Here is a 72,089-nt window from a genome sequence, read left to right as displayed (position 1 = left end):
TCATAGCGACACACTAAAAATCACTCCGTATACTTTGTATACCATACAACAACACCCTAGCAACCTCATACCAACACACTAAAAATCACTCCGTATACTTTGTAAACCATACAGCAACCCCCTAGCAACCTCATAGCGACAAACTAAAAATCACTACATATACTTTGTAAACCATACAGCAACCCCCTAGGAACCTCATAGCGACACACTAAAAATCACTCCATATACTTTGTAAACCATACAACAACACCCTAGCAACCTCATAGCGACAAACTAAAAATCACTCCGTATACTTTGTAAACCATACAACAACACCCTAGCAACCTCATAGTGACAGACTAAAAATCACTCCGTATACTTTGTAAACCATACAACAACACCCTAGCAACCTCATAGCGACACACTAAAAATCACTCTGTATGCTTTGTAAACCATACAACAACACCCTAGCAACCTCATAGCGACAAACTAAAAATCACTCCGTATACTTTGTAAACCATACAACAACACCCTAGCAACCTCATACCAACACACTAAAAACCCCTAAAAACTTTATTAACCATACAACAACACCCTAGCAACCTCATAGCGACACACTAAAAATCTTCTGTATACTTTGTAAACCATACAACAACACCCTAGCAACCTCATAGCGACACACTAAAAATCACTCCGTATACTTTGTAAACCATACAACAACACCCTAGCAACCTCATAGCGACAAACTAAAAATCACTCTGTATACTTTGTAAACCATACAACAACACCCTAGCAACCTCATACCAACACACTAAAAACCCCTAAAAACTTTATTAACCATACAACAACACCCTAGCAACCTCATAGCGACACACTAAAAATCTTCTGTATACTTTGTAAACCATACAACAACACCCTAGCAACCTCATAGCGACACACTAAAAATCACTCCGTATACTTTGTAAACCATACAACAACACCCTAGCAACCTCATAGCGACACACTAAAAATCACTCCGTATACTTTGTAAACCATACAACAACACCCTAGCAACCTCATAGCGACAAACTAAAAATCACTCTGTATACTTTGTAAACCATACAACAACACCCTAGCAACCTCATACCAACACACTAAAAACCCCTAAAAACTTTATTAACCATACAACAACACCCTAGCAACCTCATAGCGACACACTAAAAATCACTCCGTATACTTTGTAAACCATACAACAACACCCTAGCAACCTCATACCAACACACTAAAAATCACTCCGTATACTTTGTAAACCATACAGCAACCCCCTAGCAACCTCATAGCGACAAACAAAAAATCACTACATATACTTTGTAAACCATACAGCAACCCCCTAGGAACCTCATAGCGACACACTAAAAATCACTCCATATACTTTGTAAACCATACAACAACACCCTAGCAACCTCATAGCGACACACTAAAAATCACTCCGTATACTTTGTAAACCATACAACAACACCCTAGCAACCTCATAGCGACACACTAAAAATCACTCCGTATACTTTGTAAACCATACAACAACACCCTAGCAACCTCATAGTGACACACAAAAAATCACTCCGTATACTTTGTAAACCATATACAACAACACCCTAGCAACCTCATAGCGACAAACTAAAAATCACTCCGTATACTTTGTAAACCATACAACAACACCCTAGCAACCTCATACCAACACACTAAAAACCCCTAAAAACTTTATTAACCATACAACAACACCCTAGCAACCTCATTGCGACACACTAAAAATCCTCTGTATACTTTGTAAACCATACAACAACACCCTAGCAACCTCATAGCGACACACTAAAAATCACTCCGTATACTTTGTAAACCATACAACAACACCCTAGCAACCTCATAGCGACAAACTAAAAATCACTCTGTATACTTTGTAAACCATACAACAACACCCTAGCAACCTCATACCAACACACTAAAAACCCCTAAAAACTTTATTAACCATACAACAACACCCTAGCAACCTCATAGCGACACACTAAAAATCTTCTGTATACTTTGTAAACCATACAACAACACCCTAGCAACCTCATAGCGACACACTAAAAATCACTCCGTATACTTTGTAAACCATACAACAACACCCTAGCAACCTCATAGCGACACACTAAAAATCACTCCGTATACTTTGTAAACCATACAACAACACCCTAGCAACCTCATAGCGACAAACTAAAAATCACTCTGTATACTTTGTAAACCATACAACAACACCCTAGCAACCTCATACCAACACACTAAAAACCCCTAAAAACTTTATTAACCATACAACAACACCCTAGCAACCTCATAGCGACACACTAAAAATCACTCCGTATACTTTGTAAACCATACAACAACACCCTAGCAACCTCATACCAACACACTAAAAATCACTCCGTATACTTTGTAAACCATACAGCAACCCCCTAGCAACCTCATAGCGACAAACAAAAAATCACTACATATACTTTGTAAACCATACAGCAACCCCCTAGGAACCTCATAGCGACACACTAAAAATCACTCCATATACTTTGTAAACCATACAACAACACCCTAGCAACCTCATAGCGACACACTAAAAATCACTCCGTATACTTTGTAAACCATACAACAACACCCTAGCAACCTCATAGCGACACACTAAAAATCACTCCGTATACTTTGTAAACCATACAACAACACCCTAGCAACCTCATAGTGACACACAAAAAATCACTCCGTATACTTTGTAAACCATATACAACAACACCCTAGCAACCTCATAGCGACAAACTAAAAATCACTCCGTATACTTTGTAAACCATACAACAACACCCTAGCAACCTCATACCAACACACTAAAAACCCCTAAAAACTTTATTAACCATACAACAACACCCTAGCAACCTCATTGCGACACACTAAAAATCCTCTGTATACTTTGTAAACCATACAACAACACCCTAGCAACCTCATAGCGACACACTAAAAATCACTACGTATACTTTGTAAACCATACAACAACACCCTAGCAACCTCATAGCGACAAACTAAAAATCACTCTGTATACTTTGTAAACCATACAACAACACCCTAGCAACCTCATACCAACACACTAAAAACCCCTAAAAACTTTATTAACCATACAACAACACCCTAGCAACCTCATAGCGACACACTAAAAATCACTCCGTATACTTTGTAAACCATACAACAACACCCTAGCAACCTCATACCAACACACTAAAAATCACTCCGTATACTTTGTAAACCATACAGCAACCCCCTAGCAACCTCATAGCGACAAACAAAAAATCACTACATATACTTTGTAAACCATACAGCAACCCCCTAGGAACCTCATAGCGACACACTAAAAATCACTCCATATACTTTGTAAACCATACAACAACACCCTAGCAACCTCATAGCGACACACTAAAAATCACTCCGTATACTTTGTAAACCATACAACAACACCCTAGCAACCTCATAGTGACACACTAAAAATCACTCCGTATACTTTGTAAACCATACAACAACACCCTAGCAACCTCATAGCGACACACTAAAAATCACTCCGTATACTTTGTAAACCATACAGCAACCCCCTAGCAACCTCATAGCGACACACTAAAAATCACTCCGTATGCTTTGTTAACCATACAACAACACCCTAGCAACCTCATAGCGACACACTAAAAATCACTCTGTATACTTTGTAAACCATACAACAACACCCTAGCAACCTCATAGCGACACACTAAAAACCTCTAAAAACTTTATTAACCATACAACAACAGCCTAGCAACCTCATAGCGACACACTAAAAATCACTCCGTATACTTTGTATACCATACAACAACACCCTAGCAACCTCATACCAACACACTAAAAATCACTCCGTATACTTTGTAAACCATACAGCAACCCCCTAGCAACCTCATAGCGACAAACTAAAAATCACTACATATACTTTGTAAACCATACAGCAACCCCCTAGGAACCTCATAGCGACACACTAAAAATCACTCCATATACTTTGTAAACCATACAACAACACCCTAGCAACCTCATAGCGACAAACTAAAAATCACTCCGTATACTTTGTAAACCATACAACAACACCCTAGCAACCTCATAGCGACACACTAAAAATCACTCCGTATACTTTGTAAACCATACAACAACACCCTAGCAACCTCATAGCGACAAACTAAAAATCACTCCGTATACTTTGTAAACCATACAACAACACCCTAGCAACCTCATAGCGACACACTAAAAATCACTCCGTATACTTTGTAAACCATACAACAACACCCTAGCAACCTCATAGCGACAAACTAAAAATCACTCCGTATACTTTGTAAACCATACAACAACACCCTAGCAACCTCATACCAACACACTAAAAACCCCTAAAAACTTTATTAACCATACAACAACACCCTAGCAACCTCATAGCGACACACTAAAAATCACTCCGTATACTTTGTAAACCATACAACAACACCCTAGCAACCTCATAGCGACAAACTAAAAATCACTCCGTATACTTTGTAAACCATACAACAACACCCTAGCAACCTCATAGCGACAAACTAAAAATCACTCCGTATACTTTGTAAACCATACAGCAACCCCCTAGCAACCTCATAGCGACACACTAAAAATCACTCCGTATACTTTGTAAACCATACAACAACACCCTAGCAACCTCATAGCGACACACTAAAAATCACTCCGTATACTTTGTAAACCATACAACAACACCCTAGCAACCTCATAGCAACACACTAAAACCCCTCAAACCCGAGGATGTTTATCAGGATTTCAGTCACATTAAGATCCAATAATCTTTTCTATAACAAACTCAGATTGATGAGGGAGACATACTGAAACTCACTGCTCTTTAATTAAATAACAAGCACAAAAGTGATGCTCCTCAAACACACCTCATGCTTCACAACCTCACTTTAATTCAACTTTATTGAGAGACTGTAATTTTATTTTATGAGCTCAGCTGTAGGGCTGATAGTAAGAAATCTCTCTCTCTCTCTCTCTCTCTCTCTCTCTCTCTCTCTCTCTCTCTCTCTCTCTCTCTCTCTCTCTCTCTCTCTCTCTCTCTCTCTCTCTCTCTCTCTCTCTCTCTCTCTCTCTCTCTCTCTCTCTCTCTCTCTCTCTCTCTCTCTCTCTCAGCCTAAAATAAATGAGGGATGCAGAAAAACTACTTTCCCACGTGATTCCTGAAACTAACCAAGCTTTAAATCATTAATAAGCAGAAAATGACTCCGCACATATCTGCTGGGTGAGATATCGACTGCCTTTTCATTTCTGCTCAGTGAATTTAATGAACAAACTCCCTAAATGCAACAAGAAGTCGAGTCACGCAAAAAAATAATGGTCTCTCCTGCCTACAAAGTGACGAATATGAAAGACAGTGAAAGGCAGTGAATGTTAAGTCTGTTTTCATTGCAAGGCTCTCCTACTGATTTAATCTATGACCTTACAGTTTTATGTTTACTGTTACATGATTCATTTTTTTTATATAGCACGATATAATGTACTTCAAGAAAGTGCATGATAAGATGATTTTTTCATTGTTTAGCTTATAATACGCAGAAAAAAAATGTGTGGGTCAAATATTTTTGCGTCTGGGGACATTATGTATTATAAAAACATTTATGGCATGTGTCACTTATTCTATAAAACCTATTTACAATTTTTTATTAATAATAAATACCAATTTTTGTTTTGGTATCTCAAACTTGAAAAAATGGCAGGCTGGGCTCTCAGGTAGGATAGGTTTGATTTATTTTTGCTGGTAATGCAAAATCATTCAAATTTAAGGAGCCAATACCTGCATCCAGCCCTGCAAGGAGGTCTCTGGAGGTCCGTTTCCATCCAAAACTTCTTGGATTTGGTAATTGGTGGCAGCTTGAAGCCAGTTTTACACCCAGTGCCTTTCACAATCAAACTACACCTGCAATCACACCAGCATTATCTGACCTCAGTTCAGTATATAAGTACATTTATAATCAATGAGTCTGAAGAATTGTAATATATGTTAACTGGACTTGAAACAAATGAAACAAGTATTAAGTACCTGGAGGTTATGATGGGGGGTAAACCAGCAATGACTTTGTGTGATCTTATCTGTTTTGATTGGAGGGTCAATGCAGTCAATGCTGGCAAGCTCTTGTGACTCCGAACATCATCATCGTCATCTTCATCCCTGATTGGTTCCCTGACACCAGGTAAGCGTGGAAGGCTGGCAATTACATCCTATGTGATACAAGCAGGTGTATTTATTATTCAAGAGGTCTGGTGGTGGCTAGAAGGGATACAGCAAAGGCCAAATATTAGTTAAACCTAGACCTGAACTTACATTTCACAGATTTAGGCTGTAGCTGTATCCCATCTAGGCAAAACCAAGAGGTTTGGGACAATATTTTATGAGTGGGGTTAAACGAGTACCATGCAGTATAATAAAGCCACACAACTTATGCTATAAAAGTTTGCTTCCCTTTAGCTTTATCCGTTTTGTTGGTATGCTTTACACAAAATGTTAAGATGGTTTGTTAATTTCCCATTTCCCTCCCTAAAGTTACTTCTTAACAATATGTCAATAAAAGCAACTCGAAAGAATGACTTTATGTATACAGAACAAGAAAAAAACTTAATGATATAGATGAGATAGCAGTTACAGCCCTTCCACTTGCCATTCACTTGCTTCATAAACTTTTATTTTGTATTTTACTGTTGTGATAAAAAAAACGTATTTGTGGCGATAAATTGAGGCAAGTGATGCAGTGTTACCCGTCGCTGCAAGAGTGACACCGGTTCTGAGAAATGTGATGGCACAGGTGACACATCGCGACAAGGCGACTGACTTCTGTGTTTTCTGATTTTCTTGGACGACCTGTTGACAGAACATGTGGTGTTTATAAACAAATCCATTTGACCAAAAGAATGGGTTAAAACAACCCAGCATTTTGGGTTAAAGCAACTCAACATAGGTTGAATTACAAAAAAAGATACAATTTTAACCCAATGATGGTTAAAAAAATCCCAGCATTTTTTAAAAGTTTATCTCAGCTATTATATTTCACATTAACTGCAAATTGCTAATAATTTAATAATTTAATTGTTAACACCTACAATTTTTTTAAAACATACATTTCCTTACTTTAAGTGAAAAAATTAAGGTGGAATATAAATAAATGGTAACACCTAAAATATTTAAACATCTTTAACTTAAATTTTTCACTTAAAGTTAAAACTCCTTTATAGGCGTTACTATTTCAAGTAATTTTATAAGTTGATCCAACGTTTACTTTTTACATTGTACAATTAATTTCAACTTTATTGACTAGTGAGGAGTGGCAATAAATTATAAAATTAAAGTTAAAATAACTTAAGCTAATTCAACTTTATTTATATAATTTATAGCAACTCCTCACTAATCCAAGTTGAAATTAATTGTAAATTTAAGTTGATTAAACTTAAAAATGTAAGTGCAACAAGGATTTTTTTTTTACAGCGCACCTATTGATAAAATGTATAGCATGTAATGCACTTTAAGTCACTTTGGATTAAATTCATAAATACATGTGTCTAATATGAGAGTTAAACATTTATACTTAAAGATTTATACCATGCAATATTTTTTGTAACTGAAACATGAAATATAATCAAACCCAATACTTATTATTATTAAATGTATATTAAAAATATCAAGGTTATATTTCACAGAATGTTGACAGAAGATGATTTTAGGTAGAAAACAGTAAGACTTTAGCTGGGTTTTTACAGGCAGGGTCAAATATTAGCATTTTTACAATATTAATAATTTATATACTAATTATATTATTATTTGGCAGGGTCAAATATTTGCATTTTTTATAATATTAATAATTGATATAATATTAATTACATTTAATTGTATAAATTATTAAATGTATATTAAAAATATTAAGGTTATATTTCACAGAATGTTAACAGAAGATGATTTTTAGTAAATCACATGAAACTTTAGCTGGGTTTTCACAGGCAGGGTCAAATATTTGCATTTTTTGTTGAGCATTACCAATCTCCATTTCCATCCATGACACAGCGTCTGCCAGTAAAGCCCATTTCGACTCTATTCACCCTTGAAGAGAACAAGAAGCGTAAAAAGAGCGCACTGAGATATTCCTAATTACTAAATAAACTCATTCATTTTCCACTTCATCTTATAAACAATTGTTTAATTACAAATGAATCTCCGCTTATCTTTACAAACAGGATTTCAAAAATTCCATTACTGTTGAAGGCCATTAACATATAAATAGATGTTTTGTCGCATAAATTCAATGCTTGTGCAGTGAAAATATATTTTCAGCCACAGTGGAGATCAGTTATACTTTACTGATACAGCAGAATTGATTTAAATCAATCTCATGCTTTCAGATATTAATCACAGACAAAATACACCGTGAAATATAACACTTGTTGCCTGCCCATTTCCTTCAGTATAAAACAAACCTTTTGTTTCATGTGAAAATTGTCAGTCCCATCCAGATTATAAGTCTTAAACCAATAGCTTTAGCATGGACACTAAAGCATTAATTTGTGCCTTTTATCCAACAAAAGATTATAAAAAGTTACGGATATAAATTATATATCATTGATGTAAATGGTAAAATGTATAATAGCTGTCAAAACGTACACAGCTGTACCTAAAGGGTGCATAATAGTTGTAAATATCTGTACCTATTAAACATAACCTTTGAGAGAAATCTTTATAACAAATCCTTAAAACCCAAAACAAACCAGATGTATTAATATCTGAGATGTCAAAAACTTACCATGAGCATGTCGGATATTACCAAAAGCACTCGGAGCAAGAGATGACCACCTGACCACTGCCGAGAACAAACACTAAAATCAGGACATAATAATGACCACACTTACAGACCAGTAAAACCAGAAGACAACTAAACTCATGTCTTCTCATTGGCTGAAATGGTCCCATAACCCTACAGTTGTTTCCTGTAAAATGATTTGCAAATGATTATTAATACTAGTACTCAATGTATTTGTCAATATCAACATTTGTCAATATTAAAAGCAATATCAATGTTTGTCAAGACCAAGCAAATATCAATATTTGCTGATATCAATCTGAGGTGGGGGGGTGTTAGGGTCGCTATCAATATTTGTCAATATTTAAATATCATGTCAATATCAAAAGCAATATCAACATTTGTAAATATCAAGACAATATTTGTTAGTATGAAGTAAATATCGAATGCTATATTGATATGTTTGTCAGTATAAAGCCAATATAAATATTTGTAATTATCAAACCCAATATTTGTCAATATCAATTCAACATCAACACTTATCTTGTACTGAGCCAATATCAATATTTGACAACAACTGGCCGATATCAACACTTGCCGGTCTCGGAAGTGCTATCATTATCCATCGGCATTGAACTCTGTGGGGTTTTTGTTTTGTTTTGTTGTCTTTTCGCAATATTTATGCAGTTTCAATATTTATCAACATAAAAAAATATCAATATTTATCTATGAAAATATCAATATTTATCAACACCAAGCCAATATCAATATTTATCAGTGACAAACACATATTTATTACTCGCGAACACAATATCAATATTTGCCGCTACCAAGCCGACGTCAACATTTGCCAATACCAAGCTAATATCAATATTTGGCAATATCAATGCAACATCAACATTTGTCAATACTGAGCCAATATTAACAGCTGAACGATATCAACAGTTAACAATATCTGAAGCACTATCGATATTCAGCAACATCCAACTCTGTTTTTATATATATTTATGCTGTATCAATATTTATCAATATAAAAATTTAATATTTATCTCATCTGTCAATATAAAACCAATGTCGATATTATTATTATTTTTTTTTCAAAACATAGTCAATATCAATATCTGACAATATCAATGTTAATGTTTATCATTATCAAACCAATGACGATATTTGCCGATGCATAGTCGATTTCAATACTTGTCAATACCTGTCGATATCGATGTTGATGTTTATCGTTAACGGGCAAGTGCCGATATTTGACGATGCGGAGTCGATATCAATATTTTGCGGTGCCATGTTGCTGTTTAGCATTGTCAAACCAATGTCGATATTTGGCGCTACCGAGTCGATGTCAATATTTGCCAATAGCGGTGTCAATGTTTATCAATATCAAACCTATGTCAGCATATGTTAATATCAAGACGGTAATTGTTGCTGCCAAGCCACTATCAATAATTGTCGATATAAAATCGATATCAATATTCGCCAATACAAGCCAATATCAATATTTGCGATTAACATAGATTCCACAAAATAGATTTTTGGTTGCTGAAATAACCAGTCAAGGTTTTTAAAACATAACATTTCTTTCTCACCTTTATAGTTTGAAGAACCTCTCCATTAAAAAGAACGTTTGTGCATCGTTCTTTATGAAACCACGAAAGAACCGTTCTTCATAAGATTGTAGAGATTTAACCCTGGCACACAGCTATAGTAAGCATCATTAGTGAGATGATATGAGTTACATTGCTCATCAGGGGGTGAAGTCTCTCTACATTGTTTGAATCCGGCTTAGAGGTGAAACATTAAGCTCCTGGCTTTAAAGCTGCTTCAAGCGACTGCTCGGCGGGCCATAAAGGGTCTCTGTCAGCAGCGGGGAGGTATTAATCTGCAGCGCATGAACGCCATCCAGACTTTTTACGGCCTCCTGCTGCGTTCTCCCATAGGCACCGCAGTCAAACACTGCGACGTCGACATAAAAAACACATTCCATCTTTAACAATGATTAGCTTTTTTGGTCTCGCTCGCTTGCTCACAATGATATCATTACATATACACACAATTTGGAAGAAAAGCCTGTGTGCCTAAAGTATCTTTTTTGGATCTTAAATGTATCTGAGAAGTTTACTTTAGGATACTTTGGGTCAATCAATATGAATTTTAATGCCAAGAGCGATATTTAAAGCATGGGGTGATGGCAACAGCAAACATGATATCACAGTGAAACATCACCTTTATAAACAAGGTTGCCATTTTGTAAGAATTATGAGAGTCAAACAAAATCTTACTGTTATTAAGGAAATGCAAAAGAATAAGAATAAAACATCTTAGGCCACATCAGGTTTTAATGACTATTTTTTTTGGTTGCGATGGCCGGCATCATCAATCCAAATAAACAATTACGCCTTATCCCTCACACCTTCAATGTAAATCAGGCCTATGTAAATAGAGATTTAATAGCGTTTGCGTGACTCATTAGCGTGCAAATTGGAAACGGGTTCATTTACCCTACAACAAACATAGCTAATGTGCATTCATGTTTCCAGCTTATAAAATACCTAACGTTATTTGATAGGACTCCTCATGCCCTCATATTATGATGGGATTCTGTGGCATGTTGACATGCTGATATTTTGAAGTCGTGAGAGCTCATGAAAATAAATTGCTGGGTTTTGTTCGCCATGCATCAACAACGATGACCTCTGCAGCATTACTTTGCTTTTTAATGATTAACACTGTCTGAGGAAGTCACATAGGAGCTGACCACGCCCTCACATTATCACGAATCATAAAATAATTTCTGGCTTGCACCAGGTGAAGTTAAACATCAAAGTTATGCTTTAAATGTCTGGAGGGACGTTAACCTAATGAAGCTTGAAGAATTTTTACAATGAGATATTTGATTCTGAGTAAAAGAGAAAGTGTAGGACAGAACTTGATTTGATTTCCTGGTTACGATTTTTTTACTATTCAGTAACATTATTATAATCCTGACAAAGAAGCAGTGAATACTGCAAGCGGTTGTGTATTAGGCAAACATTATTTCAAGACATGCACAACAGAAGAGTTTATAACTGTATAAAAACAGTTATAATTTCTTCATTACAGAATGACATTTAATGACATTTTATAAAATAAATTAATTTTTTCATGAATTCTTTTTAATTAAACCTTAAAAAATAAGGCTACTAACCAACAGCACTAATTTTTTGATTAATTTTTTATTATTTGCTGCCTTAAATATTTTTGTTTAATCAACTGAGATTTACAAGTCATTTCAACTTACTATCATTTATCTTGACTAGAGATGAGTTGTTATAACTTATAAAATATAGTTGAAATAAGTCATCTTATGTCTTGTCAAAATAAATAGTAAGATAAAATGACTATGTCTTTTTGATTAAACAAAAAGATTTAAGGCAGTTTACAGTGAACATTTGAACTATTTTGGCACCCTCAAATTGTTCAGACCTATTTGTGACCCTGGACCACAAATCCAATCATAAGTATTACAGGCAGGTATATTTGTAGTAAAGCAAAAAATATTTTTTCTTTTTATGCCAAAAATCATTGCATGTAAAAAAGTTAAAAACTTGGTTTTGCAAGTCAATTCAACCTACTATTTTAAGTTTTGCCCTGTGATAAGTTGACATAACTTGTTTAAATTTAATTCTTTAAGTTAAAGTAACTTTAAAGAGTAACTAAACCCCTGGTCAGAGCCTGACTCCACCCACTGCAATATTTGAAAAATGCAAGAAAAGTGGTCATTTTTTGGACCCAACATCCAATGGGAAAATTCAACTGCAGTAGCCACCGTTCAACCTGAAGAGGGCAGCAATCAGACGTTTTTACACCATATATTGTAGTATTGAAACACTTTATATCCAAATGTCAAAAAAATTACTTAAATCAATGAACAGCACTAATAAAGCTTCATTCTTACAGATCATTAACTAAAAAAAGTTGGTTTAGGGTTTAGTTACTCTTTAAGTTTTGCTTTTTTTAAGGACAAGTTCGGTATTTTACACTTAAAGCCCTGTTTTCAGATTGTTTATGATGAAATAGAGCGGTTTTGACTGAAATTTCGACATTCTGCCCCGAGAATTTTCGGGTGTTTGTTGTTTCACCTCCCACCTCTACAATGGTGCATTGGAACAATCCTTCCTAAAATGCATTAAACTTTTGTTTACAAAGACGTGAAACTCACCGAGTGGTCAGGGGTGTTCACTGATATGCCCACACAAAAATCGCTGCAAAAGATGCTCTCCAACAGGTTTTATCGTAGTTTTTTCCAACTCATTGACTTGTAATAGATGTGCTGATAGGTACTGAATTACTCCGCGCCGGGAACTTTGTTTCTATTCTTGCAATTGTCAAAGGCGGATTATCAAGCTCTCAACGGAAGAATATACGGGTGTGAGGCGTTTGGAAAAATAGCTCCACAAATTTACAACGAATGGTAAAACAGCTGTTGGAAAGCATCTTTTGCAGCGATTTTTGTGTGAGCATATCAGTGAACACCCCTGACCACTCGGTGAGTTTCACGTCTTTGTAAACGAAAGTTTAATCCATTTTAGGAAAGATTTTTCCTGTGCACCTACTGCAGTGGCGAACCGTGGGTACTTCAGCTGGGCCTTCAAAATATGCAATGAAGTGCAAATGCCTCTCCATCCATAATACTAGGCTATTCGTATTTCGTTAAATCATACAGTGAACGTGTAAAAATTCTGAGCACGCAAAGTTAAATTACAGAATGGGCATTGTCTGCCTTTAAATGCAGTTTTAAAGTTTAAAATTACTTTAATCTAACTGATAAACACAAATACAGACTCTGCTGCTCTGTAATGACAGTCAGGGGCTCTGTAAATTTGCATTTAACATGCTTAAATTATGTTCTTTAATTTATTTTTTATTTTTTGGAAATATATATTTAGCTGTAGGATACCTTGTTAGCCTTTTTCGTAAGGGGAAATATAGCACCCTGCGTTCTCAGTGCACCTCCTTGTGGCTTATAACTGTTGTTATAAGATATCCAGGGCTCGCAAAATCTCTAGCCCGAGCCCCGAGGGCTACCAAAATGTATCTCCGCCCTGCCCATTGAGTATAGCGAGGAAAAAAATTATATTGTATGTAATTCGGCGTCGTCTGTCAGTCATTACTATCCTCACGTAACAAGTGAAACTGTCAGGAAGTAAAAGTATAATTAAACCCTTTATTTTACTCGTGTTCGCGTCATATGCACTGTCTCCTTTGCACGCGCTTCTCCCGGCTGTGCTCTTCACGAGTACGCGCTTAAGTTATTTCGTTTTTACCTCAGCCCTATCAAGCTAACCACAACGTCAATCACGTTTTCCGCCATTTACCTCAACCACTCTCACCGCAGAGATTCGGGGCACTAGACTGTATTAATATTAACGGTCTATGATCTTCGTCTTTAGTGTTTTACGGCTGCTCGCATCCAGTTTGTTGCATGCTTAGGACTTCATGAAGGCTTACAATGTTTTGTTTTTTACCCGCCCCCTTGAAATCAAAACGTGATTGGTCGATTTGCCCGTCACTCTCCACACCAAAACACATAGCTTGGCCTTCCCTGGGATTCATGAAGTCCTAACCAATGAATGAGCCAGATAACCGGGCCTTAATAGAGACAGACTATTCTGATTGGATTAGATGTTTTCATGACATGAACCTGACAGTAAGCTTAACGTTAGAACAGATGAGAGAAAATATATTACATGTATTGTATTAAATTGAATTAAATAGAAATTTTAAAATGTAAAAACATATTTTTATTGAATACTATATTATTTATTTGTATTATTATTATAAAAAATCTTTTTATAAATTTTTTTAGGCCTTCTCTGAAGGCGTAGAAGGCCCTGAAGGTTCCCCACTGACCTACTGTATACAGCTATTATAGAGGTGGGAGGTGAAACAACAAATACCCGAAAATTCTCGGGGCAGTCCAAATTTCAGTCAAAAGCGTTCTATTTCATCATAAACAATCTGAAAACAGGGCTTTAAGTGTAAAATACCGAACTTGTCCTTTAAGTAAAGATCATGTTCCATGAATATACCAAAAATGTATTGATCATTAATAAAATGTGTTGCTAAGGACTTCATTTGGACAACTTTAAAGGCAATTTTTTTTCAATATTTTTGTGCACCCGCAGATTCCAGCTTTTTTAAAATAGCTTTCATGATGAATAAATCCAAATAAAAAAAAAACCCTTATGATTTTGTGGTCCAGGTTTACATATATGAGGACAGTAAAAGTTGGAAAAATACCAAATATTCTATAAATTATTTATTTAACAGTTTCCTATTTTCTGTGGTTCCTATCCTTTTTATGTAAAGCTGCATTGAAACATTGTGAAAAAATGCTATAAATAAATTTGACTCGACTGTATGATTTGCTTTCTGCTGGGAAACACAAAAGATTTTAAGCAGAATGCTGATGGCTCACTGACTTTGTTATCTTGAAGAATTTCTGTGTAATATCCCAGGTAAAAATAAAGTATACTTGAATGTACTAAAATTATCCTGCAAGTATATGTTTGTGCAAAATAAAAGTGTAAAAGCTATAGATTAAAAACAACTTTTAAACTAATTAAAAGTATAAACTCTAAAAATGCTGGGTTGTTTTTTAAACCAGTGTTTGGTCGAAAAGAGACAAGCACATCCGTTGGGTTAAAGTTGACCTATTTCATTGCTAAAAAACATTATTTTGGGTATTTGGTGTAATACAATGTGTTCGCATGGTTTATGGCTCAAAAAACACATTTTTTGAAAAGCGTTGTGTCCCTGATTGGCCAGCAAATCTGTACGTTGTGATTGGCCTGAATACCTCTGACATCAGCTGGAAATGTGACGCTCCTTACCATGTTTGAAAGATTCGCTCACAATGCAATGATAACTGGAGTTAACTTACAGGCTGAGACCAAAGTGGGAGGAATTATGATAATGTCGGTCTTGTCTACATCACCAATCCCAGGAAGTGAACTGTTGCCTACAATCCATGTGTTTGTTGTAGTCCAAGAAAAGAGATTTACGTTGAAGACGATAACTCGCATCATTGTTTACTTTGGGGTTTGTACCTTTGCATATCGTTTACATGTACTAAAACACACTTAGACACCAAAGGAAATTTAAAATCGGGAATTGGATAATACCTGGGCTTTAAATTAAACCAGACAATGTTATATTTGACTCAACAATGGGTTAAAACAACCCAACAAGCTTTTTGACCCAATGCAAAGTTGAAAATAAGCATTTTATGGAGTATAGTTCTACTTAAGTGCACTTGAATAAAATATATTAAGAACAAAATGAGTGCATGAAAAAAGTACATTTTGGTGCACTTTTAACCTGAGTATTAATTTAAACCTTCTTTACAAGCTATTGTAAGGCTTTAAAACATTATTGCACGAGTCACTTGAACTACCATTATGATTAAAACTAAAAAGATTTTAGCTATAAACAGAAAAAAAATTGTTTGCAAGAACACAAGGGCAAGAACATGACAGAATGTTTATTTTTGGGTGATCTATTCTCTTTAAAGCAACCCAACGGATGTAAATATCGAGAGCAACACCCCTTACGGCATCAGAATACAGTCTAGCACCTGAAGAGAGAATATTTTCCACTTGTTTTATTCACATATGTGCGTTCCATACAGGGCAAATATTTCCTCATAACAATATTTCATGTCATTTCACCTCTAAATGCTTGAGCTAAACAAAAACTGTCAACAAGTAAAAAAGAAAAAGATTATGCAAACTGTGTGCAGCTGAATTCTCGTTTATCTGGAGGTGTGACGCATGCCAATGACTCGAAATTTTGCAAACGGCGGGAATGTAATGAAATGTGATGAAGAAAAAATAAAGTACTGTTAACTATTCCACACCTCTTCGGGATAATATTCCTAATTTGCTCTGTATTTGCCAACAGTAAAAAGAGATGATGTTTAAATCGTACAAAAACCTAACTAGTTTGATAAGCAAATGGTCCTGAAATCATTCAAGCCCATCGAGTGCTATCGTTAACCCCGTGGATCCCAACTTGATTGGTCTGCAGTCTAGAAATGCAAAGAACAAATCTCCCATATTAACACAAATATTGCGGTCCACTTTTACGCAATCAACTCATTTCAGATGATCGGTCCCTCCGCGCCACATTTCCGAAAGCCGCGTGCATGTGGAGGTACCTATGGATCCTCTGGAATTATGAAAATTACCAACAAAAAAAAAGATGTGAGGAATGGAAAACTATGATCAACTGAAGCGATTTCCTGTCGCTTATAGAAAAACAAATAATGTGGAAATAAGCTTCGAAGCTTAAGAGAATAAATGTCTGTCCTTTCGTAAGTTTTTCTCATTTTTTTATTATTTTAAATTTTCTTTTCCTCCTATTCTGGATTCAGTGCAATGCATGGAACAATACAAGGGTCCCCAGGGGCGGTTTTCTTTGTGGATTTTTTGGGAGCGACGTTGATTGGTGCGGACGCTTAACTGGTGTCCATGGATTCCATGTTGGCGCTGGAGGAGTCCCTCTGGATGCTGTCAAAGATGGCGGCTAGCTCGGGGTTGGAGCTGATCTGAGACTGGAACTCGCTCATCAGGGGGCTTTTTTCCGCTTCTGGGATGGTTAGCAGAGCTACCACCGCCCGCATGGCCGATCTCTTGAGCTCGTCCTGTTTCTCAAACTCTTGCTTTACAGAGTTCGCCTTTACCTGGGGAGAAACGATTGTTTTGAGTAAAAGTCAACTATGCATTTGGCAGATGCTTTTATCCAAAGCGACTAACAGTGCATTAAAAAGTACAACTTAAATTTAAAGACATATAATAATACAATATATACTAAAAACAGCTGGCTATTTTTTTAAATGATTTAAAACGAACAACTACTCTGTCACAATGTGTTGGATAGCAAAACAATCTTTAGTTTACACAGTCTGTTTTAACTAACGTTAGGCGTCAGCATTTTTTTAAGTAATTAAGCCCACATTTAACGTTACCAGATCCGTCAGATACTGTAGGTCAGTTAGTACAGTTTACTGCTGAACAACTTATTTTGTCGAAGTGAAATAACACAGAAATCGAACAGTCCGCTCCGACAGTCCGCTCACAGTAGCTGTCAATCATAAATGTCAATCATAACGACACACCCCATTTCTATAGCATCAAATTACTAGCTAAAACACAATCGGAAATATATTCATAATTATCTCCTTTTGTCTTCTCTCGATTTTCTGATTTAATAATACAATTAGGGCTGCAATTAATGATTATTTTCATAATCGATTAATACAGTGATTATTTTTGTCAATTAATCGGCTAAAAAATTATTTAGTTTTTTATACAATTAGGGTTGCAACTAATGATTATTTTCATAATCGATTAATCATGCAATTATTTTTTTACAATTAATCAAATAAAAACTATTCGGTTTTTAATACAATTAGAGCTGCAACTAATGATTATTTTCATAATCGATTAATCATGCGATTATTTTTTACAATTAATCGAATAAAAACAATTAGTTTTTTACACAATTAGAGCTGCAACTAATGATTATTTTCATAATCGATTTATACAGTGATTATTTTTGTCAATTAATCGGCTAAAAATAATTTTGTTTTTTTTATACAACTAGGGTTGCAACTAATGATTTTTTCATAATCGATTAATCATGCGATTATTTTTTACAATTAATCGAATAAAAAATGCGTTTTTTATACAATTAAAGCTGCAACTAATGATTTTTCATAGTCGATTAAAGGCGTTCTAAGCGAATCTGCGAGACGTTAGTTTTTGTTGACGTTTGAATTGTTTTCAAACAGAAGGAGCATAGTTAACTCCTCCCCCTCCCTTCCGTGCTTTCATGAACGCGCCCAACCCCCACCCCCAAATCCTTCTTGTCGTTTATTGGCTGGAATACTTTGTTATGGTTTCTGTTTGTAGGTTTGGCCACTGTGTTGTTATTGCCGTTTGTGAAGCCTGGGCTGTCTACAGAGATCGCGGTTTTTTACAGTTTGATTAGCGGACAGGAAGCAAGCAGATAGTGAGGAGATGTTTGCTGTATGTAACAAAAAAAATGTATGGTCTAAAACGAGTCAATTCGCTTAGAGCACCTTTAATCATGCAAATATTTTTGTCAATTAATCGAATAAAAACATCATTTTTTTTTATTAGGGCCGCAACTAATGATTATTTTCATAATCGATTAATACAGTGATTATTTTTGTCAATTAATCGGCTAAAAAATAATTTTGGGTTTTTTATACAATTAGGGCTGCAACGAATGATTATTTTCATAATCGATTAATCATGCGATTATTTTTTCCAATTAATCGAATAAAAACATCATTCGGGTTTGTTTTACAATTAGGGCTGCAACTAATGATTATTTTCATAATCGATTAATCAGGCAATTATTTTTGTCAATTAATCGGCTAAAAATAATTAGATTTTTTTTTTACAATTAGGGCTGCAACTAATGATTATTTTCATAATCGATTAATACGGTGATTATTTTTGTCAATTAATCGGCTAAAAAACTATTATTTTTTAATACAATTAGGGCTGCAACTTATGATTATTTCCATAATTGATTAATCGGGCGATTATTTTTAACAATTAATCGAATAAAAACATAATTTGATTTTTCACTTATTAAAGCTTAATAAGGCACTAAATTAGGGCATGCACGTGTAGAAGTGCACTTTTAAAAGAGCAAAAGCCACGCACTACTACAGAGTGCTACTAATATAATCTTTTTAATCCTATATTTTAAGCCTAAAAGAAAAAATTGTGCAGCTTTTAAATAGTTGAACATCTTTAAAATGTCAAACTGTAAATAAACAAAATGAATCCCTGAGTCTGAGAACATTTTGCCACAGATTAATAAAATATTAATCTTTAGACCTTGATGAGAATTAACATTATTTGTTATTAACTAAATAAATAAGGAATTATGATATAAAAGTTATATGAATGCTATGTTACAGTCATAAAACCTGGATTTAACAGCAGAAAAACATTAACCTTCGGAAACAGTTTAAAAGTTGCCAAATTCAGACCTCCACCGCAAGGCAAAGGACCTGGCAACACTGCCTTGCTTAAACAAGCTGGTTGCACGATGAGAAAAAGCAGCACCTGATAAATGTGCCGCTTGCATTGTATCAGGAAACAGCGCCTGACTTTAATTATAAATGCACGGGTGTCTGCGCTTTCCACTGGTGATGTAACAGACCAACTAATCGATAATGAAATTCATTGACAACATTTTATAGCGATTACTTGTAGCTAGGGCTGTGCGATAATTCGATAACGATAATTTTACCGATATAAACTTTTTCGATAAAATGATAAGGACAGTTCGATAAGTGATCGATAATGTTTAAGCACTGTGCGTAATGTTGCGCGAGCACTTCCGGATGCGGCACGCGCTCTTGGTTTACAATCACAGTGACAGTCAGACTTGAAGGAGTGGAAGATGATGCAAGTTATTTATTTATTAGTAGAGACCTATGATTTTCGCGATGCGGATAACGCGGACGGAATCACGGAATCCAAATGCGCGGAAACATTTTCTTGTGTGTAATGTTGGACGCGCAAACAGGGTTCGTCAAACACAGCAGACACAGGTGCGTGCAGTATACTTTACTTTCATTCAGCGTCCGCCTTGCGCACGCACACGTCCGCCCAGCTTTAAAAGTATATTTACAGGACATTCACAAATTCAGGAAACTGAGGAAAAGCAGCAGATCCACCACTGCAGTGAATATAGTGTTTGGGTATGTGCGCTCCCACAGCAAAGTGACACCCTTGACATCCATTTATCAGCGTGTATAGCTCGTATATGTATAACACACGCGTGATCACTGAACTAAGTTTTCTTTCTTGTTTAAGTGAACATAAACAGCTGTTACTCAGTATATTGAAACTTAAAGCAGTCTGTCTTGGGTCTTAAAGGGACAGTAGTCTGCTGCTTTTGTGTCAGAAATGTGTTGATTTCATAACAAATAGATTTACATTTAATACAGATGCATTAAAACAAGATTTTAGTTTTTGTATTTGTCATGTTCTGAATAAAAAGTAGTTTAAAACCATTATTAACTGTCTGGTTTTTACAATTTTCATTCAGGAGCAAAAATCTGCCTTTAAATTTGACAGGAGTAAAGATTTGTTATTTATCATGATAATTATCGATATCGACTGATATGGAAAACATTTTCTCGATAATTTTTTGAGTCATATCGCCCAGCCCTACTTGTAGCAGCCCAAAAAAAAAGTATAAACAAAATTCAAAACTGTCACCTTCTTCACCACATGAGCGCCACAAATCAAAAATGCTAACTAACGGCTAATTTGCACTAACCGCTTAGGCACGAATCGAATTTGCAGTGTTTCTTATAAATTTTTTTACCTTTGTGGTGCACGTCGCCCTTAGAGGCTCTACGAGTCTGTCCAACCTCTGTAGCACCGCACTAGGACACAGAGTAGATAATCTGGCCAGCATAAGAAACGTCAGCATCTATAAAACACATTAATACAGAAAATAAATAACAACATTAGCTTCAACATTAGTATCTGCCTACATTAATCTTTGTTTAGCTTAGGTAGCTCTATAGCCTAACTGTTTATTTAAAGTGGAATTACAATAAAAACCTAGAAATAAAAACAGTGCACATTTTACATGTACCTAATTGCTTTGGTTTTATTATCAATCAAGTACACCTAAGAATCAGTAAAATATTTGGTCGATCCATCATGCATCACGTCTTTCATGTGACCACGCATTGAATCTTTTTGAATTAATTCACTTTTTCATCTTCTGCATGGCAAAGCGCATCTCTTCTCATGCAAGATTTATAGCTTTACCTTGATATCGTAATGGTCCTTTAGTCCGTCTTCCACGTGATTTAAGAATTCGAAGATGTCGAGTCTATCAAGGCAGCTGTCTAACAGAGTATACATGCATTCAAACGCAGCTTTCCGGATGTCTAGACCATCGTCCACCGTGTGTTTGAACGGACCCATTTCAACCTAGAACGAGACGTATATTACTTCCCTTTCAGGTTTTAGATGGCAGAAGTACAGTTAGCTTTAAACATCAGTTTACCTCTCTGATGAGTTCCTTGCGCACTTTGGTCTCATTGTACAAATGAGGCAGAACCGTGTCCAACAGGTCCCGAATAAGAGAGGGTTTGTTATGCGCTGCCGAGTTAAAGGTGACTAAAGCCACTCTTCGTACGTTGAGGTCTGGATCTTCCAATGTCTTCAAGAAATCACCTAAAATCAAATAAAATAACAATAAAAAAGTAGAAGGAAAACTTATTTACTCAAATAGAAACTTAAAGGGATAGTTCACAGAAAATTAACACGATCATCATTTTCTCACCCTGAAGTTAGGGCTGCACAATTAATCGAAAAACTAATTGCGATTACAATTACAGGTGAAACAATTACATAATCACCAAAAGCCTCAATTACAGTTGTGCTATTTCAGTGCGTCTATTTTAGATATTAAAAATGACAAGATGACGTGTCCTTTAGTCATTAGTTTTGGATTTTTACTAACAACATAACTCATATAATTATTTGTAATTTAAATGATTATATTTAGTTTTGGATGCTTCAAATTAACCACGCAGCTGCTTCACAGAAAATTATAAAACATTTTAAAATTTCAATGTAAAATCTATTAACCATAAAAAATAATCACAATTACAATATCAAGCTGAATTATCAACAATTATGTTTGTTTTGTCATAATCGTGCAGCCCTAGTTGTGTCAAACATGTATAGAGTTCTTTATCTTGCTAAACACAAAGGAAAATATTACAGAAAAAAGTTACAGATCTGGGGCACCATTCACTTCCATAGTATTATTTTTCCTACTATAAAGGTCAATGGTGCCCCAGATTTGCTTGGTTACAAACATTCTTCAAAATATCTCCATTTGTGTTAAGCAGAAGAAATACGTTTATACAGGTTTGAAATAATTTGAGGGCGAGTAAATTATTGAATTTTCGTTTTTGGATGAACTATCCCTTTATACTGCCAGGTACACAAAATTTGGCACAGCAACAATTTTAAAGGAAAACACCACTGTTTTAACATATTTTACTTTGTTCTACCTCAACTTAGATTAATTAATACATACCCATCTTTGTTTAATGCGTGCACTTAATCTTTGTACAACGCATTGTCAATGTGTTAGCATTTAGCCTAGCCCCATTCATTCCTTAGGATCCAAACAAAAGTTTTATTTTGTGCCACCATACTTCCTCATGTAACTACTCACGTAACAGTCTTTAAATAGGGAAAATATGGAGGTCTGGTGGCTTCATCCCTGTTTGGATCCTAAGGAATGAATGGGGCTAGGCTAAATGCTAACACATTCACGACATGCTGTACAAAGATTAAGTGCATGCATTGAAAAAGATAGGTATGTATTTATTTGTCTACGTTCAGTTAAGAACATAGTAAAATATTTTTTCCTTTAACAAAAGGATCAATTTTATAAGAGCATACAGCAGACACAAAAAGTGCTCTGATTTTTAAACCAACTTTTGCAACTTTTCTTATTTTAAAATATGAGATACAATAGGTGCTATACATTTTCAAAGGTAGTCTTGATTTGCTCAAACAAAACTTTTAGCTAACCAAAGGATTAGTGCTGCTCGATTATGAGAAAAATCTCAATCCGATTATTTAACATGATTACTTAATGACTGTAAAAACATGCATTTATTTATATAGTTTTACTTCAGTTTACTTGAAATTAATATAACTTTACAAACATCAACAGGCTTACACTGCAAAAAATGATTTTCAAGAAAAAAAATTCTTAGTATTTTTGTCTTGTTTTCAGTAAAAATATCTAAAAATTCTTAAATTAAGATGCTTTTTCTTGATGAGCAAAATCTAGTTTTTAGACCAAAAATATCAAATTTAAGTGATTTTGTGCATAAAACAAGCAAAAAAAATTGCCAATGGGGTAAGCAAATTTTTCTTGAATTCTTCTTGAATTTAGTGTTTAAGAAAAAAAATGTATGCACAAAATCACTTAAATTTGATATTTTTGGTCTAAAAACTACACTTATTTTCTTAAGTCGTTTTGCTCATCAAAGAAAAAACATCTTAATTTAATTTTATTTCTTGACAATCATTTTTTGCAGTGTACAATTTGACTTCGGACAGATGCGAGAGACAAAGAGGCGCCACGATGCAGCTGATGATATTTTAAACAAAAGGGACAGCTTGCCTCAGCTCGCTTAAAACGCATTAAAAAATTTTATCAAATACGTAAGGATACTTTGTGTTTGGACTATGGGCAGATTTTAGAGAGCGTGCACATGCAAGATACGGGCTTAGCTGCTTATACACGCTGGATATATAACACAAAACGAAATGACAAAAACGGAATGCGGCACACTAAAACCTCGATTATTTTGTTTTTGCAATCGAAATTAAAAATTAAAAACGATGAATTGCACAGTCCTACAAAGGATTTTCTGATGAAAGCACTTGCCTATGCAATTTTTAAGAAGGGGGTCAATCGTCTGAGGATGATCAGAGATAGTGAATTTAACAGCCGTGACTACTGAGCTCCTGGCGTAGGATGATCCTGAAAAAAAGAGAACATTTCAAATCAAAGGATTCTGAAATAAAAATATCCATCTCGATTAAATCAAAGAAAGTTTGGATCCAAATGTAACAGGCAAAGTTTGACACTCACCTGATAACAGATATCCCTTAAGCCTGGGCAGAAGGGTCTCTGGGTCGATGAGCGTTAACTTTCCCAGGCATTCGGCTACCACGTTCCTCGTGCCTTCTTCTGTGCACTCGCTGTGTTTGAGCAGCAGCACCCAAACGCTTTCTACGTACGGTTTGAGGCCTGCCACCGAAGCCGAGCTGATGATTTCCTTTAATGAGTGTAACAGCAGGTACTGTCGCTTGGGCTGGCCAGAAATCTCCTGCAGTACAAAGGGCAAGTACTCGGGTAGGTTTCCCACGCTGATGCTACCTAATGCGTACGAGGCCGCCGATTTCACCTCTTCGCTTGCCGAAGAGAACGCATCCAGGATGACGCTTTTCAGCTCCGGCTGTCCGCTGAGATCGACGTAATGGCCGACCTCTCCTAGCGAAAGCAGAGCCAGCAGTCGTATGGAGTCGGTGGAGCGCGAGTTCTTCACGTCTTGGATGAACTGGCCCACCACCGCAGGTCCCTCTTTGGGGCAAGCGCGAGTCAGAGCGGCCACGCACTTTGCGATCGAATAATAGGATTGTTTGTGGGTAAGGGCTGCGCTCTGGGCGTAGACGGGACCTGTTAGCATACGCAGCAAATCCATGTAGCCCAAACTGGCAGTTCCTGTACCTACGAGCGCCTGGAAGAACTCCAACATGGCGCTGAGGGCACCGCCTTGCAGCAATGGCGAACGAACCAAAGCTATGAGCTCGGCCAAGATGGAGCCGCTGATCTTAGAAAGCGAGTCTGGGTGCACCCGTGCGAGCGTGGTCAGGAAGCTAATAGCCATCTGGGAGACATGCATGTCGCTTTCATTGATAAGAGGAGGCAGCTCGGCCAACACGGCATCGATCATGGCGGGCGTTACGCTGTCGCTGTAGTTCTTCACTAGTATGTCCAGGGCAGCCAGGGTGCTTAGTTTCAAAGCTCTCTGGTTCTTACGCAAGAACGAGGCTAGGATGGGAACGGCTTCGCCCAAGATGGGCCTCAAGTTGATCTTTAGCGGTGACCCGGCGATGAGGGTCAGAGCTTTGACGGTGGTCAGCCTCGTTATCTCGTTCTTCAGACGCTCCAGGAAGATGTGAAGAGTGCCTGGGAGATCTGCACCGAGGCTATCGCCGAAATTGCAAATAATCTGGCCCATACATGAAATGGCTCGCTCCTTGACTTCCTGGTCAATATCTGCAGCTTTCAGCCTTTTGATGGTGCAGGCGAAGAGGTCGGAGATGTAGGGCGATGCGTCGAAAGCATCGGTTTGATCGAGGGGCCTGATGACTTTGACTAACTGCTGGGTGACCAGTAAGGCTTCGGAGGTGATCTTATAAAAGGGATCACCTACACAGGCGACTACCGGAGGCACTATAGCCTGAACGTGAGGGTGGAAGACTTGAGGCTGATGGTTGCACAGGATCACGTACAAGCAGGAGAGAGCATCTATCTTCAGGTTTGAAGAGCTTGACTTGTCGTTGAGAGAAAAGATGATTCCTAAACGGCACAAACAAGAATATATATCCATTTTGAATCTTTGAGACTAAAAGCAGATTGGACTTTTTCCTGACTTTCACTGACTAAAAAGCTGAATTTCCATGACCTATATCCGGGATGTCGTGAGGCTGAATAATGTAGTGTACACCTTGAGTTAATAAAAATGTAGTTTAAATGTGTAAAAAAGCAGATTACACTTTAAAAAATTGAAACTAAAATTTAAAGCAAAAATTTTAAACAAACAAAAATTCCTGATATTACATGACATAGCCTGACTTTCAATGTCTGGAAAAGACATTTTAAAATTATTCCAAAAATGTCATGACCCATGAGAACCCTGTTAAAGGGATACTCCAGCCAAATATCAAAATTACCCCATGATTTACTCACTTTCAAGCAATCCGAGATACACATTTCCATCATCTTTCAGACGAACACATCTGGAGTTATTTTAGTTGATGTCCTTGCTTTTCCAAGCTTTATACACTGCAAAAAATACTAAATTTCTTAGTATTTTTGTCTTGTTTTCAGTAAAAATATCCAAAAATTCTTAAATTAAGATGCTTTTTCTTGATGAGCAAAATGACCCAAGAAAATAAGTCTAGTTTTTAGACCAATATCGAATTTAAGTGATTTTGTGCCTAAAACAAGCAAAAAAAATCTGCTAATGGGGTAAGCAAATTTTTCTTGAATTATCTTGAATTTGGTGCTTAAGAAAAATTTTCAAGATTTTTTTTGCTTACCCCATTGGCAGATTTTTGGGCTTGTTTTATGCACAAAATCACTTAAATTTGATATTTTTGATCTAAAACTAGACTTATTTTCTTGGGTCGTTTTGCTCATCATGAAAAAGCATCTTAATTTAAGAATTTTTTAATATTTTTACTGAAAACAAGAAAAAAATACTAAGATTTTTTTTCTTGAAAATCATTTTTTGCAGTGCATTGGCAGATTTTTTTGCTCATCAAGAAAAAGCATCTTAATTTAAGAATTGTTTGATATTTTTACTGAAAACAATAACATACCAAGAAACTTTTTTCTTAGAATTTTTTTTTGAAAACCATTTTTTGCAGTATAATTGGAGAAAATATTGATATTTTTCATACAATTTCGCATCGATTATCCGCAAAATACCTTTATTAACCCCTTGGAGTCCTTCTGAAAGATTAGGGACATATGTATCTCAGATTGCTTGAGGGCGAGTTCATCATGGGTTTATTTTGATATTTGGCTGGAGTATCGCTTTAAATCAGGAGTGGGGAACCCTGGGTCCTGGAGGGCCACTGTCCTGCAGAGTTTAGTTCCAACTCTAATCAAACACACCTGAATTTCATTTCCAAGTGATCCTGAAGACTTTAATTTGATTTTTCAGCTGTGTCTAATTAGGGTTGGAACAAAACTCTACAGGACAGTGGCCCCCCTGCTTTAAATGGACACTCCACTTTTTTTTTAATATGCACATTTTCCAGCTCCAATAGAGTTAAACATTTGATTTTTACAGTTTTGGAATCCATTCTGCCGATCTTCGAGTCTGGCATATGGCTGGGTACCAAAACCCGGTGCCATTATGGCACTAAAAAAATAACCAAAGAGTTTTGATATTTTTCCTATTTAAAACTTGCCCCCTTTGTAGTAATATTGTGTACGAAGACCAACAGAAAATTCAAAGTTGTGAATTTCTAGGCAGATATGTCTAGGAACTATACTCTCATTCTGGCATAAAAATCTAGACCTTTGCTGATGTAACATGGCTGCAGAAGGTGCAATGATATTACCCAGTAGCCGAAAATAGTCCCTTTAGTAACTTTCAATAGCAGGGGACTATTTTCGGGCACTGTTTAATATCATTATTAAATCCTGCAACCATGTTACGGAGCAAAGTCCTTGATTATTACGCCAGAATGAGAGTAAAGTTCCTAGACATATCTGTTTAGAAAATCACAACTTTTAATTTTCCGTCGGCCGTAAGGGCTCGTTATAGTTGTGCATAGGTCCTACGGCGTAGCCGGGACAGCGTAGGTTCCGCGTAGTTTTTTATTTATACTTTTGCATCGTCGTCCGCGTCGAGGTGCAAACACACGCAAAGACCGCTGGTAGGCAGTAACCACGCGTGTAACCACAGTAGCAGCGCAAACGTCAAAGAAGAAGAAGCTTAGCAAGTTAACCCACAAACGAAGAAGAAACAGCTACTTCTTGTGTATAATTTGAGAAGACCAGCAATAATGGAAGTAAATAAACAGCGACTTTTGATGCAGTTTGAGTTAAATCACTCCTCAACTTGGCTCGTCTTTGTTTTCACCGTCACAAACGAAAATACTTATGACGCAGTTTTTTTACCTGATGGGAGGGGTTCTCGTGGACCAATCACAGCGCTTGCGATCCACGTAGATCTGACGCGCTGTTAAAATTATTGCGAGGTGTGCGTCAGGCTACGCAGAGCTACCCACAAACTACGGAACCTACGCACGACTATAAATCGGGCTTTAGTACACGATGTAACTACATAAGAGTCAAGTTTTAAGTAGGAAAAATATCGAAACTCTTTGGTTATTTTTTAGCGCGATGCTAATGGTCTAATCAGATTCAATGGCTTATGCTAAGCTATGCTACAAGTGGTACCACCAGACCCAGAGATCGGCTGAATGGATTCCAAAACGGTAAAAATAAAATGTTTAACTCTAGGGGAGCTGGAAAATGAGCATATTTTCAAAAAGTGTGAAGTGTCCCTTTAACATAACGCTACATAAGATTTTTCAATTGAAAAGGAAATAACATTTCAAAGTTCACCCCAATGTGCTTTGATAAATGTCACACTTGTCAAGAATGAGATGGCTGATCAATGCAGGAATGACTCTACTCGCTTTAACATGCAGTGTCTCGCCTGCAGTGCCGCATACCTGGGATGAGAACGGGAATATGCTGCGTCAGAGCTCCCGGGAGCACGTTAACCAGTTCTGTCAGCATGTTGAAGCAGCACTGCCTGGTCTTAACACTCTTCTCCTTCATCTGTTTGTGCAAGGCTTTCACTATCATGGAGACCTGCAAAGGAAGATATGATTTATTGCTCTCACAGTCTCCATAAACTACCAGTAGTCTTATTATTAACCATCTCCCAATAGTCTTCACACTATGTTGCTATGAAATATCTTTGGTTAAAAGATTGATTGTATCTTAGATCTGTGAACATTAGGGATGCACCAATACATCGCCTAGATGGGCAGAAAAAAGCTATTTTTTATTATAGGCATTGGCCGATTGTTTAAAACAGCCCATGATCAGGGCAGATTATATCCTGGAAATCAAAAAGGGGATGCATGTAATTATTTTGAATTAGGTGACAATAACAAAAGAATTGCAGTTTGTACGTTCTGCACTTCTAGGATTTCACAAAATAATTTGAAAAGAGAAGTTAAAAGCAAAACTATCGGTATCGACAGAGGTAATTTGTTCGCATAAACATTAATCATGGGACATTTAAGGTCATGAGGTAAATGTTCATCTAGTTCAGTCAATCAGATTTTCATATAAACACAGGACAAATCAGCTATCATCTGTATGCGTATGTTGTAAGAAATCGAGTGTACTTTATGACCCAAGAGTAAAGCTGCATGACACATGGGCTCACAGCAATCGCGGAAGAAACAAACAGAGTATAAAGAAGCTTTAAACACATCAGATTACATAATTTGATGGAAAATGAATAGAAAAGATTGATACGTCTAAAGAAATATTCAGTAAACTTGTGTCAGTACAACTAGATTTTCCTAAATGGGAAGATTTTTTGGATTTAAATTCAGTCAGTGAAGCACTGTCATCACAAACACACGGGAGAAGACGTGAATGTATTTGTCACAAGTTATTGATTAAATTGGTAGATGCTGGACAGGGGTTTTTGAGTCGTGACACTGGCATGGTCAAACGGTAATTTAAAAATTACGCGGCAATACAAAAAGTTGCACATTTTTATTGCAGTTAACCATTAAACCGGTAATCGTTACATCTCTTCAACCTAAGCAATTCCATATCGGTATAGGCAGATGCCATGGCAAGTAATCGAATATCGGTAGCGGCAGATGTCATCAAAATTAATCGAATATCGGCAGATGTCATAAAAAAGCAATCATATACCATATCAGCAGATGGCAACCAAAACAAATGAATATCAGCAGATGGCACTAAAAAGCAATCGAATACTGTATCGGCAGATGGAATGTCAAGAAATTGAATATCGCTTTGGCAGATGCCACCCGAAGCAATCAAATACCGGCGGACGGCATGCAAAGCAAATGAATATTGGATCGGTAGATGTCATTTCAAGTAAACAAATATTGGTATCGGCAGATGTCATTAAAAGTAATTTGAATATCGGCAGACGCCACACCAAGCAAACGAATATCGCACTGGCACATGTCATCTCAAGTAAACAAATATTGGTATTGGCAGATGTCATTTAAAGTAATTTGAATATCGGCAGACGTCACACCAAGCAAACGAATATCGCATTGGCACATGTCATCTCAAGTAAATTAATACCAGTATCGGCAGATGTCATTAAAAGTAATTGAATATCGGCAGATGTCATACCAAGTAACACTATAACGGTATCGGCAGAGGTCACCCAAAGTAATAGAATATCGGCAGATGCCACCCTAAGCAATCAAATACCGTATCGGTAGATGTCATACAAAGTTATCACATAAGGCTATCGGCAGTAGGGCTGCAGCTATCGATTCTTTTTGTAATCGATTAATCTAGCACTGAATCGATCGATTAATCGAATAAAAATTTTGTTTGTGTTTTTAAACAACCAAAACAAATAATGCATAACGAAAATGACGTGGCTGTAAAATGTTCAAGCATTTGGCTTTTATTTCTAAAAAAAACAGAGGTATTTGGCTCCAAAAAATAAGCCTATTAATTTATTATTTATTATATTTATTTTATTTATTATTAAATTAAGTGCCAGTGCCAACAATTAAGCACTTTAATTTATTAATATGCATAACAGGTTTCATGCTGTAATCTAGCACTGACATCAAAGTAAATATCTGGTTTATGTACATTTCTACACCTGCAGCATTTACCATTAGGCTACTAACATGTAATATATCATTTCTGGGGTGAGCCTATTTGCTATGGTAACAACCTGTGTGTGTGCGCGCGCACGTGCACCTGTGTTTCTGTGTGCACGCGTGCTGTGCTTGAGGAAGAGTGACACCCCAGTCAGACGTTCAGTTGCTTCATTGCATTTTGGTACGGCAGAAAAACATACATTCCTTTTCAATAGAACGCTGCATTTGGTTTGCATCACTTGCATTGCGGTGCATTTTAGGTTAAGAATCCGTTCGAAAAAAACGCGTTACGACATCACGTCCCGCTGTATACAGTGAATGCATGCTGAAATTATTGTTGCATGGCTACATAAAAGTTTAAGCATATGTGATGCATTGCGCGATCGGTCTGACTCGCGTGAGAGAGAATAACTTATGCTAAACTCCAATAAAACAGAGATTATTATAATGGAACAAAATATGTCAGATTACAAGTTGCCCATAAATGATTGCACTGTGGAGCCGTTTTTTTGGTACACACACCTGTAAAGTGCATGCGTGTTTGTGAAGGGGTTCTTTTTTAAGCAATTGAACGTGAATACGAAAACATCAAAGCTTAACATCATATCTAGTCAAACCGCTACAAATACAGTATGGGATTAACATCAGCGAAAGCTATGTTACCTTGTTTCATCGACGCTTGGTGAAACAGCAGTGGATGTTTTCAGTTCAGATGCTGAATGTAATGATAATGTAATTGATCCCAAACTTTAGACAGTCTCTCTCTGCCGTTTATGGACATATTCGCTCCGCCATCGCGCCAACTAAATTCAAAATGTACCACGCGCTATGATGTGCTTCCTGAACATTGAACAACGGTCCGTGTGAATCAGATCTCGGCGCGTGTAGTGCGCGTCATAGGAATTTAACGAGGCTTCGAGGCAGAATTTTTGCCTCGAGGAATTTTTTGAATCGAGTAAATCGAGTAACTCGATGAATCGTTTCAGCCCTAATCGGCAGATGCCATCCCAAGCAAATAAATATCGTGCAGCATATGCGATTGCAAGTAAATGAATACCGGAATCGGCAGACGTCATTAAAAGCAATCAAATATCGGCAGATGCCATCCCAAGCAAATAAATATCGTGCAGCATATGCGATTGCAAGTAAATAAATACCGGAATCGGCAGACGTCATTAAAAGCAATCAAATATCGGCAGATGTCTTACAAAGTAATCACATAACAGTATCAGCAGATGTCACCCAAAGCAATAGAATATCGGCAGATGTCACCTAAAGCAAGCGAATATCGTACCGGCAAATGGCAGTAAAAGTAATCGAACATCCGCAGATGTCGTACAAAATAATCACATAACGGTATCGACAGATGTCACCCAAAGTAACAGATACGGGCAGATGCCACATCAAGCAAAAGTAATCGAATATTGACAGATGTCCCGGGTATTGGCACAGAAATGTTGTATCGGTGCATCCCTAATGAACATAGTGTTTAACATAAAACACATATGTTATTTAAATTACTTATTATACATTTTATTCTTAACATGCGGAGCAGATTCGTGGATGAATAATCATTGTTGATGGGGTTAACTGACAACAAACTCCACGGTCTCAGTGTGTGACCCCGATCAGTTATTTAACGACATATACCTTTCATCATTATTGGGCTTATGATTTATTGCCTAGTTTGGACACAGTGCTAACAAATAAGTGCTGTCACAAGGTTAAGCCAGCACCTAAAACCCATTCCTTAGCTTCTTTGTTGTCTGTATAAAAAATGTATATCTCGATAATTCTGGGACGAACAGCAATATACAGAACATATCTCTGTGTTTTCTATAAAGTGTAATCAATGTTTACATGCAAGTCAAAGCCTTGTATGACAAAATCACCTTTAAAGGTGACATAGAATGATTGAACAGGGTATTTATCCTTGTTCTGTGATGTGACATGTAGACAAAAAATGTTTGTTTGGGTCTGTAATGCCTTAGAAGCTTCCTAAAAACCTCTCTCAGATAGCTCTATTAGGGTGGGGGATTTTAAACAAGTGGTTTTGCACCTATTTGGCTCCCCCTACTGGCTTAACTTGCAATCTCATTACTGATTGGCTGACTTTGCTGCCACTCAAAAAATATAGCCAATTATTTTAAAGTGGAGGGGCAGTGAGATGCCTGTGATGTCATAAGCATCAGTTTTTCAGATTGGGCCGTTTTCTGGCTGACATTTCTAAAAGAGGAATTTCTATGAGACTGAGATGTTTAGCATGTAAAGCACTTTTTGTATGTTGTTGAATGCGGGTAGACTACCATTATTCAACAAAGACAAGGTAAAAATGGTTTTTCATTGTATGAAGAAAATAACATTCAAAGACAGGATTCCCCCTTTTAAAATACACAGCTGCACAACATGCCAGCTGGTTGGAAAGCTTACGTCTGACCTCATTGTACATATCTGGCAGAGCCTCTGTTGCAAAGGAGGGTCATATCAGAATGATATAGATGGGATTTTCTCACCTGCTGAAATAAAATACCAACATATTACCAAAACTTGATAAACAGTACCACCCAGCCCTAAAACCTTCCAGGTAAAAAGTTAAGCGCACATTTCCTTACCTGGTTTTGAAGCATTGTGAGAGGAGTTTCCCCCTGTTCCATAGCATCCGGGTCACACAGCCAACTCTGGGCCGGCCGTGTCTGCTTGAGCAGGGACAGGTAGGCGTGGAAAACATCTGCTTTGACGTTTTCTTCTCGTTCTTTGAACCGGGCGATCAGCGCTGGCGAAACGGTGCGGTAGAACTCGGGTAGCATCTCGTGTCGTGTGCTCACCACGGCATCCAGACACTTGGCTGCCGCTCTCCTCACTTTCCAACTCATGTCGTCGTCATCGCTGTACTCATCATCACTTCCTGTTTGGGTCACACGGGTTAGGTTAGGATTAATATGTGAAATCAAGTCTAGAACAAATATTTTGCAGTTTTACAGTGTTAAGCATCAGGATCATTAACAGTCGGCATGTTTTACTTAAAGGGGTCATTGACGTTGCTAAAAATAACACTATTTACGCTGTTTAAGGTTCAATGAACACATTATTTTCCACATACCATTCATTATTGTTGCTCCTCTATGACCCGCATTTTTTAAAACACGTCTATTTTACAAAGGTCATCGTCCTGAAAAGTGCAGTGTGCTCTGATTGGCCAGCTATCCAGTGCACTGTGACTGGCCGAATACCTGAAGCATGTGACAAAAATGTGGATCGAATATTTGGAATATCAGCTCTTAATGCCCAGCATCTTCACAACATGGCGGTGGTGGCGGCGGCAACAATACTACAGTGAGAATAAAAGTTACGCCTTCTTGCTTTGCGTATACATTTGGGCGCCGTTGTGCAAATCTTCCCATATAGTGACGGATATGTGGGAACATCTAAGGAAGGTGTAAACGAGCCTTAATTTTTAGTGAAAATATCCCTTTGTGTTTGAGACTTTAATCTTTGTGCCGTTATTGATCTTCTATATGCATGAACATCTTTTAACACTTCAAACAAAGGAAAACATGTTATTGCATCATCTTTAGTCAAATGAATGGAGAGGGGCTCATAAATATGGCTGATGTCCACATTTCTTTAGTTTTATCAGATTTAAAAAGACAGATTAGCTTTACAGATTATTTCCAATAACGTACAAAAAAATTCAAAAGGAGTTACGAGCTGCGGGAGGAGCGAGTCACGAGTCACGCAACACTGTATAAAAAAAACTTACAGAAATCTTTTGAACCCTGGCGAAGTGCATTCAGCACAGAAATACTCTGTGCAACTGCTTTTAGGACACTTTGCCTATGTTTAGCATGAGGCAACCAACTCGTAAACTGTGTTAATAAGTCAAAATGCATGAAATACGGTTGAACCCCCTTTAAGCTTTTACATGCAACGCTGAGTACATTCACACTCGGTTTACTTCAGAGCACTAATGGCTGTAAGAGCTCTCACTAAAGATGCTTTTTCATGGCAAAAACGCTGTCAGAAACAGATCAATTACATGCTTGCGTGCATTTGGGTGGTTGAAAAGTGCCTGTTTCAAATATCTGAAGTGGCAATGAAACGTAAAGGACAGCGGCAAACATTTCAGCCTGTCTGGCTGTTACAGGACAATTGGTCTCTCCAAAAAGCCAATCTTGGTGCCAAACTTCACTGGCTGCGAATAACTTGGGGATTATGTAAAGCTGCTAGACAAAACCAATCGCCATCATGCCTTCAATTCAACTTCCTGCAGATGTCTCAGACTGCCTTTCTGTCTGAGATGTTATCAATACGGCACCTTTAATGCGGTTATTGGTTTTTTAATCTTAAGTGAGATTTCTCTTCAATATCGGGAGAAATAACTCCAGGCTTGTTGTTATCGATGTTAGACAATTTCACTCTGAATGCATAGGCCATCACACCTCAGCACTAACAAACCAAGCTAGTGACTTACATCTAAACAACCCGTACAGGTAGGGAGAGAGAATAAATCCTTCCTCAGACAGTGAGTCTCGCCTCATACCTTGGTAATCTTCATCAATGCCGTCGGCATCCATTGCGTTCTCATCTTCATCCTCGTCGTCGTAATTGTAGTTGGGGTCGTAGGTCAGGTACTTCAGACAGATGCTAATGACTGTTGGGACGTGTGGGTAGACTTCTTTTGGACACCTGGGAAAGTCATGGCAGATCTGCATTAAGAAAACTCTGTAGTCGATAATATCACTTAAAACAGCATATGTAAAAGTTTGATCTTGTAATAATTATCTCTTTATGCCTTGAAAAAGCTTGAATGAAACTCTAAACCCTTGCCTCATTTAGTATACATGGATCTATGAATATGCAAATAGCTCCGTACCAGACCATAGATACACATGTACATAAAACTTGATTTTCACTTCTTGATTTTTTTTATGTTACAATTTTTTATGAGCTGTACTCGTCAATGAAGTCACATAACCGATTTGATCAGATGTAGACTAACCTCCTCACGAAAGATTCAAAGGCTTGGATGCAGTATTCCCTCAATTCATCATCATCAACATTGCAGAACTTCACCACCAATGGGATAATCTTCTCCAAGTATTCACCTGCAGGGATGGAAGCAGTTTTATCATTATACATCACTATTTATTCAACACAATGTAAGTAGCTAGAGGAAACTTGTGGTCACACGTTCTGCTACATAACTCCATGCAAGAGAGAAAGTCAAAGGTTTTTAATAACATGAGGTTTGGCATATGATAATAACAATGCTTTTTTGGGTGACCTATCCCTCTAAGAAAAAATACTTCATGCAGAGCTTTAGAGCTGTAAGAGTCAGTATTAAAACGAAACGAATAACTAAAACTAATACAGTCGCACTACTAAAGAGAGCATTTGAGTGCATTCACTCAAGTAATCTTGCGCATCTTAATCGCAGCTGTCTTGTTTCATCAAACGTCGACAGTAATTGGTTGATGGTGGCATGGTGAACCACAGCAGCAAACCTAAATGACTTTTCATTTCATTTTATTTGTGCCGAATGACTTGCCTTGGCAGCGCACGAATGGGACAACGTTGATGACAAGGTGACAGGTAATAACAACCGGAGAGAAGACTGCTCCTTCAGCTGTCATGAGACAACATTCAGGTAATTTATTCGGTCAAACTCCAAGGAGAGTTGACTCCAAACCATTCTTCCTTATAGATACTTGCACTTTGGGAGTGGAAATTTAGCAAATCGGTACCTATACCTATAATCGGTATCGGTAGACAAAAGCATTTTCCCGACTATCGGCCGATTGTTAAAAATCAGCCGATGATAAGGCAGATTATATTTTAGGATTATTTTGAATTTGGGTGTTAATAACAACAGAACTGAAGGTTTTTTTTGTTTGCACTGAACTTTTAGGATTTCACAACATAATGCATTGAAACAAGAAGTAAAAAAGCAAAATGATCGATATCGGTAAGTAATCAAATATCGGTATATGCACAGAAATTTTGTATCAGTGCATCCCAAAGCAAAAGTAAATGAAGCTAACAATTGGAAATAAAGCATCTTCATAAGTAGAGATGCAACGCCATAATAAAAATTCCCGATACCGACAGACGATTATTAAGACTAATATCTGCCGATACTTAGAGGTGGCAAAAAAAAAAAAATCGCCTGCGATTCTCATGCGTGTCTCATCAGTAAAGCCGTTTCGGTGAATTGTAGTAAATCACCATCACCTGCTTTCAGATGGAGCAGCATATATTACACAGAGCTGTATTTTACCAAGAAGCTAGGCGAAATCGCGTTAATAATCGAAGACGATCTTCCACGATTATGAACGCGATTTTGCCTAGCTTTCGGTGAAATACGGCTCTGTGCAGTAAATGCAGCTCCATCTTAAAGCAGGTGATAGCAGTTTACTACTAATCACCGAACCGGCTTAAAGGTAGGGTAACACATTTTGAAAAATGCTAACGGTAGCCGCCTAGCAATGAAATCCCGATCCCACCCGATCCCTCCTGTGTAGGTTGTCAATTCAGCAGAAAAGTTTGCTGTTCTCGCTGTTTACAGACAGAGCGCACGTGAACGCGTCGATCTGCGTGGACTCGCTGCGCGGTGGGAATTCAAATTACGCTTACGTATGAGGGACATAAAAGGAAAAGTCCGTTCGGACCGAAATCTATGATTTGTTGAACATTTTTTGGTCCTACGCCTTTCACAGATGACATAAATTTTTACAAATACATTTAAACAACTTAACACAGTGATTGCTATCAGAATGTGAGGAGACTTTTAACCAGCATAACTAAAAATGTTTCAGGATCAAATCTGTTACCCTACCTTTAACTGATGAGACTCGCATGAGAATCGGAGACTTGCAGACGAATTTTTCCGCCAGCTCGACCGATACTGATAATTTGGTGTTTATATTAACTTGCATTAACAGATTAATGTTTCTTTACATTTTCTATACACAGAGCTCAAATTCATTGCATTTTTCTGTTCTCTTCCAAATGACAGGATATATCAGCCATGACTATGGGCTGTTTTCAAACTATCGGTCGATAGTGAACATTTTATTTTAATAAACAATACCGATAATTGGCCGATATATCGGTGCATCTATATTGATAAGCAATAGAAAAGTAAAATCCATGAACTGTTTTTTTTTACATTGTCAACGTATAACCATCAATGAAAATAATCGTGCAAATCAACCTTAATAACTATGATTTCTCAGTCTGATGGGCAGTTGAAGTGAAATGTAATCAAGATTCGATGCCCGCAATTTTGATTTAAACATTTTCCTCAAATTAAAGGCCCTGAGAATCCAGCGAATGCATTTACACAATGCTTACTACAAAAACAGCCATAGCAATAATTTTATCATTTTCTTTGAAGACCTCTGATGATGGCTTTGGTTTGAATTACAGCATCACGGATAAAACTAATGGCTTTCACAGGCGAAGATAACAGGCGATGGCTTCTGTAAGTGCGAGCAAAAATTGCTTTCAGCACTTAAGAGTAACTGAGATGAGGTCTTGAACCTTGAAGGCATTAAGAGAAACTCACCGATTCTGTGGCCAGCCTGTCTGCTGATGGCGGCGATGCATTGGATGTAAGTGCGTGTGGTCGACATAGACTCGTTGCGCGAGAGCTCGGACAGCAAGTGCTCGATGAGGTCAACGAAGACCAGGTTTCCGCAGCTTATCACCAGATGTCCTAGGGCGATGATGGTCCTCTTTCTCACAGCCAGACGTGGACTTGTCAACTGAGGCAGCAGGCAGCTCAAGATTGAAGGATGAAAATTCACCAAGAGTCCTCCTTGTCTGGATGGACGAATACAAAGTATTTTAAAAAGGTTCATATCAGTTGCGACATGTTTCTGCTACAGAATTGGTTCAGAAAGTGAATACAACTCTTACCATTTCTACATTATATAGCATGCAAACTCTGGTCTGATCTGGGTCACTATTGACTTCCATAGCAGAATAAAAAAATACTATGGATGTTAATGGTGCTTCTACAAAAGCATCTACAGAATGAATGCACATCCAAAAAATACCTCCAAGTATCCTATACGCAGGGGACCCCAAACTCGGTTGCACACCTGCATCAGGACCGAGCTTGGGCACCCCTGCTATACACACTCAGACACAACATACCTGCACAACATGTCTGCCATGATGTCCAACGCCTCCAGCTGAACCGAGACGTCTTCCTGCTTGGCGATGGCACTTGTGAGGCGACCTGTAATCTTTTTGCAAACGCTAGCAGCAAGAGCCGAGCCTGTAGCCACAAAATAACAAACTTAGAAATACGGAACAGCCACCCAATTGGGAGAAAATATTTTAAATGACAGGGTAAACATTTGGTTTTACCGCTGGATGCAGGAGGGAGTTCTCCGATCACTGTCTTGAGGCCGATACTGGAAATATCCCGAAGCTGCTCCTTATCTGATAACATGTTTGTACACAACGTATCGACGATGGTTTCAACCTGGTATTCTTTCACTTTGCTGACAAGTGGACCCAGACTGGAAGAAATAACAAAGGTTATTTAGTGCAATATGCTTCATTTTTCTTCCTATTCATGCAATGTTATAATGCATGGATATAATGCATGGAAAGGTTGTATTTAGGTCAGTTTGTGCTGATCCATTCAAAAAATGGCTTTAACCGTCATTGAGTTTAGAAGTTGCTGCAAGCAAACTTCAAACAGAGAGGGGGAAGAGAGAGAAAGAGAGACAGAGAGAGAACAGCAAGTGATTCATGCAATTCTTTTAAAACTACCTAGATTAAAAATGAAGATCCCAGGGGCTAATAACTTAAAGAATGAATCACAAAACAACAACATCTCTCAATAAATCACTGTGGCACAAATCAATTTCACATTAACAAGAAATGTTGAAGAAAAAACTCAAAACACACAAGCACGAACTGTTTCAAAACACAAGGACTGAAATAAGGGAACAATGGCAGATTCTTACCATTTTACAGCCAGATTCTGAACTTCTCCGTTTTTGTCCTCAAGCAGTTTTAGGATCATCTTGACCACCTTTCGTTCGCTATCGTCATCCAACTTTATGGAGTCCTTCTGCAGCTCGGACATCAAGTCATTGGTGGCCATGAATCTAGGAGGAAAAATAATGATTTGGTTATTGCATGTATAAGCACAATGAATTGCAGCTCGGACATCTCAAATGTAAATTTCACCTGTAGTGATTAACCAATATATTGCAGTGGCTTTCTTAATATCGATATAGGTGGTGGAAAAAAACGTATCGGTCGACCACTACTCTTGTTTCTGATCCTAAATGTCAACATAATGAACCCTTAATAAATTTCTTAATAGACATTCATAGTAGGGATGCACAGACAGAACATTTTTGTGCCGATACCAATATTTGATTACTTAGACTTAGGGTTGCACCGAAATATCGGCCGATGATGCTTGCTATGCTTCTCAATGAATTACGGTGAAATGCAGCTACATCCAAAAGCAAGAGGGCGCTCTCGTGCAGAAACTCTAGCAATAACCATACACACGCAGCTATGACAGGCGGTTCCAGGAAATTACTTAAGGATATATTTATCTTGCTGTTCTTCAAACCTTTTCAAGTATTTTCATGATAATAAAGAATATGTATGATGATTATTTTTGACGATGTGTTGCTTTTTCAAATGCATGTTATAAACTACTCAAACTAACAATGTTTTTCAGGGCTCAAAATTGCAACCATTTTGGTCGCATATGCGACCGAAATTGAATCTGTGCGACCTCAAAATATATTTGGGAGCATTTTTGCGACTGCCCATTTTGTTGTGGTGTGACTTTGATTTAGATTGAGATGCTGCGTGCTGGCGCTGTCCCAGGTTCAGTGTTCTTTCCAACGTTACATAACCAATGAAATTTCACCATTAAGTTCTTGCGTTTAATGAAGACCGCAGATTGGCTAATATGAGCGTCAGTCATTCCTAGTTGCCGTGCTACGTTGGTATGTGAAGCGCGGAAATATGAAAAGACGAACCGCGAGCATGACGAGGACGAGCCGATTACAGCCAATGTAACTACTGTAATTAATGACGATGATCTGTATTCAAATGCGACTCCACCACCGGAAGATAAGACTTGACGTTAAACCTTTCGGAGAGAGTGGCTTAAAGATTACGAGTGGCTCCGCTATGAAAATGGTTTGTTGTACTTACTGTGTTTTATTGTAAATCCTGTAAAACAGTGTTGGTGGCGGAATCAAAATATTTTAAGCGCCAGACCTTGATTAAACATGCCGAAAGTGCCAAAAACACAAGACGTGTTGTGACAAATGTGTTTATTATTAATGGAGACACCGACCTGTCTGTCAAAGAGTGTTTGATAGTGTATGTGCGCATGCACTGGTGAATGGACATCTGACAAACATCCTTGTGGTCCATGTTGATGTGGAACACGACAATGCTGATGTTTTTGTTGTATTTTTAAAACATTGCCTATTTAGTAGTAATAGCATCCTGGTATGCAGTTATCAATACCAATATATATTAGCCTTCTATATTAAGGTCACTTTTGTAATGTCACAATTAATAAGTGTTTTACGTGTTTGCTAGATTTTCTATTGTAATCTTAATCATGTTACCTGTAATTGTTAAATTATTATTGCTGCTATACTATTTCAACAGCATTTGGGTATTAATTTAGGAATCTATGCAGCAAAAAATAAAAAAATAAAATAGAAGACCAAATTTTAAATGCTGGCCATAGGATGTGTAAAGCCTGGATGTGTAAAGAATAAATGTATTAACATTTACATAGTTGTGGTGTTTTAAAATTTTTGGATGGATGCGCCTACATTTTTGCTGGTGCTCTTAACTCTTTAAAGTGGGAGCACCAGTGCTACCAAATAAAAAAGTTACTTTTGAGCCCTGTTTTTGATATACTGACTGATCAAAAGCCGTAGTACATGAAATAGCTGTGAATACTATCTGCTGCGCGATTTAGAATAGTTATCGGCCACGTATTATTAGCTTATATATCTGCATTTATCGGAGCACCACTACTTATGCTGGATTTACACAAAAAGAGAGCGATTCATCTGATTCATATCCAGGGTTTCCCACAGAAAATTTGTTAGTTAAGGTGGTAGGGTTGGGCGAGTGGGCGGGGCCGAGGGCGTGGCAATCAAAGGGACGGGGCATGTATGCGTCATGATGAAAATTATAATATTTTCCTTTAAAACACTCAAATTAAACTTAATTTTGAAGAAACTATGACAGAAAATAAACACATACTAGATTATTAATGAATTAAATGTTTTTAACAGATACCTCTAATGGGAATAGCTGCGTGATTAGGGTTGGGAATCGTTAGAAATTTTCCGGTTCCGATTCCGGTTCTGCCTAATGATTCCGGTTCTGATTCCGGTTCCATATAATAAAAAATAATGCACAATACTTAAACAATTCAATTTGTGTTTATTAATTATTGATAAAATATTTTAAATGTAAAATGATTAATATTTTCACTTTTTCAGTCACTAGACCTATATCATTTATTCCTGTTGTGGTCCTCGTAAGATCCTACCTGTTGAAGTGAACATGATAACAGCAGTAGTTCTCAAACATATGATTTGAGATTTATATGCTGGAGCAAGTGTTTTGTCATATATCCTGAAAAGGCTGCTGTACAAGTAATAATTTTTGTATGTGCATGCGTATAGGCTTATATATAATGCATAGCCTACATATATTTTGAAATATAAAAATGTAAATGAGGATCAGATATACGTTTCTTAACAAACATGCGTGTTCATATGCGCTGACTTCTTTTCGCCGGAGGCTGCTTGTCACAACATCAAGCAATCCTTAGGTTACTTAGCAACGACAGACGCTTTGGAGAAAAGTGGTGCGATCACGTTTTCCGCGTAGTTTTAGATGCGAAATTTGAAGCAATTGAGCATAATGTGCATGGCCATTTCGGTGGGTGATGCTCGAGCCCTGGAGCGACCACGGGATCGGCGCAGCTATGTGCGTGTTTATTTTATCACTTTCATCCGTGAAACAACACACGGTTCAAGTGAGGAACCTTTTTAGGGTTATAATGTAAAAACACAAACTGAAGCAGATGTTGTAGAACGTCTGGCGAACGATGATAAAAACAAATTATTTCCCACTATGAATTACATTATCTTAAAGGAGTGTAACTACTGTAGCATGTAAATAATACAAACTGCAATTCTGTTGTTATTGTAACCCAATTTAAAATTATCACACAGTATAAATTCGTAATGGGTTTTTCGTACATTTTGATTGGCAGGATATAATCTGCCGTAATCATCAGCTGTTTTTTAACCAACTGGCCGATGTCCGATAGTGGGGAAAATGCTTTTATCTGCCAATACTGATTATAGACTGATATATCGGTGCATCTGCAAATGATAGGGTTACTGTGCATTAATAAACAGTGCATGTTTTTCAAAGAAAGTAAATGTATTAATCACTTATTAAAATGTAATAACCCACTCTATGCCTCTATAACAACTTTCCTTTTCAACTGACCAATCCTCATCCTTATTTTTTAACCCCTCCCAACTAAAAACCTGTCAAAAGTAGCGCCCTCCTTTTTTCCGCTTTAATTCATTCCAAATGGATAAAATTAAGAACCACTTAACTTATTCTGTTTTACTAAATAATATTAAAGGTCAGTAAAACATGTTTATAGCTAACATTCAAGTAATGTGTGGGAATTTAGGGACTTTAACCAAATGTTACGCAAGACACGGTGACATAAATGTTTAAGATGATTCCAGCAACAACACATTGACCTTAAGTGTACAAAACTCAATTTAAGTGGAAAAATTCACTAAGGTGCGAAGCATCTGGTACAAGAAACATTTTTTTGACTGAAGCATTTTTGCCTTTTCATCTCCCTTGTCATGGTTTGCTAAATTCATAATCCACTTCTGAGCCGAAACCAGAGTGGATTAACATGAAATCTTGTCTTTGGGTGCCAAACTTCAAAGCATCTAAACGTCGCATGTGATGTGAAGGAAAACCTTCTGCACACACTACTACGTGCCATCTCTCCCTCACGTTGTCCTAAGCATTGCTGCTTTGGCACATATTTGAAGGCGAGGAATCTCTTATTCCAGCGAGAGCTCGAGAATGAATAATGCATGAGATGCACACACTACAACATCGGTGCGGCAGCGTAAAACTAATGCACAAATGAAAAAAGACCTACAATGGTGTGCAAGCAAAATGTTCCCCGGGGTAAAATCTTGCGGAATTCAAAAAGAGCTGCAATGAGAACGGCTGGCGGTTTGACGTGGTTGACAGCTGGAGAATTTGATATGACAAATGCATTCGAGGTACTCAGTTGGGTACTACAGTTGGGTACAGGGGGACTAAAAAATATTAACCTACAAAGACAGCAAGTGCATTTAATATATTAAGGTAACCCTTCCTTAACAAAGCAAGGCAATACAATGCATAATAAATAAATGTGTGAACTATGATAATATTATCTGCTATGTATATCTAATAATCATTACTAGCAGCTTTAATTGAAATAGAAATGCTTCTTGATCTGACAGCATCTCTGACCAAGCACTTTCAGATCAGAGACATACACAACCATCTGGTCTTGATATTTCTGCCCACAAACATTATGTTAATGAAAATTTGTCATTAATTTACCACAAATGTACCTTCTCTGCAGTTCAACCACTGGTCACACCTGTGACCTACTTATAAAAGTTCTCGGGTTTAACATAAACCAACAGATAACCTGCAAAGTTGCATTTGTGCAAATCTTTTCCTTTACCAGTTTTTAAAAAATATGAGTTGTCAAACCTGAAAGATCAAATTCATAAGTTGCATTTGTCACGTGCTACAAATAATGCTGTAACAGAAACTTTAACATAACAAATAACCTTAAAATGAAAATAAAGCAAATGTAAACATAAACAACAGTTTACCAAACAAAAGTGCTTTTTTCTATTAAGTTGTTTACATTGCCATACTCTTAAAATAAGTTACGTTAGCGGCTGCTAATGTTAGCAACTTATCTAATCACAAAATAAAACGTATGCACATTGTGTCATATTGTATTTTTTTTTTTAAATAACTTAGTCTCACTATGAGTTGTTATTAATAAAGTTTACTATCTAGTAACAGTCCACTAGTAGTGAGTGAGATCAAGGCGAGCTGCAAAAGCTAATCAGGCTAACAGACTAGCCGCTAGATGGCTTACACTCCTATTAAAACATACAAACACATTTTGACAGCTTATATTCCAACAAGCGCACACAAGTTATATAAATAAAAGTAATAACCACATATGTCAAACAAACTATTTTGACGCATTAAGTTACCACACCACAAGTCAGACATGCTAAGCTAACTAGCTAAACAACAGTCGCGCTAACGTTACTCGGGGCCTGAAAGTTTCGGCGATCGCCTCAGTTCTTATTTCAACACATTTAACCCAATCTCAGCAGTTTGAAATCCACAGGCAAATACTTTAGATATAACAAAGACATTTGCAACACGACTGACCTGAAATCCTTATCGCTGGATGTCATTTTCTCCAAAAGATTAGAGATGTGGTAGGAGGCACTCGCCATGTTTGCGATCAGGTGAACCACTTGTGTGTATGTTTGGGGCCAGAATTGTTTAGTCCGCCACTTATCGGAGGTTTGAAGGGGTTTAAGGTTTGTTTTTCCAGGCAGGTGATCAGCAGCAGCTCTACGGAAGAGAGCAGACGCTCATGCCTTGAGTTTGGATGGGCTTGAATGGAGGTGCCGCTCGCTTCTGCAGGAGGGAGGAGTTGCGACTACTAGACGCTGATGTCAAAAGGTTTGTTCGAATTCATGTAGCGCTGCGCAAACCGATCGGTGTTTGACATCACAGCACCGCGAGAATTACTGGAAAGCTACGTTTTTGAATGGCTCTCGCGGTATTTTGAAATCATGTTGTGATCGGTCTGCACAGCGGCGGATGAAGTCGACCACCATATGAGAGGAAAGATGAGAGTGCGGTTGTGTTTCAAAACCAAGCGAACAGACTGCCTAGGTGGCATTTCGCAAAGCGTTTACGATGCACAGAAATGTTCAGTTTTTAAACAAAGATACACAGAAATACCTGACTAAATATGAATTTGCTAACGTAACTTGAAACGTTCAAATCTATTGCAATAGCCACCAAAATGCTGTCTGTATATGCAGCTCATGAAGTTTTAAGATACAGCCTATAACTTTAGTATAGTATTGTATGAAATGTTGTCGTCATCATTGCTTTTTGTGTTTTATGTGTTAGGTGTTGTGTTGATTTAACCCTCTAACAGTACACAAATGTTCATGTAGCTTAGGCCAGTGGTTCTCAAACTGGGGGCCGCGAGATGGTGCCAGGGGGGGCCCAGTTTGATGACATTTTATAAAATACATAAATTTATCATGAATTCTGTGTAATTAAACCAAAAAATAAGCCTACTAACCACTTTGTTTAACTTAATATGTTTTGTTTAATTAAAATGTTACATATTAGAACTAGTTTTTGTCATTAATTTTCTTTGGGGGGCCGGGAAGGAATGCACTGTACACAACGGGGGCCGCACGCTGGAAAAGTTTGAGAACCACTGGCTCAGGCTACATAGTAGAGCACTGCATTACCAACGCAAAGGTCATGGGTATAATCCCAGGAATCAAACATACAAAATTGCTTTGGATTAAAGCGTCTTTCATATGCATAAATGTAATGTATGTATTGCCTTGTGCACGGAAAGACAGATTAAAATTCAGTTAAAATATTATCAATTATTATTAAATAACGTATTGTTCATAATGCAGCTATATTGAAGTCATTAACTGTAAATATTTATCTTTTTTTTAAATAATTTTCTTTCTTTATTGCAGGGCGAAAAATGTAAATTGCATCAGAAATTCTCAAAAGCATGTTTACGTTATAGTTTTACTTGGCTTGAACTGAGGGTTTGCATTTAATCAAAGCAAATTCTTTACATCAGTAATGCGGGGTCACCTGGTGCGAGGCAAGAGAGAAAGAGAGACAGGGAGTTGTAAACCTCCCTAAAAAGGTTTGACCTCTGGACCGGCTGTTACGTAAATCCTCTAGATGGGACATTCATCTTGTCCTCCAGGATGTCTCTGTTCAAAGCCTCTTCTGTTCCCGGTGAGGAATGCAACCATATTCCCTATCCATCCAAACCGACATTGTCAGAGAAGGACGAATAGGCAGAAAAATTATGATTCCCATGCGATTGTGCCTTCCAGCAATGTCTGACCCACTCTTGCATGCATGCAGTATAACAATGTTTTCACTAATTTGTCTCTGGGATCAACTGGTACAGTTATAACTATGCACCATAGATGCACTGCACATGGTTTTTATCTTAACAGAAGGCAGGAGGTCAAATATATTTAGGATTACAATTATAGGGTTATGCAGTGCACGAACCCTTCACACTAAGTATATAACAATAATATAATAACAAAATAACAAAAACAGATAAAATCATTTCATCATGTCATTTACATATAAAAAATACTGTAAAAGTCATTTACATCTTTCTAAACGCCACTTGATTTTATGCTTGTCAATCTGTAGGCTTATTTTGAAGCACAACAACAAATCAATTTACCATGAAATTGGGACTGATTTCAAAGGAAACACTCAACAGCTGTGTGCAAAATGACTTTTGGATGGACACCAGGTGGCAAAAGCATAGAAAGGAAATAAAAAGGATGTGTGTCTGCATGCAAAAGCGCAGATGTATGAGAAGAATTTTATTCAGGACTCATTTAGTGAATGAATTTTTTTTTAAATTTCTTTTAAACAGCACATTAGATTGATGAGGCGAGCATGTCAGCGATACATAATTACTGTGCAGTAATTCACTGAGACACTTTGGTTGGTGACTGAAGATGTGTCATGTTATTTTTTTTTAAGTATAAGACAATATTATTTTCTTCTTCAGGATGTTAGAGTTTCAAACAGGCTTTTGGTTGATGTCTAATAGGGCAGCCGGTGTCATGATTGAAGGATCACGTGTGTGTTTGAATGAGCTGCTTTGTTGAATGCTGCCTACATACACACTTTCTTAGGCAGAAGGCACCAAATTAATCGAAGGTAACCTAGGTACCGCACACACAAATAATAGGCAAAGTTATCAATATTTAATTACACTGAACCAATTTCGATATTTACTTTTAAACAATTCATTGCAATGCATTCTGGGATTGCCTTTACTTTATGATACATGCAAAGCTGCCTTGGTATCTGAGTAGGCAGGATAATAAAGACATCTTTTTGAGCAGCCCTATGATCCAAATGCAGCTCTCAAGGTTTTTTGCTCATAGCAGGTCTTCCGTCATTGTAAAGAAATGTCTCCCTTCACTTAAATAAATCTTGATGGTATTGCTTGAGATTATCTAGGTTTAGACAATGATGTCCCAATTATGTTACCTTGTGGAGGCATTGATGTGTGATGGAAGCAGAAATGCCCGTAGCTCTCACATAATGGCACGAACCCTTCTGTTGGCATTAGTGCACTGATGCTCCAAGCAAAACAGGGGCAAGGGGTTGAAAAGATGCGGTTGTGACCTCATTCCCAAACCTGTTTGTAAAAGGTTTGCGTTATGACACAAAATAGATTACCTAAAGCTTGATGGTTAATGGAAATGTGACATTTTTCTATGTCTCCATGAAATTGCTTGACGAGCGCTTTTTCTTGTGTTGACAGGTTTTGTAATGAAAAGGAAATTTGGGGTGTGACATATCTGCTCTGTTGCCAAACCCAGTGTTGTGTCTACTAAGGAATCACAGGTGATCTCTGGACACAACATTAGTTACCAACATGTTTTGTCCAGAGCCAAAAATGAAATAAAATAGTTGTCACTGGGGCAGTACCCTTAAAGGTCCTAATATGTACCATGTAGGTACTGATGTGTATACATTTGGTACCAATATGTACCTCTGAGGTACTAATATGCACTCATTGGCACCAATATGTACCATTTAAGTACTCATATGCACTCGTTGGCACCAAAATGTACCATTGAGGTACTAATATGCACTCGTTGGCACCAATATGTACCATTGATGTACTAATATGCACTCGTTGGCACCAAAATTTACATCTGACGTACTAATATGCACTTGTTGGCACCAATATACCAGTGAGGTACTAATATGCACTCGTTGGCACCAAAATGTACATCTGACGTACTAATATGCACTCGTTGGCCCCAATATACCAGTGAGGTACTAATATGCACTCATTGGCACCAATATGTACCATTGAGGTACTAATATGCACTCATTGGCACCAATATGTACCTCTGAGGTACTAACATGCACTCATTGGCACCAATATGTACCTCTGAGGTACTATTATGCACTCATTGGCACCAATATGTACCTCTGAGGTACTCTTATGCACTCATTGGCACCAAAATGTACATCTGACGTACTAATATGCACTCGTTGGCACCAATATACCAGTTAGGTATAATATGCACTCATTGGCACCAATATGTACCATTGATGTACTAATATGCACTCGTTGGCACCAAAATTTACATCTGACGTACTAATATGCACTTGTTGGCACCAATATACCAGTGAGGTATAATATGCACTCATTGGCACCAATATGTACCATTGAGGTACTAATATGCACTCGTTGGCACCAATATGTATCTCTGAGGTACTTTTATGCACTCGTGGGCACCAATATGTAACATTGAGGTACTAATATGCACTCGTTGGCACCAAAATGTATATCTGACGTACTAATATGCACTCGTTGGCATCAATATACCAGAGAGGTATAATATGCACTCATTGGCACCAATATACCAGTGAGGTACTAATATGCATGCGTTGGCACCAATACATCTGAGGTACTTATATTACCTCTTACATGCTAATATGCACTCCTTGGCACCAATATGTACCATTAAGGTACTAATGTGTACTAGTTGGCACCAATATGTTCCTCTGAGGTACTAATATGCACTCGTTGGCACCAATATGTACCAGTGAGGTACAAATATGCACTCGTTGGCACCAATATGTACCTCTGACGTGCTAATATGCACTCGTTGGCACCAATATTTTCCTCTGAGGTACTAATATGCACTCGTTGGCACCAATATGTACCATTGGGGTACTATTATGCACTCGTTGGAACCAATATGTACCACTGAGGTAATGATATGCACTCGTTGGCACCAATACCTCTGAGGTTCTAATATGCACTTGTTGGGACCAAAATGTACCTCTGAGGTCTTAAGATGCAAAAATGTACTTTTTTAAAGGGGTACAGCCACAAGGACAGCTAGGGACCATGTCTTGACCTTTTAGTACAATAGCAAACATGCATAGACAAAAAGCCATTTTAAAACTGAAACTTTAAATAAAAAATGCCCTTTTTTGACATATGTAATATGACATGGGTTAATTCCAGTTTGATGCTCAAAGATGATTTTATTACACAGACAGAAACGGCCCAATGGATCTGAATGACAATAAGCATGAACGCAAATGAAGTTTAATGATCCACCTTCTGTTTATGATGAACCCAGGGGAATGTAATCAGTTATTAAATGTTATTTTGTCCTTTTCTCTCATATTCTGTATCTACAAAAATAGGCAGCAATATAGTGCACTGCAAAATACATTGTGCTTCCTCTTACGCATTGTGCTTCCCATTAATTTTCTCAATCTTCTTCCCAATTTAACATTTTAAATATGCGACCTGGAAATGGCAAATGACCTCTTGTTGTGAAACTGCTATGGAACATCAATGACTTCTTGAATCAAGATAATTGTGCTCTTCTCGAGCAAAGACTCCATCCTTTGATGCACTTAACATTGAATTACCTTACGCTAAAATAAAATTCCAGTCAAATACAGACGACTGCCACAAAATGATGAAAAAATCATGAAATTCATGACAAAATACTGCAATTCAGCATTGAATATGAAGAAATAACAAAGATGGTGATCAATGATCAACTGGAAAAGGCTTAAGGCAACGTCTCATGAGAGCACTCCATTAATATAAAACTTCTATATGAGGGCAATACATATCGTTCATCTTCACTATTTAAAACAAGCACGCCGACGTGGGTGAAGGAGAGACAAGGCTCATTTTATTACCTCTCTCTATTATGACTTATTCAAGGAGAGAGAGAGAGAGAGAGAGAGAGAGAGAGAGAGAGAGCAAAAGAGAGAAAGAGAGGTGTACAAATCACACTATAGGGACCCATCAAAAGAATCTGAATTTCCTGTACAAACAAAAATGAAAGACAGCCCAGCTCTTGGATCTACATTTCATTATGGAAACCATGTTGCATCTGACAGCTGCATAGTGTATATTCAGATCTGAAGTATTATCATTATTAGAGTCAATGTTATTGCAGCATGAATACTGACATACAGTGATATAAGGTTTAAGATGCCCTTTTTGAAAACACTTACCTGGTCTATATAAAAGGTACAGCTTTCACACAGATACAGCTTGCACACAATGTACTTTTTCCTCATTCTTGTTGTTTTAAAGGGCCAATAATCGATGGGCAAAAACCATGCATTTCCTAATAAATGATAGGGTGTCTCAACAATACTATTTGACGTACGCCCTCTCCAAAACAAAACACTTATAGCAACTGGATGCTATACTTTATTACCGATTACAATGGATTTAGTAATTAATGTGTTTTTGATTGATGTACACTTTCAGAAAAGCTGTTAAAGGGACACTAAACTTTTTAAGATGACGGAAAATTAAAAGATGCGATTTTCTAGGCAGATATGGCTAGGAACTATACTCTAATTTTGACGTATAATCAAGTGATTTGCTGCTGTAACATGACTGCAGGCGGCGCAATGATATTACATAGTCTCCGAAAATAGTCCCCTGCTATTGAAAGGTACAAAGGGGGCTATTTTCTGCTGCTACGTAATTTCATTGCCCCTCCTGCAGCCATGTTACATCATGTTGGTCTTAGTAGACGATGTAACTACAGAAGAGTCAAGTTTTAAATAGGAAAAATATCGAAACTCTTTGGTTATTTTTTTAAGTGCGATGCTAATGGTCTAATCAGATTCAATGGATTATGCTAAGCTATGCTAAAAGTGGTAGCGCCAGCCCCGGAGATCAGCTGAATGGATTCCAAAAACGGTAAAAATTAAATGTTTAACTCTAGAAGAGTTGGAAAATGATCATATTTTAAAAAAGTGGAGTGTCCCTTTAATAGGATGATACACTGCAAAAAATTATTTTCAAGAAAAAAAATTCTTAGTATTTTTGTCCAAAAACTAGACTTATTTTCTTGGGTCGTTTTGCTCATCAAGAAAAAGCATCTTAATTTAAGAATTTTTTAGATATTTTTACTGAAAACAAGACAAAAATACTAAGACATTTTTTTCTTGAAAGTAATTTTTTACAGCGTACCCTTTGAAAAGGTGCTAATATGTACCATACAGATATGTCCTGATTTCACGAGAATTCATACGTATTTTACGACTTGGCTAATTTGTATGAATTAGTACGAATGTAATCATGCAAAAAATTAACGATTATCATAAAAAAGACAATAACAAGACCCCACCCCTAACCCAACATCACAAGGGTCCAAACTGCACTGCAAAAAATTATTTTCAAGAAAAAAAATTCTTAGAACTTTTGTCTTGTTTTCAGTAAAAATATCTAAAAATTCTTAAATTAAGATGCTTTTTCTTGATGAACAAAACTACCCAAGAAAATAAGTCTTGTTTTTAGACCAAAAATGTTCAATTTAAGTGATTTTGTGCATAAAACAAGCAAAAAAATCTGCCAATGGGGTAAGCAAAAAATCTTGAACATTTTTCTTAAACACTAAATTCAAGAAAAAATAGCTTACAACATCGGCAGATTTTTTTTTGCTTGTTTTATTCACAAAATCACTTCAATTTGATATTTTTGGTCTAAAAACTAGACTTATTGTCTTTGGTCATTTTGTTCATCAAGAAAAAGCATCTTAATTTAAGAATTTTTAGATATTTTTACTGAAAATAAGACAAAAATACTAAGATTTTTTTTCTTGAAAATCATTTTTTGCAGTGTGCTAAAAATAAGTTTCTACAAATTTTTGTCTCGTTTTCAGTAAAAATATCTAAACATTTTTTAATTAAGATGTATTTTCTTGATGAGCAAAATGACTTAAGAAAATAAGTCTAGTTTTTAGACAAAAATAAAATAAAATGTAAGTAAATTAGTGCTTAAAACAAGTAAAAAAATCTGCCAATGGAATAAGTAATATTTTCTTGAAAAAAGTGTACTTTTTCATAAACACTTAATTCAAGAAAAAATTTCTTATTCCATTGGCAAGATTTTTTTGCTTGTTTTAAGCACAGATTTGCTTAAATTTGATACTTTTTGTCTAAAAACTGACTTATTTTCCTAGGTCATTTTGCTCATAAAGGAAATATATCTTAATTTAAGAATTTTTTGATATTTTTACTGAAAACAAGACAAAAATACTAAGATTTTTTTTTTAAATCATTTTTTGCAGTGTGCAAAAAATAACTTTCTACGAATTTTTGTCTCGTTTTCAGTAAAAATATCTAAACATTTTTTAATTAAGATGTATTTTCTTGATGAGCAAAATGAATTAAGAAAATAGGTCTAGTTTTAAGACAAAAAAATAAAAATGTAAGTAAATTAGTGCTTAAAAAAAGAAAAAAAATCTTGAAAAAAGTTAACTTTTTCATAAACACTTAATTCAAGAAAATTTTTCTTATTCCATTGGCAAGATTTTTTTTGCTTGTTTTAAGCACAAATTCACTTAAATTTTATATCTTTTGTCTAAAACTGACTACTTTTCCTAGGTCATTTTGTTCATCAAGAAAATACATCTTAATTTAAAAAAATTTTGATATTTTTACAGAAAACAAGACAAAAATACTGAGTAAGAAAGTCATTTTTGCAGTGAAGGCAAATCGTAAAAATTTTTATGTGGTCGTACAAATTAGCCACCTCGTAAAATTCGTACCAATTGCCATGGGATAGCGTTGAATATGTACATGTAAGGTATCTGCTGACACATGGAGAACATCCAAAGTCCATTCAACCAAAGTCCAAACCAAAGACATTCTTCCTCCAAAATAGAAAAACTACCAAACTTCACTATCCAACTAGTCAGTTCATGGATGACTATCAGCCAGCGCACCATTCTGACCCATTCCTTTTTCGGTTTCTTACTGATAAATAGCAGCTTGATTACATGCAGGGGGAATTGTACAAGGTCATGTAATCTTAAACATGTCTTTACACCCCAATCAGTCTGTCTATCACAGTGTCCGATCTAACGCTTTATCACCATTGCTCTCTCTATTACCTCTCTCTCTAGCGTCATGATTTGCAGTGAGAAATAGCTCAAAGCTCTCTGGAGGAGGCTGACAGGAGATGGTGCAAGTATAGTATGAGCGTGCAGCCTCATTGTCGGCACTCTCTCTGATTAATCAATGCCGTAAACTCAAAGCACAGCAGAACGTCCCAGAGGGGATGTAAGAAACGCGGTACGAGGCACCGCGTGCCGAGACCCCATAACCTCGTCGCCGAGGTTGATGGGAAACACAGACTTTATGCTTCTACAGGCCATGTAATTATTCATTGATGTTAAATCAATTACCTCATGTCAGATCAGAAAATGACTTGATATAGATGCTAATGGAGTCAATAAGCAATCAACACATTTCAGACAAGCCCTGAAAAGTGAAGCCAAAACGTCTCGATCACCCCCCAGTGACTGGTAGCATAGGTCATAAACCCTGCCTGCCCCATGTTATTCAATAGGACTTGGGACAAACTAAACAATTTAATTACACTTCAATTATCTTTTTTCCTAACCTGGTTTCTGTCATTTACTGTAGTTTTTATCACACTGATTTAATGCTATAAAAACGGTGGTGTGACGTCATGATTGACAGCTATCTGAGCCGAGCGAAGTAGTAACTGAAGCACCAACATACTTTTTCTTGAGATCTTTGGAGGACTGAGAAGATTGGAGCTTTAAATATCTACATTTCTATAATTAATATAATTTCTCACCGACATAATGGTTTGCTCTGCAGTAGAACCATTGAAAACAGTGCAGCGTGTGCTTGTGATTGATTATGGGACCCCCTCGAAAAAGAGATGGATCATCTCAAGGGGCTATCCTTAAATAAATAAATAAATAAATTATGTTCATTCTGCGAGAGCGCGGGCGGGGCTTTGATTTTGTGGGTTTACTTCCTGCTCACTACTGCGCAGGAGTCAGGACTGTTCCCAAAATCCCTACTGCGCAGACTCAAGACCCAAGATGTCAGTGCCATATTGGGACCAAATGGTAACCTTCCGATCTCTCTGGCCCTGTCCCAAATGGCACACTTCATGTGGGTCTCGTGGCCTTAAATTGCGCGTGCTCGCTTAGTCTACAAGTCCGTAAGGTGTCCCATCTGTCTTTTTTACACTCCAAAGTGTGTTCATCAGCGCCCCCTTTGCACCCTTGATGCGGTCTTCGCCAAAGCCTGCACTGCAGCAGGCTCTCTCGCACTTACCAACCCAGAAGTCCTTGCGAAAGAGCAATCAGATGACGGAAGAGAGGACTTCACACTGATGGGAAACTTCTTTTCCTATTTCCAGCATGACGCTCGAGTCTGTCTCAAAATACGACTCCGGTGCGCCCTCTTGGACTCATGTCAAGAGTCCCTAAGGTCTGCACTTCGTGATGTCATCAAAGTGTGGACTATGAGGAGGTCCACAAGTCCGGAGTGTGCCATTTGGGACAGGGCCTTTGATGAAGCCAATATGGAAGTGACTCAGGGGCCAGTCACACCAAAAGCGTTTATGGCAGTTGCAGGCGCCTTATTTGAATGCTATTCTATGGTCAGGGAGCGTTTGCGCGCTGTTTATGCGCGCTGAGCCCCTTGCGGTTTTTGCCGCCGGCCGCAACAGGCACTTTTGAAGGAGCGCTGAGAGCGGAGAAACGCTCGACGTCATTCGCGTCTTTCCATTGTCCAATCAAATGAGGGGAGAGGCGGGCCTTACGTTGTAGTGAGGGAAGTTTACAGTTGCTTTAAAGAACCGGACTGCAGTCACTCACTCTCTCCTGCATGTTTGTGCACCTCTCACCCTCAAACAAGGTCAGAGCAAGCATCCTCTTTTTAAAGTTTCTGCTAATATGACAGTTAACAGCAAAAGAGCGCTCACGCTTCAATATTTGATTGACAAGACAGCTGACTCGGTGGTTGCTTAGCAATATAAAAAGCCGCGTCGCACTTCTCTTTTTAAAAAAAGGCAGTGCGTCGCGCCTTGCGTTTCGGAAAGCGTTTAAAGCACGGTTGGTGTGATTAGCCCCTTAATTCATCGACTGGCCGCTTGAGGCTGGCTCCAAAAGGGAGTCAATTCCCATAAACCTCCATGTTACAATGCCCAATTTTAGAAAATAATATGTTTAGAGCCTGGTACAAAAATTGTTTTTGGTCTGTATAGCTAATTTTACCCTTCATGACAACTGTGAGGGTGTGAATTCTTTTGTTAACTCATCCATTTAAATGATATTAAGCCTTAAAGTTCTGCATAATTAAGGGCGTGGCCACTTGAGTGACGGATGAACAGCCACTGCTGTTACTAGAATCGAGCTAGGCGGGTGTGGTTTGGCAACCAGCCACCTCAGCTTCATCCATTTCCAACCTCTTTACCCATTTTCGCTTATTCGCGAGTGATTCATGGTGACGCCCGGCCAAGATGGCGACGATCTTTAGAAACCTACGGGTGACATCACGGACACTACATACTTTTTTTACAGTCTATGGTCAGGACTGGTCCCAACACTGGTGGCTTCACTTTTCACCAATGGAAGGGAGCGAACGGGCGTCGACCATCTTCTTTTACAGTCTATGATTTCAGATGTGGAAATGCAGGTTCGGGGCTGGTCTGCAACACATCCTGATCCTAACATCTCTCCCTTCCCAATAATTTTGGGTAACGTTATATATAAGAAGGTGTTTATTTAGATAAAAATGATGCGTATGAACGATGCAGTTTTAATGTGCAAAATTAGCAGACGTTCTTTAAAGTGAATTATCTTAAACATAGACTGTAAAAAGATGAACGACAAATCTTTGTAGATGTTCATTGTATAAACTAGAAGCCAAACTATCTCAAAAACGTCATTTGGATCCAGAGACTGCGCTGTAGTGATTGTGAGGTGGAGTCTCGGTATATTAAGGCCCCACCCATTTTCCCGTTTCACAAACAGATGCTTTTTTAATAGCATTTAATAACCAACTTAAACCAAACTTACTTAAAGGGGACATTTCACAAGGATTTTTTAAGATGAATAAATCTTTGTTGTCCCCAGAGTACATATGTGAAGTTTTAGCTCAAAATACAATAGATAATTTATTATAACATCAGTTGCGGCTCGTGACTGCTCATCTAGGGGTGTACATTCAAAATAAGTGTTCGGAGTGTCATGTGTGTTGCTTGTGTTTTCAAAATATGCGTTTGTTGCATCATGTGAACCATGTGCATCACATGTTTTGTCAAAATAAGTGCCTGCTGCACACGTGTCAAAACCGTTTATGATAAAAGAGACATTCACGTTCACAAAATACACCCACGACACTCCCTTAACAGTAAACTCTGATTACGCGTGAGACTATACGAGTATCTGGCAAACGCGAGCGTCTCTTTTATCATAAACTCTTTAGACGCGTCTGCAGCAGGCACTTATTTTGACAAGACACGTGATGCACATATGATCTTTTGATGCAAAGAACACATATTTTGAAATTACGAACCACACACATGACGGGCTACATACATGTTGTGACGAACTTCACATCGAGCGTGCTCGAAAAATAAAGAAGTCACCGGCCGCCACTGTATAACATGTTAAAATTGCCACTTTATAAGTTTGAGCAAAAATGTGCTGTTTTTGGGTGTGTCCTTTAAAATACAAATGAGCTGATCTCTGTACTAAATGGCAGTGGCGTGGTTGGATAGTGCAGATTAAGGGGCGGTATTATCCCCTTCTGACATCACAAGGGGAGCCAAGTTTCAATGACCTATTTTTCACATGCTTGCAGAAAATGGTTTAACAAAACTTATTTACTGTTGATCTTTTTCACATTTAATAGGTTGATCGAAGCACCGTAGTCCCAATTATAACACTTAAACATGGAAAAGTCCGATTTTAATGATATGTCCCCTTTTAAAGTACATCAACATAATAAGAAATAACTAAAATAACAGTAAAACCAATTTATTTGAAGTGTAATTTGATTTTCAAGTGCCAATCGTTTACACAGAGAGGGCGGGGTTTATACTGCAGCCAGCCACCAGGGGATGATTGAAATATTTTAGCTTCACTTTTCAGGACACATGTGGCACGATTGGTCTTTAGAGGTCCCTCTTCCCTCCCTGTCCCTTACCTGATAAACAGAAGTGGTAGAAAACCCGAAAATAATCTGTTTCTGGTCATTTATCATTTGACACTGTGATGTCCCTTCAAGCAGATTTTGGGCCCTGCCTAATTAAACTCACTTAATGCCAACCCACTCCTGTTCTCGGCGCGTTTAGCTAATTAAAGACCTTCATCTAATTCACATTTGATTAACCAAGCATCCAATGAAGCCTAAATGTTGATGGCAAGGCCTTAGAGGAAGCTGTTTTTAAAGCTGATGATTTAATTGGAAATGAAATACAAGTGGCACCATAGGCCTTTTAGGATCCTGTTATTTTATAGTCTTTAGTCTCCTTGCAAAAACTGAGATGGTATGTATGTTCAAGCTGAAAGTACATGCAGTGGACATTTGTTAATTGCTGAATTGTCAATGATGATGTTGGGTTATTTATTATTCATGTGAGGTAATAGATTTTCGTTAGTCCTTAGGGGTAGAGATAAACAACTTGAAAGATGTAGATAAAACTACAGCAATATATTATGATGAGATTAGGAGCATCATTGATTTCAATCTTTGACACAATCTTACTCAGTCAATATTAAAGTTATATTTATTTTGACAGAATGTCTTTTTACATTATGAGCAATGATTTTATTTGGAAAACATTCAATCACAAAAAATGACTTTAGTTGGGGGGTCTCATATTTGTGTAGATATATTTACAAATAAATATGTTGTTTTTTCATCAAGAAATGTTATAGTGTAGTATAGTGTTGATTTCAGTAGTAGTGCATTGCATTTAGTCTCTCTGTTACAGGATTGCTAACAGTATTTTGTATTCAGGAGGTCTTTTGAGACTCGTTGTTTGTAGTTCTTGCATAACAACCACGTCTTATTAAAAGGCGGCTTCTCACGGTCCCTTGTTTGCTAAAACAAGCACACCCAGACAAACACAAACTCATGTAAATGATAAGCTTTGAGGAACATCACAGAGTCGTGTGGGATAAGAGGTCATCATTTGGGATGTCAGAAAAAGGGTCCCTATCTGTCACTGGTGCAGTACCCTTTAAAAAGGTATATACATGTAACATTTAGGTACAGTTTACATTTGGTACCAATATGTGACCACAAAACCATAAGTCGCATTGGTATATTTGTAACAATATAGCCAACAATAGATATGGTGGGTCAAAATTATTGATTTTTTAATGCCAAAAATCATTATGTTCAGTAAAGATGTTTTATGAATATATTTAAAAATTGCACTTGCAAAAAATGATTTTCAAGAAAAAACTTTTCAGTAAAAATATCTAAAGATTCTTAAATTAAGATGCTTTTTCTTGATGAGCAAAACGACCCAAGAAAATAAGTTTATTCTTAGACCAAAAATATCAGTTTTAAGTGATTTTGTGCATAAAACAAGCAAAGAAATTCTGCCAATGGGGTAAGCAAATTTTTCTTGAATTTAGTGTTTAAGAAAAAAATGTAAGATTTTTTTTGCTTACCCCATTGGGTGGTCTTACCCAATTTTTGGTCTAAACTAGACTTATTTTCTTGGGTCGTTTTTGCTCATCAAGAAAAGCATCTTTATTTAAGAATTTTTAGATATTTTTACTGAAAACTAGACAAAAATACTAAGATTTGTTTCTTGAAAAAAAATTTTTGCAGTGTGTAAATATATCAAAAATGTATTTCTTATTAGTAATATGTGTTGCTAAGGGCCTTATTTTAAAGGACAACATAAAAGGTGATTTTCTTGATATTTAGATTTTTTTGCACCCTCAAATTCCAAATTTTCAAATAGTTGTATCTCGGCCAGTGTTGGGTAAGTTAAAATAGTATTTAATTACTAGTTACTAATTACGTCTTCAATTATGTTTTTAGATTACTGTACAAATTACTCTCCCCAAAAGTATTTAATTACTTAATTACTTTCTAAATCCTATTTAGTAAATGATAGAAAGATAGGCTTGAAACAGCTCGAATGAATCATAAAAGTACATCAATTATTCTGGTCACACCTTTTAAGGTCCAATTCTCACTATTAACTACTTTTGCCTCATTATCCTCCCAATAGGCTTTATGCCCAGCTGCACTTCTTCCTGAACTTCAGACAGCTCCTTGTTTCCTGTCTTCCATTATTGGACAAACTGATTAATCCAGGTGTGCCTGACCTCAGTAGTCACAAACAAACTGATTAATCCAGGTGTGCCTGACCTAGTCACAACAACAATAATCAGACACACCTGGATTAATCAGTTTGTCCAATAATGGAAGACAGGAAACATGGAGCTAACTGAAGTTCAGGAAGTAGTGCAGATGGGCATAAAGCCAATTACTGCATATTAATACTTAATAAAGTAGTTGTTAAGTTTAAGTATTGGTAGGAATTGAGTAGGATTAAGGCTGTAGAATAAGGTTTTGCAGAATCAGGCATTAATATGTGCTTTTAAAGTAATAAATTGCCAATATCTCAGTAATATTAATGATAATAACCAAGTTAATACACTGCAAAAAAAGATGGATTTTCTTGATGAGCAAAATGACCTAAGAAAAAATCTAGTTTTAAGACAAAAATACCAAATTTAAGTAAATTTGTGCTTGAGGTAAGAAAAAAATCTTGAAATAAGTTTCTTAAACACTTAATTCAAGAAAAATTTCTCACCCCATTGGCAGATATTTTTGTTGTTTTAAGCACAAATTCACTTAAATGGTATATTTTTGGTCTAAAAATTAGACTTATTTTCTAAGGTCATTCTGCTCATCAAGAAAATTCATCTTGATTTAAGAATTTTTAGATATTTGTGCTGAAAACAATAAAAAAATACTAAGTAAGAAAGTCACTTTTTGCAGTGTAGTGAGAATTGGAAACTACACTGCAAAAAATAATTTTCAAGAAATATTTTTTTTGTATTTTTGTCTTGTTTTAAGTAAAAATATCTAAAAATTCTTAAATTAAGATGCTTTTTCTTGATAAGCAAAATACCCAAGAAAATAAGTCTAATTTTTAGACCAAATAGACCGTTTCAGCAGTAACAACATAAACAAGCCGCTGTCGCGGTCCGCATGTAACTTCCGGTAAACTCCGCTAATAATAAATAACAACAAAGTTCTTTAAACATAGTTTATTTATATAACAAGCAAACAAAACAACACATAGATTACCTAGGAAACCAAAACATTTGTTATTTTTGACGAGTTTAGCAACTAGTCAGACCATTAAAAAAACGAAACCAGAAGTAAGGTTCGGATCCAGACGTGTATCACGTGCGTCCGATGAAACCGTCTATATATCAAATTTAAAACAAGCAAAAAAAAAATCTGCCAATTGGGTAAGCAAAAAAATCTTGAAATTTTTTCTTAAATACTAAATTCAAGAAATATTCAAGAAAAATTTGCTTACCCCATTGGCCTATTTTTTTGCTTGTTTTATGCACAAAATCACTTAAATTTGATATTTTTGGTCTAAAACTAGACTTATTTTCTTGGGTCGTTTTGCTCATCAAGAAAAAGCATCTTAATTTAAGAATCTTTAGATATTTTTACTGAAAACAAGGAAAAAATACTAAGAATTTTTTTTCTTGAAAATCATTTTTGCAGTGTACACTATAACATAACTGACCAATAACATAACTATTTACACACAAGTAACTTATTTACATACAAGTTTTCTGAAGCTGTGGGATGGGGTGTACTTTTTATTACGCTATACTTCTTTGTCTTTGCCTAACAGATGCCTCACCATAAATTATTGTATTGAAAGCACTTTGTGTTTTCCTGCAACAGCACAGAGGCTTGAACGAATTGTAAGTAACAGTGACAAAATGTTCATTTGTAATAAAGATGCGCTTGGATTGGTAGCTGACTCTGCAATAGATGTTGCTAGGCCTCACAGCAGGACCCTGCTATGTCTCTGAGTTTCATTGTTGTCATTTTGATTCATGGTACATCAGGATACTGGACAAGCATGAGACAGTGAAGCCAAATAAAGACAAAATTATTGTCTCCATTTTTGACACAGCAAAGGACATGCGACACTGTCTCTATTGTGGAGAAGAAACCATATGCATTTCCAAAGCAGCGTCTTTCTAAATTGAAGAACAAAAAAGGAAGACTTTAATAGCCTTTCAAAGAAATAAAACAGTGGCATGTTTAACAAGCCTGTTGTAAGCTTTACTGCGTTTCAGCGATTTCTGTTTTGGCCAAGCATGGCATTTTAATCCCCTGAAATAGGTGACATTTCTATATTTAATTTTTGCATTTGGCAGGCGCTTTCATGCAAAGCGACTTACAGTAAACATTTTATCAATATGTGCGATTAAAGCGAAGTTTCACCTTATCACTATCGAGCTGTTAAACAGCATGCATAATAAAATTCCCTTGGAAAAGATGAATATTTAATTCAATCCCAATTAAAGCACTGTGCAGATGGACTACATACACGTGCAGATGGACATCTTTGGCCACTGCACCATGTCTCGCACTAAACACAAAGCGTCTGCATCCTATTCAAGTCTGTTAACACATTTTAAAAGTACATTTCTGCACATCCATCTTGAAATGCATGTACTGTAAATTATCTGTCTGGTAGTGCAGAGGCCGTCCCGAGGCTTTGCTTTTGTTCCAACCAAGGCGAATATGAGTCACGCAAGGCAGGGCCTTCTTCAAGGACCGGCATTATTCTTTATGAAACACCACAAGGACCATCAGATGAAGTCAATAGCCAGTCTTTTAAATATGTTGTTTCTCATTTCTCTCCAAGTAATTGTGCACACATCCTTTTGTCGTTTCTCTCTCTGGCTTCGTCTTGGTTTTCAATACATGTCCCTCAGCAGCTTATTGGTTTCTAAGAGGAAATACACTGCCACTGGATTTTTATTTGGCCACGCATACAAGAATTGTAATGGGCACTAAAGTGCTTTGATTGAAGCAGAAATCATATTGCCTTGTGAGATTTGAAACGTTGCCACAGGGCCGTGAATCACATTGCATGCAATGTCTGCCTTTTCTCGACAGCAATTCACGATTTGCACCTGGAACGTTCCCTCGACAGACCTTCGGTTTCCTACCACAGAAAAATTCCCTTTATTTTCATCCGTCTGTTTCACTCTCTGAATTCTTTATTTATGCTTCCCGTTTCGGTCTCCATCTGCTCCACGCCACCGACACACAGTGTGCAGAGCATCACGGGCCCTGCACCCAGGTGGTACCAACTGTTATTTCAAGCGCGGCTACGACTTCTGAATGGGAATCATGGGAAGCGCAAGGCATGCTGGGTGTGTTTAGAGTTAAGCGTGACTGTATGTCCTGCCCCAAAGGTCGTCTCATGAATCACAGCGGGGTAAATGACAGTTATTAACATTGACAGCTAAAAGCAATAATGGCAGGTCTCCTGTCTTTTGATTACGCCTTTAAATGAAGCAGTCCATCACTTTAGTATGCCAGCGTGCCAAAGTACATCACTTAGTAAAGATGTCACGATCGATGCCGATCGGCTGCTTGTTGTTTCATAACTGCTGAATGTTGATAATTACAGTGTTACTTAATTACTGTTAAACTTGGATAATTATGTACAATCACAACAGACTGTTATAGAGAATAAAGTTTATTTTAAAGGTGGTTTGTGTAGATTTTTGCTGCATCTAGTGGTCAGATTGTGAATTGCAACCAACAGCTCACCCTTTAATTTCAAAACGCATATGGTACACGCCACAGGACAAACATGTCTTCGTCTGAGGCAACGTAGGGAAGAAACACGCTTTGTAGTTTGTCCATTTAGGGCTACTGTAGAAACATGTCAGCGACTTCCATGTACACGCGGTGTATGTACGTGAAACTGCTAATTTTTAAGGTAATAAAAACAATACATTTCATTTTGTAAGGTCATTATACATCACTGATAATATAGTTATGTATATTATATTGCTTTTTGTCAAGAGATACTTCTATAAGTTACACAGTGCACCTTTAAATAATGGATGTTGCAATTGTTTTTATTTCCACACAGGAATTCATACGTATTTTACAGGTTGGCTAATTCATATAAATTCGTACAAAGTGAACAGTATGACAATGTACGATTATCCTAAGAAAACAATAATTGAATCCCTCCCCTAACCCCAACGTCAACATCAACATCACAGAGGCGAAAGCAAATCATACAAAACGTACGAATGTGGTTGTACCAAATAATACGAATTAGCCACCTCGTAAAATATGTACGATTACCCATGATTGCGTTGTTTTTTTCCTAGCATACCATATAACCAAGTAAAAATGTTGGGCGGGACTTGATGTCGTTCATTGGAAACTGCTTAGATCGTTTGAAGTTGAGCGTTGCCAGATTGGAGATAGTACCAGAAGCTCAAAATTATGTATATGGAAGAAAATGATCGTACACAAGTCAAATGTGCAGAATAAAGCTAATTATCTAGACAAACAACTTTTCATAGCCTGTAGATTTTTAATAATTTGGTGTACCTTAGCGGGAGGGTCAAAACAACAGACTGGAAATTACTAACCTAAGCGCCGTGGCAGGAACGCTAACTTGTGAAAGAGATAGTCAACGATGATCGGGCAAGAAGACATATAACGTGAGAAGAAATGGAGTTGTGGCTAGAATTTGTTGTGGCTAGTTTCATCCTAATCTTACCCCCAAACCAATCCCTAAACCCAAAATTTCACAGGATTTGGGCCATAGCTCTATCCCATCTAGCCAAAACCGCTGGTTTCATCCTAATCTTACCCCCAAACCGAACACTAAACCGAAAATTTCACAAGATTTGGGCCATAGTTTTATCCCATCTTGCCAAAACCGCTGATTTCATCCTAATCTTACCTCTAAACCAAACCCTAAACCCAACATTTCACAGGATTTAGGCCATAGCTGTATCCCATCTAGCCAAAACCACTGGTTTCATCCTTACCTTACCCCCAAAGCTAACCCTAAACTCAACATTTCACAGGATTTAGGCCATAGCTGTATCATATCTAGCCAAAACCGCTGGTTTTACCCTAATCTTACCCCCAAACCGAAGCCTAAACCCAACATTTCACAGGATTTGGGCCATAGCTTTATCCCGTCTAGCCAAAACTGCTGGTTTCATCCTAATCTTACCCCCAAACCTAACCCTAAACCAAACATTTCACAGGATTTAGGCCATAGCTGTATCCCATCTAGCCAAAACCGCTGGTTTCATCCTAATCTTACCCCCAAATCTAATCCTAAACCCAAAATTTCACAGGATTTAGGCCATAGCTGTATCCCATCTAGCCAAAACCGCTGGTTTCATCTTAATCTTACCCCCAAACCCAACATTTCACAGGATTTAGGCCATAGCTGTATCCCATCTAGCCAAAACCGCTGGTTTCATCCTAATCTTACCCCCAAATCTAATCCTAAACCCAAAATTTCACAGGATTTAGGCCATAGCTGTATCCCATCTAGCCAAAACCGCTGGTTTCATCTTAATCTTACCCCCAAACCCAACATTTCACAGGATTTAGGCCATAGCTGTATCCAATCTAGCCAAAACCGCTGGTTTCATCCTAATCTTACCCCCAAACCTAACCCTAAACCCAACATTTCACAGAATTTAGGCCATAGCTGTATCCCATCTAGCCACAAATTCACTTAAATTGTATAGTTTTTGTCTAAAAAATAGACTTATTTTCTTAGGTCATTTTGCTTATCAAGAAAAACATCTTCATTTAAAATGAAGAAAAAAATACTGAGTAAATTTTGGTACAACAACAATAATTATTGTACATCTGGCAATACTGACCGTTGCTAACAAAACATGAAGACGATCAACTGCAAGCCCCGCCCTCACGCCATAACTTGTTTGTGATTTGTCTATTTCAATTTCATGGTGACTTTAAATAAACATTTTCTTGCAGTATCTCACTCAGTTTTGTTTTTCCTCTGTCCTTCATCACAGCTGAGAAAGCAGCTCTCACAACATCCCTTGATTTATCGCATCAAAATCTCTCCGAAAAACACGCCCACCTTAATATCCATCAAAATATGACAATAATCGTGTCTCTGTCTTCCAATGGAGTTAAATAAAAGAGTCTTGTGGACAAGGTAAATGACATGTTCAATCATGTGGAAGGTAAATGCTATGCTTGGGAATAAGGGACTGCTGAAATATTTGGTCTGTGATAGAAATCACTGCGAAATGTTTGCGACTCAGCATCAGTATTCTGGAGGAGTTTTCATTCATAGCTGGGTTTTTGAAGCAGCTATTACTAAAGACCATGTTTATGATTTGCCTTATTTTTATTGTCCCAAAAAAACTGTAATTGAAAAAGGCAAATGAAACAATGAAATAAGATTGAATGTATAAAAGTGTATCGCATTATCAGACTGCTGTTCCTTGAAAGAGAACTTTTGAGTTTATAATGAAAATTGGTTTGTAATGAGAGATGGGGGAACAACGAACTTATTATTATGGAGATACACAATCTAAGTCATGCTTCATTAACACCCAATTTTACAGTGAATGGTTAATATAAACATTTTATAGTATTTTTGATGCGATGTGAGGTTAGCAGCAATACCGACAGAATGAAAACGGGTCTTCACAAAAACAAACAAACACTTTTTGTCAAGTGCTTTATTGGAGAGCACGGCACTGTAAAAAAACACGATGCTAAAAACAAAAATGGCCTTGGGGAGCGCAGTACAATTTCCGGACTCCCCTCATCACTTGAGGTCAGAATGCTAACATTTTATACACGGCCTTGAGTCATCATCCCTTGGCTACGTGTCCTTAGCAACCATTGAAATCTATCTAGATTTCATTTCCAAGTATAGCATACTTCCCAAGTGTAATTACATACTATGCACACTCCTGCCTGGCCTCTCAACATCTTCACGTCTACACCCACCAGTGAAACCATTAGGCCGTATAATCCACTAAGTAAAGGCACTGTGTTACACGAGTGGACGCCCCTCCCAAACCCCCCCTTACAGTACGTCCTCCATGGTGTATCATGTATATGCTAACCGAGGGAAGGATGGATTGATGGAGGGCAAGATGGAAGGTTGAAAGATTCAGAAGATGAGCCATGACGGCCTTCCTCTGCCTGACCAGATTCATTATGGCCTGGCCTCGCCCTGCAGCACACGCGAGGGCACCCCAGTGGATGGATGGACGGAAAGCTAAAGGGGGAGGGAATACAAAAACAGCAGTGGCTGAGGAAAGTAGGGCGATGATGATGCGTCCCGATGCCCACCAAAGGATGCATCTCGTAACCCACATCTGTATGTGTTTTCCCAATGGCTCTCTGGTGGTTGTCTACTTGCCGGTGGAGGACATATGTGCTGTGCAAAGACCAACAGCATAGACAGCAACCAGCAATATTTTATTAACGTACACTGTAAATATTACATGCCCAACTTAATTTACTATGCATTTCACATATTCCTTTAAAGAAGCAACTTATGCTGCATGCAACTGACGAAAGACGGATGACTCTTCTGAAATTCATTCATCATTTGCATAAAGTGAAACTGTTCTCAACTTTGTTGCGTAGCCAATGGTCGCTGTCGCTCGTGTTGCCGGAAATGGGCTTTCGTTAAAATGAACGGGATCCTGTGCTGTTGCTAGTCACTGGCGGTGTGCCCATTAATACCATGCTCCATCAGTTGAGTTGCAAGCAAAGCTAATGTGATTTTGACTAGTATGTAACTGATTAAATATTTAACAGATTAAACTGATTCACTAATAACTGATTAGATTCATCTGTAATGTTTATGCATCTGTCCTGGAAATCAACCAGGCGCCGATCCAGGGCCCATTAGGTGACCTCAACAGGCTTTAAAGGGGGGCTTAAAATCACTGAAAATTATTTGGGTATGAATTTGGCTCATCAATAATGTTGTATCCCTTTGGTTTTTAAGTGTGATGAAACATGCATAGGATAATCACAAAACACTCAAGATCCAATTCGATTTTCTGCTATGTGCTACCATTTTTGAATTACAGGGCAGATATGTCTATATCCATGAAAACGCAATTTATTAATTGCCAAATAAGCTAAAAACATTAAAGTTTTTTCCCTCAACAAACATATTGGTTTGCTTTAGAAGATATATTTTAACCCACTGAGGTCATTTGGATTACTTTATGATGGATGCCTGTGCTTTTTGGAGCTTCGCCCTGTTGGCACCCATTTAAGAAAATAACTTGAAAGCATTTTACTATCAAAATATTTGTTTGTGTTTAACTGAAGAAAGGAAATTATAAACTTTTGGGATAGTATTAGGGTATGTAAATATTGAGAGAATTTTTTGTAATTGGGTAAAATATTCCTTTAAAATAACATTTGGCTGAAAAAATTATTTGATGAATTTCTTAGTTTGTTTAAATCAAATCAGATTTTATTATCTAACACTTTTGTTTACAATGTTACATGGTTTCAAAGCGGCTTTACGTGAGAAAAGAAATAACAGAAACCAGGAACATTAATTGTTAAATATTAAATTATTCACTAAACAGAGATAGCATAAATGCATTTTATAACAAATATACATAAAAATAAATATTTAATCAATGTACAATCTTTTTTGTACATAAAACATGTGGGTTACGAGCAATTTGTACAGTAATGTTATTACATAATTAAAGATGTATTTAGTAACTAGTAATTAATTACTTTTTTGAGTAACTTACCCAACACTGCCGTGGCATTGTGCCACATTACTACCTTGGGTGTGCATTATTTTGTAATAATTCATCGGCTGGCTGGTCATCAATTATTCCTTATGTACCAGATCTCAACCATTTTGACTTCAATGCCCCCTATGGTCCACAACAATTTCTACCCCAAATTCAATACAATATTCAGAAGCTTAGCAAAAAAAAGGAGTTTACATTGATTAAAGATTTTTTTCTAGGTAATTATTCCGCTTATATCACGGTTACCACAGACATTGCTCTGGTGGTTATTTTGAGACATTTGACAGGTCAGGTGTGCATTTATCGAAAAATAATGCATACCCATGGAACATCTCAACCAATCAGAATAAAGCATTCAACGGTATAAATATGGATAACATCGTTGTCTAACAATGTTATATAACCAGATATAATTCAATTACCAGCCAGATGAAATAAACATTAATTAAAGTTTTAGTTAACCACAGATGGCTCTTGAAACCCACCTAAAAAATACTCTTAAAGGTTAAAATTGCTACAAGATTGCAACCATTAAATAGAAACCCACGGATTAATTTCGCACGCGCAAATTGCGAATCGACGTCGAAACACCGCCAAATAAATCACATTCCTAATTGTGTTACCTCACAACGTCGGTGCAACCCACCCCATCGAGAAGTGAATGAACGTAGCCATACACTCACTCTCCACTGTCCCTCCGACGGAACACATTTACCCCGTAATTAACAGTAACGTGAGGTAAATCTTTATATTGGGAATGGAAACCTATGATGTGACGAATTGATGAGAATATTCTAGAGTCGAAGAGGAAAAATCGCTCTCGTGTAGTAGTGGGCACCTCACGTTTGTGTGTCTGCTACACCCCCAGCTCGGCTCCGCTCCACAACGAGGCTGAGGGAGCGTTCAATCGCACCGGCGGCCAGTCAATAGAAGGACTAGGAGCGGGGAAATGCACGCGGAGGGAGCTGAAATGCGCCTGAGATTTAGCCCCTGAATGCACACGACGCCGCCACAGAAATGCCGGGTTGGAAGAAAAACATCCCCGCTTGTCTGCAAGCCGACCAAGAAGGTAAAGCAAGCTGTGTTTTGATAGTTTTGGCGTGAGGCAATCACCGAAGTTGCGCTTCATATTGTTTATTGTTACGCCGTTGATGTTTGGCGCGAAATGTTCGGATAAATACTCAAAACGTTACCTTAACGTCACTCTACGTTGTATTAACTTTTACCTCGCCTTTCAGCAAGTGGTCGCGGTGGTAACACCGCGCCCGCCTTGAGGAGGAATCCCGTAGTAGCGTAATGCACTTGTTCGGCCGGTGTCCTTCCTGAAATCGACATCTAAAGGCTTTATATGCTCATTTCCCCCTCGTGTCTCTTCTTGGATTCCCGTTTCGTGCATTTGGATGTGTGTTATGGTTAATATACCGCCATGCTGTATGCGGTATATATAGTACAAACAGGGATAAATAGTGTGCAGTGTTACAATATTGCCTACAGTCATGACATTTCTGTCGCTTCCACTTGGTTGGGCTGATAACCATATGTATGTCGTTGTGTGACAGTTTGCATAGCTTTTATTCACATCAAAGACGAGTGAAATGCTCAACAATGCGGAATTTATTTGGTTATTACTTCAATTATATCTTTGGGATATCGTGTTATTCTTTCGCTTTTAAAATCCCGTAGCCGTGGGGCACGAATTGCAGCTTCACGTTATTTATAAGGAGTGCAACTATTAACGGATATTTACGATATCCTGGCCGTTTTGCGTTTGAATACAGCGACTGGATTCGGCACCGAATGAAATCGTATCCATCACAGCCATGCGTGTCTCGTGAATGGTCAGGAGAGGAAGTCAGATGCACTTGCCCATAGCAAACACACCGAGTATACATGAGCTTATAAATCAAAGCATGATAACGAAATAGGAGACGGTGAAATATGTTTGCACACGTGGTTTGCTGGTGTAATGATTATAATGTGACACACAGTCATTATGGTGCTTGTTTATGGTTGTTGGCATTATGTGCAGATATATATTTTATGAAGAAAGCAATATTTTCTCTAAATCAGCACTGTGACCATTAGTAAGCTGCTTGTAGGTTGGATTGCATAATTTGGTTTGATTGTTGGATGTGATGCAAAATAGAGTTGACACGATATTGAAGAGTAAATTCTGTATGTGTTTACTTGCCATATGATGCATTACTACATGATATAGCCTACAATATAATAATGTTGCATGTTTGTAAAATCAGTTTAAATAGTGATGCTGCCCAAAGATTTATCGCGATTAATCACATACAAAATAAAAGTTTGTGTTTGTTTAATATTTGTGTGTGTGTATTGTGTTTACTTATTATCTATATATAAATACACAGATACATGTATAAATGTAAGAAAAATGTTATTTGTTTATATATATATATGTGTGTGTGTGTGTGTGTGTGTGTGTGTGTGTGTGTGTGTTTTTAAATACATGCAAAACAATTTTTTATTTTGTATGTGATTATTCACGATTTTCTCTGATTAATAGTGAATCGCCATCACCTGCTTTCAGATGGAGCGGCATTTACTACAAAGAGCCATAGTTCACTGACAATTTGGGCAATTTCGCATTAATTATCGTGGACATATCGCCTGCGATATGTATGCGATATGGCCCAGCTTGCCAGGGAACTATGGCTTTGTGTAGTAGATGGTGCTCCATCTGAAAGCAGGTGATGGCGATTTACTACTAATCAAGGAACCAGCGTTACCGACGAGATTCCTATCGCATGCGATTTATCGTGCAT

General features: G+C 37.3%; 3 protein-coding genes across 4 annotated transcripts in view; 1 reads left to right on the top strand and 2 right to left on the bottom strand.

Annotated features, from left to right (window-relative positions):
* The window catches only part of LOC135779400 (uncharacterized), a 12,005-nt gene extending 5,005 nt beyond the window's left edge, over nucleotides 1-7,000 (bottom strand). Inside the window, exons 1-3 of the mRNA XM_065290126.2 lie at nucleotides 6,826-7,000; nucleotides 6,113-6,291; nucleotides 5,867-5,989 (exon numbers count right to left, since the gene is read on the bottom strand). Of these exons, the coding sequence (XP_065146198.2) occupies nucleotides 5,867-5,989; nucleotides 6,113-6,291; nucleotides 6,826-6,966 (443 nt within the window). The 5' untranslated portion in view covers nucleotides 6,967-7,000. The remainder of the gene's footprint in view (nucleotides 1-5,866; nucleotides 5,990-6,112; nucleotides 6,292-6,825) is intronic.
* Nucleotides 7,001-16,368: 9,368 nt separating this feature from the next.
* On the bottom strand, nucleotides 16,369-45,975 carry cand1 (cullin-associated and neddylation-dissociated 1). Of its 2 annotated transcripts, none has more exons than XM_065289837.1 (15): nucleotides 45,713-45,975; nucleotides 40,150-40,293; nucleotides 39,542-39,696; nucleotides 39,326-39,449; nucleotides 38,733-38,989; nucleotides 36,165-36,270; nucleotides 35,706-35,851; nucleotides 33,778-34,070; nucleotides 28,991-29,132; nucleotides 24,600-26,093; nucleotides 24,393-24,488; nucleotides 21,978-22,147; nucleotides 21,737-21,901; nucleotides 21,282-21,389; nucleotides 16,369-17,583 (listed from the first exon to the last, which is right to left on the bottom strand). In XM_065289837.1, exons 1-15 carry the CDS (start codon nucleotides 45,778-45,780, stop codon nucleotides 17,359-17,361), a joined length of 3,693 nt encoding a protein of 1,230 aa, XP_065145909.1. In that variant the 5' UTR covers nucleotides 45,781-45,975; the 3' UTR covers nucleotides 16,369-17,358. The 2 variants fall into 2 exon arrangements, with proteins under 2 accessions (XP_065145909.1, XP_073670589.1); XM_073814488.1 differs by having other exon boundaries at nucleotides 28,991-29,136; nucleotides 33,779-34,070.
* A 24,000-nt stretch (nucleotides 45,976-69,975) lies between these two features.
* grip1 (glutamate receptor interacting protein 1) overlaps nucleotides 69,976-72,089 on the top strand; it is a 342,888-nt gene continuing 340,774 nt past the window's right edge. Inside the window, exon 1 of the mRNA XM_065289844.2 lies at nucleotides 69,976-70,366. Coding sequence (XP_065145916.1) covers nucleotides 70,315-70,366 — 52 coding nt within the window. The 5' untranslated portion in view covers nucleotides 69,976-70,314. The remainder of the gene's footprint in view (nucleotides 70,367-72,089) is intronic.

This window comes from Paramisgurnus dabryanus, chromosome 1 (genome assembly GCF_030506205.2).
Source record: "Paramisgurnus dabryanus chromosome 1, PD_genome_1.1, whole genome shotgun sequence".
Lineage (NCBI taxonomy): Eukaryota > Metazoa > Chordata > Actinopteri > Cypriniformes > Cobitidae > Paramisgurnus > Paramisgurnus dabryanus.
This window is presented reverse-complemented; position numbering and strand designations above follow the sequence as displayed.

Bases quoted from the DNA above. Each gene is read 5' to 3' on its own strand.
- cand1 (XM_073814488.1), bottom strand. From the start codon at position 45,780: ATGGCGAGTGCCTCCTACCACATCTCTAATCTTTTGGAGAAAATGACA. The intron at 35,852-36,164 runs GTTAGTCTACAT...TGACTTTCCCAG, and splicing joins TTTGAATCTTTCGTGAGGAG to GTGTCCAAAAGAAGTCTACC. The intron at 22,148-24,392 runs GCAAGTGCTTTC...ATTTGATTTTAG, and splicing joins CCTTCTTAAAAATTGCATAG to GTGATTTCTTGAAGACATTG.